The sequence below is a fragment of the Mercenaria mercenaria genome, chromosome 7 (genome assembly GCF_021730395.1).
Source record: "Mercenaria mercenaria strain notata chromosome 7, MADL_Memer_1, whole genome shotgun sequence".
Taxonomy (NCBI): domain Eukaryota; kingdom Metazoa; phylum Mollusca; class Bivalvia; order Venerida; family Veneridae; genus Mercenaria; species Mercenaria mercenaria.
The window spans coordinates 60,828,556-60,900,644 of NC_069367.1; the positions used below are offsets into that span (position 1 = coordinate 60,828,556).

General features: G+C 34.7%; 2 protein-coding genes across 6 annotated transcripts; both read left to right on the top strand.

The window, feature by feature from the left end:
* Positions 1–1,245: 1,245 nt before the first annotated feature.
* On the top strand, positions 1,246–40,092 carry LOC123554076 (metalloreductase STEAP4-like). 5 transcript variants are annotated; one of them, XM_045343970.2, is made up of 2 exons: positions 1,246–1,385; positions 37,712–40,092. In XM_045343970.2, exon 2 carries the CDS (start codon positions 37,720–37,722, stop codon positions 39,223–39,225), a length of 1,506 nt encoding a protein of 501 aa, XP_045199905.2. In that variant the 5' UTR covers positions 1,246–1,385; positions 37,712–37,719; the 3' UTR covers positions 39,226–40,092. The 5 variants fall into 5 exon arrangements, with proteins under 5 accessions (XP_045199905.2, XP_053404475.1, XP_053404476.1 ...); XM_053548500.1 differs by lacking the exon at positions 1,246–1,385 and adding an exon at positions 23,202–23,388; XM_053548501.1 differs by lacking the exon at positions 1,246–1,385 and adding an exon at positions 23,731–23,870.
* Positions 13,197–15,781, top strand: LOC128558303 (uncharacterized). Its single transcript, XM_053547227.1, has 3 exons — positions 13,197–13,305; positions 14,702–14,893; positions 15,555–15,781. Exons 1-3 carry the CDS (start codon positions 13,197–13,199, stop codon positions 15,779–15,781), a joined length of 528 nt encoding a protein of 175 aa, XP_053403202.1.
* Positions 40,093–72,089: the final 31,997 nt, after the last annotated feature.

A 72,089-nucleotide genomic window follows, 5' to 3' on the forward strand; every position in this document is an offset into this window, starting at 1 on the left:
ATGGAGGCTCTGTCAATTAGCCCTTTAAAAACAAACCGGTTTGATATATTATTGTTCCTGTCCTGCTTCATCATACCCTTAGTTACTTGCGGAGAACAGTTTGTACTTGTACAGAATCCAGGAACATTGGTTAGGTTAACTGCCCGCCGTTACATAACTGAAATACTGTTGAAAAACGGCGTTACACCCAAAACAAACAAAAAAGTCATCATACCCTTGGTCATTTCCTTTGAACAATTTAGCGGAAGGTCTTACTCTGAATTAATGGCCGCATTTTTTCATTGGATAGGTAGTCAACGCGTTACCTAATATGTGTTGATGAGATGAACAAAACAATGTTTCATTTGATATAGTAATGTGCTTACAAACCAAAAGTCGTGGCAAACTAAACATGCTACGAAGACTTTGTGCCTAGAAACAACGTTATAAGAGTATAGATTATGTTGAATATTCTGATTTGTTTTCCAAAAACATATCAATTATGTTGCACATACTGAAGTGATTATTTCAATACAATAACTGTTTATTTTGAAATGAAACAATGTTTCCCTGAGCATTATCGAGACATGACAGGACGATATGTGTTCAGATATTATGCAGATCGACTGTGATGGTAAACATTTGTTTTGTTTTGTGGTTAAACTTGCTTCAATTTGAAATCAATCTCATCTCTTTGTTTACTTAATAATTTAATGGAAGTTTTTTTTGTGAAATTTTAGTAGTAATTTCAATTTGAATATTGTTTTATAAGCTCTTGAAAACATTGTATTGTATATCTTTGTTGAAATTGTTGGATGATTTTGTTTTGGTAAAAGACATATTTACCCCTTTCAATTCCAATTGATTTATTTAAGTTATAGTAAGACAAACCGATTTAGCTAGTCTTTACAATAATATGTCATATACGTCAAAAAGTCTGGGTTACACAGAGAACAAAATAGTGTGATTTGCCTTTACACATATTTACAGAACACAAGATTATGGAAATCTTTACATTTGCAAGTCTCCTGCTTTATTACTTATGGTTTTTGTTCGCCTTATATGGTCATACTATGTGCCAGACTGACAAATATGTATTTCACAACAGACCGTCTTTATTTTGTGTCATAATTAGGACAATTAAAAATAAAGTCAGTCACTGTTTATTAAATATAAACTCACGGTATTAAGGGACACTTATTCTAAAGCAGTTAAACTAAACTAAACTGAACATATGGCTTTCATGGCAGGAGCTTTTGTACGTGAGAGGTGTTGCACATTTCATTACCTCTTATGAACAGCCTCCATTGACTGAGGTTGGAATTAAAACGCGGCTTTGGACTGGTTGAAAAAAGTGTAGGGAAACCCGTAAGAGACAACGAGACGTAAGCTGATTGCATAAAAAGGTAACGTTTACAATCATTAACTAGCATTTGGATAAAAAGGTAATGTTTACAATCATTAACTAGCAATTGGATAAAAGGGTAATATTTACAATCATTAACTAGCAATACAATGTTTTCTGTGAAATTTGGAATATTTTACAAGTGTCTGGCTGAATGCATGGCTTGTATTCTCTCCTTAGAATAGTAGGTGTCAGTGGGCATTTTGCCTCTAAATGCCATTCAACAAAAGGGAAGGGTTGTCTGAAGAAACATTGTAAGAAAAAGGATAGGACAAGCCTACAAAAATTGCTACTTTTGTGTGTCTGAAATGGTGTCTTACTGAAAGAATCACATTTTAATGGTCATCTCTCAATTGTAGGGTATGTGACAGGGTCATTTCGTATAATGGAAGTCAATGGAAAAAACAATAGCAGTGCCTGATCTAAAGGATCTTCTTATAGATTTTATTAACTGTCATAACGTCAGTCTTTTAGTTTCATGTGCGGTTGCAAAGCTTTCCGTACTGCGATTCAGTGCTGTTATATTTTCTGGCCCTTCTGCGGTCATGAAGTACATTCAATATACGTGTATAATAGAGTTCCGATAAAGCTGAGGCTAAAGGGTGGGAGGAATGTTGCATATATTGTACCTCCTATGCTATGAACAAACTCAAGAAAACCAAGACTGTTATCATTATGCTTCAAATTGGTAGATTTTATTGTTCAGTTCAAAACGTTAATTTGATTAAAGTAACTTGAAACGTATCTTTCAAGTTTACAACTTACACAACACATTTTGTTTAACTGGATGTGATATAACTTGCAAATAAAACGTTTGACAACTAGCTAAGTTTCACATAACACATTTTGTTCGGCTACAACATGTTAATTGAATTTCAAATTACATGTACTTGCAAAAATAACATGAACCGTTTTGAAAATTTACTAAATTTTAAACGACATATACTAGTATTGTTTATCAACAAAAAGTTAACTGGATATTAGAATATATATTATATGAAACATTTTGTAATTAATAAAGTTCACGTGCCGCTTGTTTAACAACAAAAAGTTAATTAAATTTCAATATTGACAAACATGATTATTTAAAACATTTTGTAAACTCGCAAGAAAACGTTGGCTGAATTTAAAATAATTCGCAAAATAAACTTGAAACGTTTTATAACTAAATTGCACCGAACATGCTTTGTTTGACAACAAAACGTTAACTGAATATCAATTAAATGGTTGGCAAAATTACCTGTAACTTTTGTAAACTTACACGACATTGCATGTAACATCCTTTGTTAGGCAATATAGAAGCTAACTGGATTTCTTTATTGGCAAAAGTAACTTCAGTTAATTTGAAAAGTTATCAACCTCATTTTGTTTAGCAACAAAACGTTGGATTTAAAACTACTTGGAAAATGTTGTAAATTTACATAATTTCACCTAACACCTTTTGTTCAAATACTTTCAAATACGTTCTTTATAGACACTGAGAAATATTTGCTAAAATGACACTCTATTTAATGGATTCTTCATAATATGTCTGTAATTCTTCTTTCCAAGTGGACATTCTGTCCTAATTTTAGCAGATCTACACGTGTTTGTAGAGGTAACACAAATTTCAAAACACGTTTCGTCAACACCTCATGCTGATGAAAAAGAATAGAATGAGGGAAGAGAGCATAGCGAACCATAGTTACACGAGTTATCTCTAAAAAGAAGAATGAGTCTTTATGAGAATCATATACACCGCCACTACAGCATACAGTACATTCATATACACCGCCACTACAGCATACAGTACATTCATATACACCGCCACTACAGCATACAGTACATTCATATACACCGCCACTACAACAAGCAGTACATGTTAATATCAAGGTGATTTTGCACAGATGGTCATGATATATTTTACAGACACACAAATTAGAACAGAAAGGCATCACTAATTCATAATCATCTACTCAATAAAAGAAACCTACCCGAATTCATGCCCCTCCTTTGTTAGATGAAGGCAGTTTGCTCTAATTGCAAATAGCGAATCAAAACTTTGTATAGAATTTTAGATATTGAAATATGTCATGAAGTATTCTAATTCGTCGTGATTTCCTTGATGGAAGTATGGTGTATCGGCAAACTGAGTCACATAATGTCAATATATTTTCACGTATTAAAGGGTTATTCGATATAACACAGCTTCACTAATATATGAAGCTTAATTCTATTTAAAGCTACAATTAGACTGCCCGGGAAGGGCTTGCGGATGAGTTCCGGATAGCATCCGTAACGCATCCGTAGAACTCCAAACTAATTCGTAAGTCATCAAGTCATCCAGTGTATCCGTTCAGAAATCAGAGCCATCCGGGGGCAAGTGTTCAAAGTTTTAGAACATGCTCAAAATTTTACCACAGATGAAATATCCGTAAGGAATGCGTAATAAATCCACAACAGTTCTGAAAAAATCGTAACAGGCCTTAAAAGATCGTAACAGACCGGAAGACAATCGCTGTGTTAAAAAATACAAGCTATTACGGTTTCATTCCGGTTCTAATCAGGTTAATTAAGGTTCTGTTACGATTGCATTAGAGCTTTATAATGGTTTCTTGAGGACTGGCACGGTTATTTAAGATTACATTAAGGTTTTTCAGAATTAGTTTAAGTTACGCTCCGGATTTTACGGTTTCTTGCGATTAATCAAGGACTGTAAAGAATTAGGTGCGGATGCACTGCGGTTAAGAATAGGAGGTTGTCAACTCCCGTCATGCATGTATATAGCGTGCACCAAGGTCAATCCTCATTTTCTTTCTTTTCGAGATGACAGACACAATTGAGATACAGAAGACTTCCCTGACTCCTGAAAAGATCATCCTGGAGATCCTTGTCCTCCAGATGAAGCATGCGCTTGTGATGGCCCAAATGTTGCGTGTCCGACGGCGACTTCTGAAAGAGGCCCGGCCTGCAACAAGGACTGAGTGGAACAGGAAGTTCCTAAGCAGACGCACCCTCCATGGCCAGTATGAGGCACTCATGCATGAACTGAAATGGGAGAATCCAGGGGACTTCAGAAATTTTATGTGGTTCGACCCACAAATGTTTGATGAACTCCTGCACAGACTGAGTCCCAAAATTACGAAGAATTTTAGGCTGGCACTGGAGAGGTGTGAGAATATCGCTGACACTGCGCTACCTGGCTTCCGGCGAAAGCTACAAATCAGTAATGTATGGGTTCAGGGTGGCAGGAAACACCGTGTTAATCATCATCCAAGAGGTCTGTCAAACCATCATCGACGAGTTCATGGCAGAGGTTGTGCAGACTCCCATGACACAAGAACAATGTTTGACAGTTGCTGAGACGTTTGAAACCAGGTGGCAGTTCCCAGATACCCTCGGCGTTTTAGATGGGAAACACGTAACCATTGAATGGCCTCCAGGTGGTGGATGATCGGTCTTCTTCAATTACAAATCCAGGCGCATACATCCCACAGCTCTGGGTAAATAGCTGCTTAGGCAATGGAAAACAAGGCAGTGAAGGCCGCCTGCTCCGGATCCTTGATGTAGTTGGGTTGCCAACATCAAGTCTTCCTGCATAGAACACGTCTGCTGCAAGTAGTCCACCATATTAGTCTTAATCATTTTCACACGGCGTGTCTCCCTCCTCCTCTACCCCATCCGCTGTGTCCTGTGGTTGCGCACGCTCTGGATATTTCTGCAGAACGCTGGCTCTAAGCTGAAAGCAGAAGAAACGTAAATTAATTTTGAAACATGACAGATCGACTGAGTGAGTGAGTTTAAACCCCTCCCAAAAGAAATGCAAGTGTACATGTTTAAAGTTCCTATTACATACACACCAAAACCCACGGCAAAAAGTATTCTTTTAAACGTCTTTACATTTTTACAAATACCCGCCTCCATGGTACCCTGGCTTGTAATTATGGAACCTCTCACCTCCTTTCCTCCTGGATTCCTTCTATAAATGTGTTATCCCAAAAAGTCACATTTCTCTAGAAGCCACTTCATCCTGGCAGTCAATTTAGTCTGCTCTGGGCCACCGCTGTCTCTTTGGTGAGCTTGCTATAGTCCGTGCGCACCCATGTATTGAGTCTGGGCCCTGTCAAACAGTGAAACACAAACGAATAGGAATAGTTTATTGTATTAAACAATTTACATTGTACCAAATATACAAAGTACAGAAGTAGCATGGTATAAAATACAAGTTCATAGAAAAACATGTAAACTTCCAAGATGGTTAACAGAAGATTACTAGTACATGAATACAATACTAAAGCTGACATTTGGTTGATTTTTTTAAAGTAACGTCCGTTATATAATATTAACATGGTATTCTTGTAATACTTGTAAAGCTAAGGAAATACGGGAAATATTGTGGAAACGAACTAGATACGTACTTCATTTTCAGTTCCCCCGTTAAACATATGGAGGTACACTACAACTCATGCCGACCAACATTGCTATAACGTTTCATGACATTAGGTCAAAAACTTTCAGAGATTTAGGTCAAAAACTTTCAGAGATATTCGCGACACAAACTTCGGACGGACGTAAAATGGCAAATATAAATGCCCCTTTGGGTGGGGTTATAAAAAGAAACAATTTGCACATCAGTGATGCCTTTGACTACCTGTTGTTTCAGTTCCTCGGCCTTCTGATCCAAATGCATATCCCTGTCAAAAGTGTGGTACTTGTCATGGAGGCATTCGTTCTCAAAATACCAGACCCTAATGGAATCCTGCTGTTCCATAGTGAGGATGAGTGCGGTGATCTTGTGCCGCTTGCCCCGTCCTGTCATAGACGTCTGAGCGTCATCTCTGGGTTCCTGGTCCTGAAAGTACATATGGAACAGGACAAACATTAGAAAGATACATACCTTACTACATAAAAAAACAGATAAAATGACTAAATGTTCTAGAAGACTATAATACTGTGTGTTAGAGATTCACCTGGAGGGGATTACTTTTATTTACACTGTCCCGTGTCTTTGGAACACGGTGGGGGGGGGGGGGGGGTAAGAGTGAGGTTAGGTGCGCCCCATAAACCGGTTTAAGCTCCACAGTGGTGTTTTTGCCATTGACCGTTCCAAGGCGGTGCCCCACTGTGTTCCTTTGTTTGTTCGTTTTGTCCTAATGTGTTGGCTTTGTGTGTGCGCGTGTATGTGTGTGTGTGTTTTGGCCTTGTGTGTGTGCGCGTGTATGTGTGTGTGTGTGTGCGGGTGGTGTGCACGTCTGCGTGCTGTAGGTTTCGTTTTGGGGAGGCTGCGTTTTTGGTGCGTGGCATTCCCTGTTTGATATTTGTCTTTGTTTTTTTTTTTGCACAAGAAATACAACAACATGTTCCACAAAATTACAGAATTAGTGTAGTGAGTTTTTGAGAAACTGGGTAAATGATTAGAAAGCTGTGTAAGTTTTACATACCTCAGGATGTTGGGAAGCAACACCTTCCTCACCTTCCTCTTGATCCTCAGAATGCACATTTGCTTGGACTTGAAACCCATGTTGTGGTCCTTCTGGTGGCGGTGGGGTTGGTACGTCCCTCTTGCCTCCTCTTCTCCCCCTTTTGCTTCTGCCCACAGAATTACACCCTGACCGAGGTGGCTGACATTTCTTCTTAGGTGGCATGTTGTTTTGAAGTTAATTAACAACACAGGTGTACTGTTTGAAGAACTCTGGCTGAATGATGATGGGTAATTGAAACACCAGCGTTCCGTTTGTGTAATAATGTCCAAAAATGTTCAGCTAACGTCAGTAACAGATCGCAGCAGAACGTAACTTAAATGTAAGAGATCGGAAGAAATTGCAGCGATCCGTAAGGATCCGCAGCGCATTTTCATTGACATCCGCCAGACAGTGGACAAATCGCAACTAATCCTCATCTAATCTCTAGCTACCAGTATTGCAATTGTAACGACTCGCGGTGGACCACAACACTTCCCTAAGATTCAATTAGCCTCCTCCCCCGTCTTCTCAACTCAGTCATCCGTATCAGATCCTAAATGCAATCTCAATACACATCCGGGGGTGGGGATCCGGAACTCATCCGCAAGCCCATCCGGAGCAGTGTGATTCAGGCTTAAGAAAACAATATGGCACCTGAGTAATGTGGGGATACACAGGACACGGGAGTGTAAAAGAAGCGATATAATCACAAATCATAGACCATTTATTTTTCGTGGCACTTGTGCTTGCGGTCATTTTCTGTTTTGTTACTTGTAACTTATTCATTATTATAACTGGAGTACAAATTAAGGACACGTCTATAATTTGTGCTGGGTTTCACTATTTCAGATTTAGTTCGTTCAGTTTTGTATATTGTGCTGAATTTCTGAGAGAATTCAATTTTTTTTTAAATCCTGTTCTATATGCTTCGTCAGTTGGGGGTGCTACATTAACTATTAATGGAAGTGTACATATTTATTCAGACAATTATTCATTGAAGCATTAAATGCTGTTTTTGTGCGTTAGACAGGTTTAAACCACAATGTGACTTCTTGGATGATTTCTAGATATCTATTTTCAGTTCCACTTATGCCAAACCTGAACTACAAAGAGAGATATTGCAAACGACGTTTGTTTTAAGGCACTCTTTTGGTCCCATTATATATGCGAAATGGCTGACTGTAAAGAGTAGAAAGTTAGAGTTTTAAAACTTTTTTATTTCTAAGAATTATAATTTCTAGATATGGAAAAGATTTTGCTGAAGTTACTTTAAAATTCATCAAAATATGAAAGGTTGATGTTGGTATGAAACGCAGTTGTCCAATGTATGTTGTTAGATTTATTTTGGATCATGAATTTTATTGGTACAGTGTATACTTCTTAAATATATAAAGGGAAACAACTAACAAAAAACTGCTTTATTTTATTGAACATGAGTAAGTGCAAATTGCCTGTCATAAAAGTTTCGAAAAATCCGTTATATACTTACATCTGACTGGTTACCTTTAAATAATTTATAGCTAGATTTGTCATAAAAAGTACTTTCAAGATTTAACCTTTCTAAAAAAAGTGAGGTCGCCAAACTCCAACTCGTAGTAGAGAAACTTCCCTTGAGACAAAATCACATTTTATCAGAACCATGCAAACGTTACTGTTTGGAGTTAAATTGAAAAGTGTGTTGCCCTTAGGATTCTTTATCCAGGGCATTTATATTATTTTCTTTTACTTTCGTGTACAATATCGCATTTTATTCTTCATCTTTGTTACATCTTAATACATGTTTTTAGTCTTGTTTCCGCAGTTGCTGTATAAGTGTTGTGTATGCTGGTTTTGAATGGAGGAATAAATATAAATAATGAAATGTTCTAAAAAAATGTTCGGTCATATTCATTCCTTAAGACGGAATATCCCATAGGTCATTACGCATGAATTGTCAACGTCATATTGTCGTATTGGATAAACGCATTTACGCATACATATAATATTATTATTGCTACCTTCACTGGTATCGTTAAATATCATGATACTAGATTTAGTATTTCATATATAACACTTTCAAAAGTTGTAATTTCCAATGTTTAAGATATTAGTTTGAAGACTTCTAAAAGACATCTCGGTAGAAGAATCATACAACAAAACTGTCGTGTATATAAAATCAAACAACAAAATATTGCTTGTACCTGAATATTTTTGCAAAGGGAGGTTTTAGAAGAAGTACATATAAATCTTCAATAACAATATATTGTTATGTACTCGTCCAAACTATAAACATCCTTTAAAGTGTTCGTTTTGTACAGAAATCGCTTTTTCATACACGGTTACGCTATTTTTGTCAGTTTGAACACTGGCACTGTACCTTCGATAACTTTTTTATAAACAAAGATAAATATGTAAGACCAAAAACCGAATAAAGATAACTTATATGGCCACCAACTGGATGTTTACGTTTGAAAATTCGTAGACAATGAAGACACTTACCGCTGGTATGTCAAAAAGTAAACAAATATCGCCATTTTAACTGCAAATAACATTTTTCTCTCTTAAAAGCAGCAAATAGATTCAACGTGTCTTTTTCCATGTGGGTTCAAAACTCAGCGACATTATTGTTTTTCATACTTTTGCATCAGAAATATTTAGATTCGTTATGACACAAAGAGAAATTTCCGAGACTGATATGACAGATGTGAAAAGGGTAGTATCATAATATATCAAAGATAATATTTAGTTAAATACATATACATGTTCATAATGACAATATGTCAACTAAGGGTATATATGTAAATAATAAACATCAAATAAAGAAATGAATCATATAGTAACAGAAAGGAAAACGGACGGGAAAACTAAAGAAAATACGATCTGAAGGAAAATCTTTATCAGGATTCGAACATATACAAACGATTTGATAATTTGACATCTGCATTTTACCCGACTGGGCTATTTTATATCTACATATTGGGCAGTTAAAGCGAAAGTACTTGTCATATAATGTACAAGTAATATGATTTGTTGTTTCATCAGACGCGTCTTCGCTTTTGCGCGGGAATCACGTTGGGGACTAGTATTCATATTTGATCTATTGTCATCCAATGCAGTAATAAGACAGAATTCACAGATGAACGCTACACTTAATAAATTGAAATCTTTGATCCTCTATCACTGGCTATTTTTGGCATTCAAAAATTGTGCACAAAGCATGTGACTAGAATTAATTGATTAAAATGTGAACATATTATTCTATCTAAGTGTAAGGTCAAAATTCAATTACGCATTACTTGTGAACATCTTATATCAAACTGTGGTGATGTTTTAGATGTATGTAAAGTTTATGAATATTGCAGTCTCACAGGAAATTATTAATTTGTTGAAGCGTCGTCTAAAGTCAGAATTTAGAAAAGTGTCTTGTATTATCATATCTATAACAAGTGTAACAAATTTATTACAATAACCACGAGACTCAGTGCAGTTCAATTATACAGCATGGATAGGCTCAGTTTTAATCTTTTAAATTACAGAAGAAAGAAACAAATATTTGTTTCTAAATTAAAAAAAAATAACACTACAAAATGGTTCTGTTTGTGTTACTGGAAGGCAATTGTTTTGTAAAAATGTTGTATTAACTGTCAGTATAGACGTTTCGATAATTAGAATCCAAGGTTTCATATGATAAAATCAAATCAAAGGGTTAGAAGTAAGAGTTTCAAAGCTAGTTGGATTCTGCATAATGTACCACTACAAACATGTTCTCCGCAAGTAGTTCACATAAATCAGAGGTGGAGGACGGATGATTTCAGACCCAATGTCTGTTATTAAATCGTCTAGGAGAACATACGCATCGCCCGGGAATCGAACTCACGACCCCACGGCCTCTATTGAGCGGAACGGGCGGGCAAATTGTATTTTGTACTTGTAACACATATAAATATGGAGTTTTGCTCAACTTGGAGCTAGAGGGGGTGGACGATAGCTTGCATTTCCACTACTGTTCATGAACAGGCCCAGTAAAATCGAACCTGCAACATTTTCATTTAAGCTGTGTTGGGCGACCTGTAGGTCTCCACTTTTCTATTTCAATCTATCTTACTTTGAACACCAAAGGAATGATGTTTTCAAAACACTACTCAATGCAAGCTTCATTTACGGTCAAATTAAATGTAAAGACTATCCTTACGGAACCAAAAGATGAAATGTATCGAAAGGATGTCTCCACAAACAGGTGGTTTTAATATATTTTTGTTAAACAGGAAGAGAAAATATGGTCCGTTATAAGCAGATGTTAACAGTTTATGTTAAAATCAATGTATGTTGACTTTGCATCCAGATGTATGTGTCATGTCATTTGAAAACCACTTCATGCATGTTCAGGTTATTCGTTTAGGCATAAGTCTGGCGAACAGAATGGAACAAAAAAGTGAAACAGAAACCACCCCTTTCCACCTACAATCGGTGTAATTTCTGTTTGGATTATCAGATCATTTCCGATGACATAACTTCTTGTACTTTGGGATCAAAGGAGAATAAAATTCCGTTTAAGCCATTACTGGTGCGATGGGTGTTGCGCTTTTTATTACCTCTTTCGAACATACTCAGTCAAACCGAGTCTGATATTAGTTTGCTTGGTTCCGTTATGTGCTTCGGAAGGATCTTGTTATAGATTTTGTGAAATGTCGCCGCGAAGTTCTTTAAAGGAACTAACCCACTCATTTTTGTAGAAAAATAATTACTCTCAAAAATCCATAAAAAGTTAGTTCAAACTTCTTGACATATTATTTGCAAAATATTCTTATAAATAAGCAAAAATATTGTGTATAAGGTAGAAAATCTTTGCAACGCTTTTAAAATAATGAAGAAAATTTAAATTCTTCTTGCATTTTTTTACCAATATCTTACTTCTATTTTAACCCACTTTATCATTTTTCGGTGTCATATCAGGCCTGGATCCAGAGCCGTGCCCAGGGGACCCGTATCACCCCAACCCCAGTTGGTCGAGGACTGACCTATACTCATCAACCGTCGTTTATATGACTGAAAAAATGTTGAAAAAGACGTTAAACCCGTACACACACACACACATACTCATCAAAAATGCACCCAACAATTTGGCAAAGGAGTAATATTTTCTCAAAATTCAGATCCAAAAATGCACCAGAGGCCACCATTTTATACCTGCATTTCAAAATTTTCCAGGGGAAGACCCCTGATCCCCCTAAAACAATCATGAGGTGTCCCCCTTCATGTTCCTCAAAATTTAAACAAAAATGCACCAGATGCCACCATTTCATACCTTCCCCTCCCATCAATAAAAAGACGGAAGTACATACAACGGAAGTCTGTGTTCTTTGAATCTGTGTTTTCCTGTTTGGCTTTTGTCCTCTTTCAAATACTAACTATAGTATACCAGAATATATACTTCGCAGTTCTGTGTTAAACAGCGGCAAAATTAGCGGACCGCTAACTAGCTTTCAAACAAAACTAACATGCTATTTAGTTTAGATTAGTGTTATTGTTTCAAACGACTACGTGTTACTTATAACTACTCGTTTACAGCAATTGCCTGCATTATTGACCTATTGTTATGATGAAGGTAGTTCTGCATAAGTATTTGCGTAACGTCATGCACCCAGATAAGATAGAATGAATCGGATCTGGAATGTGAATTACTGACAATTCATGTGTGACTATATAAAAAAGCTACGTCACTGCCATTGTAAAGAGTATAAAACAATTATAATGCTGATAAGTGAATGAAGAAAATAAAACGCCAGATAATGTCTTAAAATCAGCTTTTTAAATTCATTGAGGTTCCAATTATAAAAAAAAAAAAATATTCATTCTTTTTTAAATCAGTCAAGCAAGATATTAAGGCACGCGACCTTTTTCTAATTTTTCTTAGTATATCCTGATAATTGAAAATATAACATTGTAATCTCCGTTGTAGAAAATGTTTTGCATCAAATATGCAGAACTACTTTAAATCATAATCATGTGATACGTTAACAGAGATTCGATTGAATTTCTCTCTACGGATTCTGACATTTTATTTTTGTACCTTGCGACGAATAAAAGAAAGAAACCCTCGACAAAGTACGGTCCTTGGAGACGGCTTACTAAGTGTTTTGATTGACACCAATCAGGAATTTCCTTACAATGCATTTATCAAGTTATTTCCCAAAACATTTTAAACAGTCGCTTTCAATTTGAAATTTAATGGGCGGGCAATGCATTACCGAATTGAATAAGATGTTACAAATGACAGAATAGTCGCAAGAATATTCTTCCTATAAAGGTATGAAATGATAAACAGAAAATCATATTAGACAAAGTGAGATAGTTCAATGTTCAAGAAGCTAAACACGATTTCAGGCAGTGATATGGCATCTATCAAGGAATGGTATACCGTGGACGACGGTAATGAAGTCGACGGAAAGAAACAGGTCGTCACTTATAGACTCTTTGCTGCATGCGGCTTTCGTGTTGGCTGTAATAGCCTGTGTCTTAAGTTTATTCATAATAATAACAGTAATGAATTACAAATTAAGAGCTCATCTTAAATTTGTGCTGAGTCTTACTATTTCAGATTTACTTCTTTCATCGTTTAATGTTAAGCTGAAATTTAGGTAGTTTCCTACCTATTGGACACCAGTTTTGCCTTCAGTATCACTTCAACAGTATGGGACGGGGAAAAGTTATGATCTCCTATCTGGCAAAGATTTTGAATTACCTGAGCTGGATTCTTTAGGACTTGAGGATCTTACAGAATTAGCAGAACAAAAAAATGTTTAGTATTGCACTACCACAGAAGATAAATCTAAATGAGACGTTCTTCCCTGGCATAATTTCAACCGCATTAGAAAACAGCCAATTATTAACACTGTCTACGTAACAGAAGACTCGGAGCCTAATATACTTAACAGTATGCTAGCGAGCCTTTATTTAATGCCAAGCATCACAGCTCCGTTGTCTATGCTGTTAATTACTTTATCTATACTAATTGCTGTTGTAAAGCCTTTACACTTTCAAATTATTTTATCCAGGCGTCGTGGCAATTTACTGGTTTATAGTATCTGGAGAATTGCAATCACTGTTGCAGGAATTGTCTTCGGAGTTTCAACAAACGAACCAAATTATGTAGTACATATGAATATTACAAAATTATTTAAATTTTGGTTGGAACCGGAGTAAGTTGTGTTGCATTGCTACATTTGTACATAGTTATCATCGTTATTCTTCAGCGTAATCGGTTTAAACAAGCGACAAGGACTCCTGCTCACTGGAAAGCCGCAATAACAGCGTTGGCTGTTATGATAACTTTTGTAGCTAATTTAGATTGCTGTTTTCTCTGATATAACAGAGCTATTTCATCTCAATATTGCGATATTTAAAACTTTGTTTATGGTGAATGCAGTTAGGCCAAAAAAAATTAATGTTTAGTTTCTCAGGCCCCGCCGCATACGATTTTGACCCGCCGCATGTAAATTTTTTATCAAAGAAAAATTGACGAAATTCGCGAAAACAGAAAATTCAACTAAAACTTGAGGACGAAAGAACGAAAATACGTGAGAACGATGAAAGCGTCAAGAACGGTTACTCTGTTTATATCGGTTAATAGGCGTTTGGTGTAAGCGTACATTATGCACTGATGAATCGTGCAGAAAAAAACAAAACAAACTAGAATGTCATCAATATTCAGTTTCCAAGTCCAATCTGGACTAAAAGTAATTGTTCCTAGGACAATTGTTGGAACGTACGCAGTGACAGATAAAACTGGGACGATCAAAAACTGACAATTTTGACTTGGTAGAATTGGGTAGAAGTTGACGTAAAGGTCGGTGAAGCAGTGACCATGTTTGGAAGATACCTCAAATTCTACGCTGAGCAGTTGCCATCAGCATTTCAGCATTTAAATACAGACCTGAGCTTTCTAAGATGCTTGAACATTGCACAACCACACGATCCTATTTTTTCTGCATAAAGAAATGTGGGGCTGATGACTGCTTTATTTGTGAGAAGCCGAGACTGTCCAAGGAAGTGTTTAATGCTCTGCACGTCCTTTCAGATCCAGAACCAGGTACCTTCCTTTGTGTATTTGTATTTCAGGTTGTTATGATTTAAAACCAGCTCAGTTAAATCAGTTAGTAGGAGTGTTTTTTTATTCTCTGGTACTCATTCCAAAAAAAAACATGAGGGAAAATATCCCCAGCCAAACAGAATCTGCAGCAGACAAAAGACTACTAAGTTGAGTGAAATGATAGAATATTTTACAAAAAGCAAGGTGTTAAGTGCTGTGTGGCGGCCGTAAAAAGTCGCCCCGACTTCATCTCAGTGTTGTTATATTTTCTGGTCCTTCGGGATCATTGATTTCAACTCATTTAGATTTGAAGATTGAATACCGCTTAAGCCGGTGCTAGGGGGCGTGGGCAGTGTTGCATTTTCCATTACTGCTCATGAACAGACTCAATCAAACTGAGTCTGCAATTTTCACTGTTTGCCTTGTTCTCGATGCTTCCGAGGGATCTACTTTTCAGATTTTATGTTGTACTCAAGATAATACACATATGAAGCTGTTGTATGTATATTTACAAATTAAATGTTTACATTTTAATGATTCTCTTCCTATTGACACAGTCATACTACTGAAGTTTTAATCTGCATTCTTTTTGAGGTCAGTCTGGTTCAAATGTACGTTCAGGTAAAATGATTCATTAAAAATATTTATTTCTCAGGGTAAGACGGTCACTACAAACCATTCCAGGAGGTATATGGAACAGACACAAGTGAGAAGTACAGACCATCTCTCATAGAGAAATCTCAGACTGGTCACCAGATTCCATTCTCTCCCTCAGCACAGACAGCAAAGACTTGTCGTATGTTAGTGTATTGTGTTGACTGTGAGAAGCCAAGGGTAAAATATTCAACTACAAAGAAACTGAAAAGGATGTCCTTAACAGACTTTTAGACTTTTTAGACTACTCTTGTGGCGGTTCATCACAAGAACTCAAATCTCCAGATGACTCATCTGAAAATGAAATCCTTGAAAGGGTCTATGTGCGAGCAAATAATTTCGTGTTTAATATATAAAGTAATTTTCTCAGAATGAATTGAGTGCCAAATGCAACCTTCAGAACAAGTATTGTTCTTATTAATTATTATCTACATAAGATGCAATGTCTTTAAGTGTGTTAAAAATGGATGTAGATCTCTAGATTCTATATAAAACAAGCAATGTCGTTAATAAAAAAAAAATAAAAAAGAAATCCGCACTGCCTCATTGAATTTTGCAAAAAGTGGCCTGAGAAACTAAACATTAATTTTTTTTGTCCTTATCGATCCAATTATATACGCTATAAGACATACAGAAGTCCATGATGGCTGCAGGAATATATTTAAAAAAATGAAAACCTGTTTTAAAGATAGGAATAATATGTAACTAGAAATTTGGAAATGAGCAAAACGCAAACCAGCTACGTGTTTTTATATTTATTTTTCTTTAAAAGTAAGGGTTGTTGTTTTAGGCTTCACATAAAATTGATGTATTACATTAAATGCAATGCAGACTTTGATTCTATTTACTTTGTTTTCAGTAGTATATATATTGATACACAATAACTAGATAAAATTCAATGGGCATGTGTGTTTTCATATTATGGAATGGTGCTGATGATATAAACCCTGTTGTATTTTATGTTCTATGTTTTGACGCACAATGACTAGATGGATGTCAAGGAAGAAAAAAAAAAGAAACCTGCTGTGCGACAACTAACCTTTGAGAAAGGATACTGATCAGTTCGCATCCATACTGTTCGTTTGTTCCCACATCCATATTGTTCGTTTGTCCCCACATCCATACTGTTCGTTTGTCCCCACATCCATATTGTTCGTTTACCATACTTCACATCTTCTTTTTATTGTTTTTTTTTTTTACTTAGTTTACTTAGTGGCATTGCTTTCGTTTTATTCTCTTCTTGTCTAATTAGTTATGTATAATTCATATGACAATTCTGTCACAACAATTTTTTTCCTTCTTATTTGATTTTCTTTTCTTTTTTTTTTTATTATTTATTTTTATGCACCTAATGGTGGGCATATTAAATAGCACTGTCCGTCCGTTCATCCGTGTAAATTCTTGTCCGGGCTGTAACTCTGACAAGGTCACACTTAGAGGTCAAAGTTAAAACAGTGTCTGTTTCGTGTCCGGTCCATAACTCTGCCATCCATGAAGGAATTTTAAATAACTTGGCATAAATATTCACCATAATAAGACAACGAGCCATGCGCAAGATCCAGAGCCCTAGCTCCAAGGTCAAGGTCACACTTAGAGGTCAAATGGTAACAGGGTCTGTTTCGTGCCAGGTCCATAACTCTGCCATCCATGAAGGGATTTTAAAATAACTTAGCATAAATGTTTACCGTAATGACAGGATGTGTCACGTGCAAGACCCAGTCCCTAGCTCCAAGATCAGACTTAAGGTCAAAAGTTTACAGGGTCTGTTTCGTGTCCGGTTCATAAATCAGCCATTCATCAAGGCATTTTGAAATTATTTGACATAAATATTCCCAATAATGAGACGACGTGTCATGCGCAAGATCCAGACCCCTAGCTCTAAAGTCAATGTCACACTTGAGGTTAAATGATAACATGGTATGTTTCTTGTCCGGTTCATAACTCTGCCATCATTGAAGGGGTTTTAAAATTACTTGACATAAATGCTGGAGGGTATTTGTCATTAACAGTGACAGCTCTTGTTTCTCTCTTAAAGTGTAATAGCCTTGCAATGTTCACATTTTCATATCATGTGTTATGATTTTTCTCTTTAGTCCATTTCTGTTATTGCATGTGTGACATAACAATAATATTATTTCTTTAAATATATTCCAACGCTTTCCCGTACTTTTCTCACATAAGAGTTTTTATGGTTTTGGTGCGCGGATTACAAACATTTATTCTTTCACCACTTAGAACTACATATTTTTATCCTTTTAATCTCTGTTCATTACACTATATAGAGGATATTCGTTTGTTTTAGTGTAAGATCGAAATATATTTCACCGAGTGAACACTATAATGCAGTACTATAGTATTTACGAGTGAAGTGCATTTCGATCTCACACTGAAACAAACAAATGCTCTATTTATTTTATGCATTGAACACTGAGTTTTACTTTATCAAATACAACATTCTTGCTCATATATTTTCATACAAAATGCCGAAAATACATCCTTAGAGACACTCATGCAAAACCCTAACTTATACCTCGGCGGCTGCCCAAATAAAATATTGATCTTCAATAATCTGTCCACAATTACGTGACTAGACTAAATGACTACCATGCTGTTTCGTTTAGTGCTTTCAGGCTCATTTTGAAACGGAAAGATTCGCCGGCGAAAAGAAAGTAGATATTGAAGTTCGTATTTGACGGCGTATTTGACGTTACACTTATTAGCTTTAACTTCTTATATTTTAAGTAAGAAATTCTTACATGATAAAGTTAGATTAGCAACAACAAGTCTTCAAACCAATGGCCTGTGTGTATGCCATGCTAGAATGTATACAGATGAATATAACTGAAGTCGTATCAATAGCTATATATACTTCAGCTGTGCCCTGTTGAGCAGGTTTATTTGCGAAAACAGTAAATGTTACCAAAAGTAAGTGTGGCATGGTGGTGGGTATGACAATCACCATTTACTGTCCTACTGACAATAACATGTGCACAGTAATTGATGAGACATTTTACAGAGTAAAGAACTACCTGCAAAATGAATGTGTTAAAAAGAATCATTGACTGAAATTGTCCCATTAATCCTTCCATGTGCCAAAAGGAACAGAAACCGATAAATATCATTTTTAACAAGCCAATAATAAAATGACTTACCACTTAGTTTTCTATAATGAAAATACTACAGTTTTGCTTGTATCAAAATGTCACATTTATGAATAGCTATAATATACTAGATAGGATTAGTAACGGTGTAATTATATTCATCTATATCACCTCTGACTATTGTATCATCTGCTCCTGCCTCATGAGGGTCTTTTTAGACATTAGAAATGCATATATCCATTAGTTTACATTTGCAAGGGAGATTATGATTTAGAAAAAACAAGAGAAAACTGGACGTTCAATAGCACGCAATATCTGTATAAGGAACATTAAGCATGATAGGAAGGAAAAGATGGTCAATAAAGGACATCTTGGGAGATGTTGGCTCTGCAGACAATTACATTTTCTCAAAAGGTCGGTTGATTAAGAAAGGAAATAATGGACAAAGAAGTAACAACTAGTGGGTATAACGTTTGGTGTATGGAATATTGGCGGCTGTTCTTCGAGTGATAATGAAAACTTTTTATTTCGCCATGATGTTATAAACTCTCTTGATTTAAGCATTTTTTGCTGTCTGAGAAACCTTTTTGCGGGAAGATACGGACATTAGTTTACATGTTATAAATGGTCATCATCGCGTGAACCTCAACCGTAACGCCAGACGGGGTTCTGGTGATGTTAGATATTTCGAAGGAGGTACAGTCTAGGTATCATTGATAAAAGTGTGGAAGATATCCTTTGGGTGAAAGTATCAAATAAATAAACATATGATGTAATTTGTTTTTGCATGTGCTACTTGCCGCCTGAGAATCCAAGTCGCGTTAATGACACAGAAATGGTCTTTAGTGATCTTACAAACCAAATTTACCTGTATCAAAACTTTGGTCGTATCATCATATGTGGCAGCCTGAACTCTAGAATTGGTAAGGAAAATGATTACATTGAGGGGGTTGACAATATTCCATCTAGGTGCCCAATTGACACATCTGTAAATAAATATGGTGATTATTTTCTTGTTTTCCTGATAGATAAAAACTGTTGTACATTACATTGTAGGAACGGGTTTGATAATTTCACTCATGTATCCAGCCATGGTCAGCCAGCAGTTGACCACGTTATAGTTCCACATGAACAGCTACCATTTTGCACAGATTTTGTCGTTTTGACCAGATCTGTTGCTGTAAACACATTAGGGTTTCGGGATTTGACAAAATTCCAGACAACTGTATAATAACATGGAGTCTTCATATCTAAAAGGAAGTTGTTTGATACATTTAACCGAAAATATAAACGAAAATTCTAGGCGATGGAACGCAAACGTCTCGCCGAATCCCTCATTGACAAGACCAAACCCAAAGACTTCTGGGAAAAATGTAAAATCGTTTTGGCCAAAGGCAGACACGGGTCCTTCCAGAAACTGTTTCCAAGGATAAGGCGTTTCATAAATGGAAAACAGATTATGATTTTTTTCAGATGTTTGTAATAATGACCTGGTTTTGATGCAAACCTTTTAGATTATGTGAAGCATTGTTTAAATAATGAAAGTAACAAATGTAAACACTTTTGTAAAACTTGACTGTTCTGCCCTTATTGGGCCACTTACCAGGGATGAGTAAAAATGCTGTGTCGTGTGAAGTTTGGTAAATCTTGCGGGTTCGATGAAATTCCTGCAACGAAACCCGTTATGATTTACGTTTTAAGTAGATAATTTATTCCTTTGATAAAAACTGTGTCCCTGGTGGTTGGCTCAAAGGGATTATAAATCCGATTCAAAAATGTGATAGTGACCTGTTAGACCCACTACAGTATTCGCCTTTTACATTTTTGTCTATTCCTTGTAAAATGTATGCACATAATATTATATTAAACTGGAGACTTATGGCGTGGCATGAACCACTTATGAACAAAACAGTTTCAGACTAGACCATATCTACTCTCTATATAGTTTAACCGTAAACTTGCTAGAAAAGATACATGTACGTGCTTTGTGGAAGCACGTAAAGCATTAGAGATTGTCTATGGTTTAGGCAAAACTTTGTCAGCTGTGCAGTATAATTATGTTAAATATGCTTTAGATAAACCAATGAAATGACAGACTGATTTGATGTTAATATTAGAGTTAAGCAGGGCTGTGTCTCCATCATTATCCGCAACCTACATTAATGATTTACCTGAAGAAATTAAACGGCTGAATTGTTGTATTCTTGCGTAAGACCTCGTGGTATGACTCCTGCTTAACGCTGATGATATTGTCTTGATAGTGTAAAATGAGTCCGATATGCAATATATGCTTGACACACTCCATGTCTGGTATCAGAAATGGAGGCTCAGTCGAAATGAAAAAAAAAAAAACTAACTAAAATTATTCATTTTCGCTGCAACTCGAAGCCAAAATCTATGTGGTGTTATACTTCTGAATACAAGTACCTAGGGTTTTGGTTTAATGAATTCTTCCACATGAAAAAGTCTGTTAAAGATTTAACATAGTCTGCAAGTAGGGTCCTTAAAAATTGCATTGTGTATGAAGCATATCAATGTTGGTGGTATGTCAATTCATGTGTACAAATAAATGGCGGAAACTGTTATTGAGCCCATTCTCTTCTACTGTGCTGGTATATGGGGATACAGAAAACTTCCAGAGTTTTGAACTGTTTTGAATAAAGCAAAGCAGTCATTTTTGCGTGTAGGTAAAAGCGCCTCCAACATGGCAGTTAGCGGAGATTTGGTCTTAGCAACAGCTGAATCCAAGCAGCATGCCGAGGTGATCAGACTGTGGTGTAGAAAACACGAAAAAATGATAGATTTGTAAAATGTATACACATGCTTTCTGTTAATAAAGGCAAATCTTGTGTAAAAATGCCATGAGATTGTTTGCAAAGATTGGTATATATACTGTTAAACAAACTGTGACAGGCAACATGTATTAGTACGGCGAAACAGAAGTTACTAGATACTGGTATTGTTGGTTGGAACAATAGTTTACATAGTGTTGGCAGAAATGCAAGTAATGACAACAGATTAAGAATACGGTACCTATAAAAGTGTAATTAAAACTGAGTCATATATGTTATTAAATATGTCAAGGAAGCAACGCCGTATTCTTGCCAAATTCAGGGTCTGTAACCTCCCTCTTGCAATAGAAACTGGACGATATGCTAAGCCAAAAATCCCTGTGAATGAACACCTTTATATATATTTACTGTAACTCTAGTGTCGTTGATGATGAGACCCATTTTCTTTTAGACTTATGTAACCTTTACAGTGATCTTAGACATTAATTGTTTGAAAAGGCATATAGGATAGACCCACACGTTTTAACCTCTTGTCAAAAATTTAAATTTTTTAATGAATACAGATTGTTTACAATTCTCGGTTGTAAACTGTATTAACTTGGTGTTGAAAAGAAGAAAACATACAACGTAGTTAGATGCGTAAATATGGTTAATCTATTGTTTAACATCTTACAAGTGCATCAATATTTTAGTCCTTACCATTTCAATGTGATAAGATCTTTCAGTCAAGATTTTTCTTATATTCATTTATGAACTTGTAACTCTCTTGATTTTAAATTTTAGCATTTTCAGTTAGATGTTTATAATAGTACAAAATATTGTGCAACAAATATCTTCAGTCAGTATCATTAGTATAACTGTGACGGTAAAACCCTGGATTGTACACTTTAACAGACAAGATTTTATTCTTTCTATTCAAAATGCAGCTTAGAAGCTTTTTATATGTCGAAGTCCGATAAAGACATCTATAATGAATAGAATAACTCATGAGCAAACATAGGTACAATATGTTACAGTTCGATTTTTTTTAGATTATTTGGGCTCTGTCAGAGTTTGGGACATTTATATTTGAAGTGCTTTAGTCTGTGACAAAGCCCATGCGTCTTGGAATAATTTTGTACCTATCTTTTCACAATTGATAGCATAAAGGATATTTAGAAGAACAATTATTGTACAGTACAAATAATGTGATCTTATAACCTACAAATATAGACTCGTGGCAGTATAAATCTGCACCAGTGTCTCATAAGCCATATCTGGCTGGGTGTATAACAAATTATGTATTTTTTTATTTTCAGTTATATGTGCTGGAATATGTATATACTCTTTGCATAGTTATAAATGCGACACTTTAATCAACAATAAAATGGTAAAATTGTAAATTATTATGACTGCTAAAGTTAAGCAAATAATGATTTTGTAACAATAAGGCTTTAATTATCATATCATGGTAGTGTTAAAGGAACGGCAATCTCCATATAGTCTTCTTTTGTGGTTGTATTGACCCAGGCAATAGTAATTAGTATAAGTATTAATACCAATAAGAAATATCAAACAAATACCATTACGCTTGTTATTTAGTTACCAAGATATTCAAGATATAGGCATTATGGAATGGAAAATGTTTTCATTAATTGCAATATTTCAGCAAATGTGGCCATTTGTATATCTTATAATTAAGAGATTTTCATCAGCTAGAGTTTATATGGATAGTAAGTGCATTCAAAATATGCACGGTATGCACGGTATTTGAAGTGTTGAATGACAGCAGAAATGCATATGTGATTTAACATTAGTGATATTAGGATTAGAATGTTTCATGAACTAATTTCATGTATATATAAATAAGTCGACCAACATACGTAGGCGTATAACAGTCGGGCGTACAGTTTCGTTATACAGTTACATTAATTTATGTATGGTGGAAAATCAAATAATTCTGATATAGGTAAGATATTTTTAGATTTGCAAGAATGTAGTGGTCATCTTTAATTAGAACCATGGGCATTGAAAGTAGATATAAATCTAACCAGTATTTTCTTAAAGAAATGATACATTATTGCTGTCATTCTATGTTGATCATCAGAACATTTTCGGTAAAAAATGTGTATCAATTTTTGCCACTAGAGCCACCTTTTGAATATATTAACACTAGCCATTCGTTATATACTATTATCAAAAAAAATAAATTCATGTTTTTGAATGTATTTTAGCTGTCTATATACCGTTAGCGACCAGGTATTCGTTTTTACTTGATGCACACGACTCTCATCACGTATCTAAAGCTGTTACAAGCCGCCCACTCAAGTTATGATCTTCATATGAAAACATATATTGCAACTGCTGTCTGGTTGATTAAATTAACAGATTAACTAGATGTATTTGGATATTTCGTAGGAAATACCACCAACAACGTCATGGAAATAAAAGGTAACGTCGTAATTTATTTTTTACTGTATTAGAGCTACTACCTGATAGTATTCCGGTCAGTTTCTGTCGTTAAATCGACTAAACCGACACATTGTTGTGTCAGATTAAAATAAAAATCAAACTTTTGCTATATTCACCTATATGCTACATATTCGATGTTCTTACAATGTATTTTTCAACAAATTCTGTTGAAAATCGTTGTTTTCGTAATAAATTTAAGATAAAAACATTCGTCTACAATTTGTGGTTTATAAAAAAAAAGCGGAATTCCCGTCAGCAAACATCACGTGATTATCAATTATCAGAACGCATACGTATAGGTATCGCACACTATTGTGACGTTTTGAAATAAAAAACAAACAAAACAATAACATAAAATGAAGTCATAGTAGATTTTATAGTTTATTAACGTCTCATTCATTTACAAACATATAAATTTGCATAAAACATAAAACAAATGTAAATGACCGTTCTAACTAGAACTACAAGAGACACACACCATTTAACTTAAGATTCATAATAATTATTTATAACTTGATTGGATCATGAACAAGTGCATCGATCCAACTACGCCCCAGCAAACATATATATATATTATATTCTTCTTTTATTTACGTCTCATCTGTATACATCATATACATATAACATAGACAATTATTTAACAAATAAAAAGTACACAGCCGCTCTATACAGAGCTACAAGAGACAATGCATAGTTAAAACCTATCAGTCAATTTAAAACTATTAACACAATGTTAATAAAATACCTGTAATTAAAATACACATAAAATACAGAATATTGATTGATTTATAGATAATACTCCCGTACATAAGTGAAACAACTCAAGAGATCCCCACTTCTCTTACACCGTCAATTTACCAACACAATCCCCATGCCCATAATCCAACCAAGCCACAAATACCCACAATAAGTAGATCAGCTATTACTTGCCCACCTTTACAGTAACTATTTTATACGTTTTTTTACTTATAGCTGGATTATCCTATACAACTCTTTATCTTTGTACATATACTTCAAAAACTTCAAACTGTAATGCAAACTGAAAAGAAAATGGGGATCGAACTCCCGACAAAAAGGTATAATACAAATACCGTAACCGCTCGGCCAACGAGGAATCACTGGCTAAATAGTAAACTTAGTGTATTCGCTTAATGTTATGTTATTGTTTTGTTTTCACTTCTGAACGCCATAATACTGTGCGCTATCTATAGTTCGGTTTTGAGGTGAGCGGCGTTATGTACTTTTAATAATGGAGCGGTTCGTTATTTAGGTAGTGTTATTCGGTATAAATAGAGAACGATAACGAAAACATTATCAGAAAAGTCGATTGTGTCTTTGTTGGTAATTCAGGGTTAACTTCATGGTCTTTATAGTCAATACGATTCAAAGGTAGTACAACTATTTTGTCACGGATAATGGTTTCAGTACCCGATTTCCCTTTTCTCAATAATAACATTTAACATGTTATTGTTACAAATACCGTGTGAGAGTAGTACGATAGTGGTTCTTACCTAAATAAGGCAAAGTAAATCATGCTGACTTCCCTAATCGGTAGACGAGTATATAAATTGACCCATCAAACTACATGCGCACTTTTGGTTTGCTGCCCACGTGATGATAGCGTCTAAAAAATACTGTCGCGTCTCGTTCTGTATTTATCAATGTTTGCAAAATAAAGCGTTGTAACGGTTTATAAAAGTTCATGAGGAAAACTGCAAAAATTCGAATGTTCCCGTAATTCTGGAAACTATAAACTGGTCAACCATTATGTTTCATGTAAATATATGAAACAGTGGCGATAGTTTGCCTTTCGGTGATAGATTATTTTAAAAATTACAAATCACAATATGTGGGTTAGTCGCTTTAAGATAATTCTCCAAAATCAGATGCTACTCCTCATAAAATAAACAAACGTGTTTGTAAACATGGACGGTTCCAAACTGAAAGGGGATCCATGCTGAAAAATAATGACAAAATATTTTACATATCGCATATCCGTAGCCCTGACCAACCTATAAACCGGGCCAGTCTATTTTATAAGTACAACAACACTGTTGACCCATTTAAACGAGGAGTACTCTTTGATGTTTTGTACATCTTATTTATCATGCAGTATTTTCTCTGGTAAGACCCTGTAGTTTTTACATGTTATACATCCATACATCCATATTGGGCTGACATCTACTTAGAAGTCTAACATTATGGTAAATTTCAGACATTTTCGATGCCGTAAACTATATAAATTTTATCTTTATCTGTTGATTACTTTTTTCATAAAGTAAGCATTTCCAATGTATCGGTTTTGCAAAAACTATAAAATTGCTCATGTTCAAATTTGTTTGATACAGTGCTTTTATGAAAACTTGAATGCACGTCATTAGTTATGACTTATTCTCAAAAGTGAATGAAGTACAATGTGTTATCACCGTGAATTTTGTTTTTTATTTGAACTTATTCTTTATCAAAAACTTGACTCATTTTGTATACATGACTACAGCTGAAGGTTCAAATCATAGCTAAGATTTTTTTCAAATTTTAAGTTTCATAACTACATTTGTCAAAGTCCTGTCCTCCAAAACAATTTTAGCATATCGCAGTTTCTTCTTATTCTTTAGCCTTTTATACCTTTTAAAAATAATGCAGAGGTTTTTTTTTCAGAAACCACAGTGTAAAGTCTCCATATAATGCACAGTATGTTTTATAAATATTTAAATTAAAATAAGCTGTACATTATACGAAAAATGTAAAACTAAAACGCAAACGCAAAAAAAAAGAAATGACTAAAGTCAGATTCAAAACTACAGGGAAAAAGTAGTTCCACCACACTACTTGGACATTTGCTTCTTAATCCCTTATTATGATACAACTTATATTTGTTACGTTTTGCTACGTAGACTTCGTAGTTCCACGTCACGTAGCAGTAACGTTCAAACATGGTAGCAGCTAAATTTACATTTTCATCTTTACTTTCACACATAATTATGTTGTAGTTTCTGACTTTTGGGTGCCCCTTCTGACGCCTTCTCAATGGTTCCAGTGGGAGTTGTCCTCGAGTATGATGGATTGGCCGAGTGCATCATCAAGTGTGTCATTGGAAGGGTTCCTATTTACACTGTCACCAACTTCTTTCAAGTTAGCCTTAAATATATGCCTACATCTAAGGTTCTATTTTGGTATCCTATTCCTTTATAAATTGCCGCAGATATTTTTACTTTGTGCAAATGAATCGGATCAGTTGCTTGTCATTTATGAGTAAAACAATTAAATCAGTATATGTAAATATCAATTTAATTATCCATGAACTCTGTGATTACAACGAAAGCACATCTTGCTATTTCAAGCACCTACTTCTTTTTTTTTTTCAATTACATAGGGCTATAAAAAATGTGGCCCTGAAATTGACATTAGTAAAGATATTTTAAAAATGAAAAAGATCCTACTGCCATCCCTGGATGATATATAACTTATAACTCTGTCATGTAAAATATCTATAACAACTCTGATACGGTTTTGTAGATGAAACAGTAAAAGATTGTACTTAAGATGTTTTCATTTATTCCAATGAAGGGAAGCGCGTTTATCAAATTTGTTTCAGTCAACAATTTAGGGATACTACAAGTTTTTGTGTATTTACGACTGCAGAAGCCCGAGGGATTGTTGGTGACAGAGACCGAGGTCAGCAACATATCCCAATGGCATATCAGACGTAAACACCCAAAACAAATCTGTCCTGTCGCTATTCTACAACATTTCACAAACACTAAATGTATGATTCTTATCGATGAGTCCGATACATGCCATTCTGACTGTGCTTAAAACGGTCAACATGTTTCAAATATCCATAACCGGGACGCGACACATTACAAAAAAAACATGTATGCAATATTTAAAAATTCGATAAACAAGGACTCAGTTTCACCAATAAAAATTTTGTTCGAATTATTTTGAGTACGATATTTAACTCCATTTTTGTGAGAAGTTGAAATAAATGATTAATTCTTCCCAGCATCGTTAATATGATTCATAAAAATTTACAGTTGCACAAGTCACATGCAATTCAATATATTTACGGTTACCGACGGAAAAAAAAAGTTTCGAAAGAGGGTAAACAGTGGCAGTCTCTGTATACGACGGTTGGGGTGCGTTAATCAGAGAAAAAATGTATTATGGATTATATTTTGTACATTGCAAGCTAAAAAGAGGGACGTTTGTGGAAAGCTACAAGATTTTCATTTGCACAAGAGAGGCAATGAATAAGTATTCGGTCCATGGCACAGCATTTAGAAATATTTTTTAAAAACATGTATTAAAAGCACGTGAATTACTTTGTTTATATACGATTTTTCTGTCTGGTTCAGTTCAATTTAACTGTGTTGTTGCCAGTAGTGTTGATGAGCCAAATATCCATATAATTTATATAATCTGCAAGAAGTATCCACTCTTACTAAACTTAAGTATGGATATAAAAAATTGAAAGCCATCTTACTGAGATAACCATGCACGATTTGATAAAGGAAAGAGATAAAATATTTGTCAGAGAGTACATTTAAGGATATGTTTATCTATAATTCGGTTTTATTTGAACGGACCTGTTCGTGTTAAGCAGTGGATTATTTAAGAATTATGATTGATCTGTTTGGGAAATAGTATTAACAAACCGGTTTGTATATCTATTATTTCTGTATATACAAACTATTAAAATAAAAGTTAAGTCGCTTCTAGAATTTAAAACGTTTTGTAGTGGAAGTCCGGCATCATTTCAAGTGTCATTTATTGGAATAGTCAGAAAAGCAATTTAACTTTGGCCATTCTACACGTGAAGCCTGACCAAGACATACAATAGAAACAAGCAAATTCGATGAATTGGTATCCCCCGCCGAAAGGGTTTGTGGTGAGGAATGGCAAAAAAATATATCCGGCAAAAAGTTAAGGATGCTACTAAGAAGCAAATAATTTCATTAGTCAAAATAAGTTTAACAGAAAGCAAATGTTTAATTAAAGAGTACATAATAAATGTATGATACTTTGATCCTGACTAAAGAATTTAGTTTGAATGGAATGTGCTAACTGTAATAAGCTTAGCTTTTGAAATTAAATGAAGTTAACTGAAATGTGAGCTTGAAGTTTAACTTGAACGAAATATTGTTTTTGAGTGGTTTGGCACCAAGTGTTGCTGTTTAACATGTACATTTAAACTTAAGAACAGATGTCCTTAAGAGAACACAATCAAATAAGATATATTGAACATGGCTGGGGCAAGGGCGGGGGGGGGGGGGGGGGGGTCAGAGGATGCATGATTGGTGGTGGGCATGACTGGGTGGAGGAGCGAGGTGGGGGAATGGTACAACTTGCATGTTGATAAATTTTCAAGGAAGGTTGTTTATAATAAATGTTCATGGAAAAGAATAAAAGAAATTTAATAAAACTACATGTACATAATGTAAGTTTGTTATACAGATATGTGGATTTCTATACAATTAAAGGGCAATAACTCTGAAGTTACAAAAGAAATCCGAACGAAATTGTGTGTGCACAACCACATTATGGTGTTCTAAATTCCGTTTAAGTTTCATAGTTCAAGGTCAAATATATCAAAAGTTATGAAATTGCCATATTTATGGTACCCTATATAGTTAACACTAGAAATTTCTAAGGGCCATAACTCTGGTGTTACTTGGGCACTTTGACTGAAACTTGACGGGCCTCATAACCTTATAGTGGTGGACATGTTTATAAAGTTAGTTTGAAAAAAATCTAAAATAAGACACTTTTGTTTTGGTGTGGGTGTTGGGGTAGGGGTAGGGGAGGTCGGGAGGGGGGGGGGGATTTGACCAAGGTAAGGGGATGACCAGGTGTGGGTACACAACTTCACATGTTTACAATAAATGTTCATGGAAAAGAATGAAAGAAATTTAATGAAATTCTACCAAATAGTAAGTTTGTTATGTACAAATATGTGGATTTTTATACAATTAAAGGGCAATAACTCTGAAGTTACAGAATAAATCCAAACAAAATTGTGTGTGCACAACCAAATTATGGTGTTCTAAACTCTGTTAAAGTTTCATAGTTCTAAGTCAAATATATCAAAAATAATGATGCAGAAATTGCCATATTTATAGTACCCTTTATAGTTAACACTTGAAACTTCTAAGGGCCATAACTCTGGTGTTACTTGGGCAATCTGACTGAAACTTGACGGGCCGCATAAACTCATAGTGGTGAAACTGTATATGAAGTTTTATAAAAAATATTCCCAGACAGTTCCTAGATATGGCTCCGTACGGACGGACGGACTACGCCAAATCTATATCCCTCCGACTTTCGTCGGGGGATAATAAACAAAGACGACATTTACGACATCAATGGTGTTCTTACGCATTTGATAATACTAACAATAACCTGGCTCCGTGTTAAAACTTTACAAAACAATTTTCGGTATCAGCTTGAGTTTGAGTTTGAAATTTAAATATCAATTTTACTAAAACTTCGTGATATTCCAGTGAGGCAGCTCACTGGTATGTTGAGTCGCATATGTCATATATAACACGAGTGACAAATCCGACCGAATATATCACATATATTCGATCGAAAATAGCTCGCGAATGAAACGTACGTGATGTATAATTTGGACTTAGGTTTTCATATGCACACCAAAACGAATATCTCACATACAGAAACGGGCAAAGAAAAACGAAATTTTCAACGAATACGTCACATTTTCGTAAGTTTAGACTGATAACACATCTCATTTATGCCACATAGATTCTTCTAATGCGATATTCACACGGCCGACCTGATCGACCGGATCGTTACCAAACCATTGTTCGGAAACTGGACTAGTGTGGTCGGGATGATCAGTCTTAGTCTTTAATTTGTATAATTATTTGATTAGTTACCGATCGAGGGGTGGCGGTCGAGTTAACATTGACAAGAAACTGGGAAATGGTCGGTAACTGATCGAGCCCGATCGGCAAGAGGTCGGGATGATCGTTATAGGTCTTCTTTGATCGGCAATGCTTGGACATTTTATCTGATATTTTTGTATGTAAAAAAACTCTGAGTAGCGGTCAGTTGGCAAAGGTTGGTGAAGAAATCGTGAAAAGATCATGTAGCAATCGACTCTTCATCGTTTAGAAATTGCCTTGTTCGAAAAATAGATCGAAAAACGATACTCGATTGCTGTACGAAATCGCAACCCGATCGGTGCGATCTGCAGTCCAGATTAGTTCGAACGCCAGTCGATTGCACTCGATTACTTCCCGATCCTCCCCACCCATTAGAAAAGCTGTGCGGATAGGGATCATGTAATGATTGGAATGATCGTCGTGTATGAGTCGTGTATGCCCGTATAGTATAGGAGTCGTGTAGCAGTCATGTATGCCCGTATAGTATAGGAGTCGTGTAGCAGTCATGTATGCTCGTATAGGAGTCGTGTAGGAGTCGAGAAGAACCAATAACATTCGGGTTGAATGAGTTTGGCATGCAAACTTATGCAAATTAAGCAATCGGGGCTCATAACGCACCGTTTGCATGACCTCAGTTGAACGTAGTAAACCTTTAAAATATGGTTCATTTATCATTTCCATATTATTAAACCATAGAGTTTTCCATAGATATCTCGTGTTGTTTAACCCTTATCATGCTGGACACGATTGAGTCTGCCTTAGCGACCAGTGTTGATCATGATCAGCCTGTACATCCGTGTCAGTATCTTTTTGGTAAGCACATCTTTTAATAGTAAATGGTACTGTCCAAAATGAAAGATGGAAAGTTCATTATAGAAATTTAGCAGGGTAAGGGTTAAATGAATGCCCCACAGATTAACTTATAAATGCTTAAAGACCAGGGACTGAGTACGAATTATTACGATAAATAATCAAAACATGCGCACAAAGGCATACAGAAATGCATGCAGCAGTCAGTGCAGTAGATTAGCAATATATGTCAAAGTATTAGCGCCCGCTATTGTAGTAGACCTATGTATTAGACCAATTTTAGTAGACCTATGTATATTGTGGTGACTGTCAGGAATTTGAGCCGTCATCTTTACTAATTTTTTCTTGTGATCTATTTCCTACGCAGTTTAAGAATAGAAGTATTCGGGTAGTATAATTATGTGTATTTACCCCTTAAAATTTCCGATCCCAATTAACAAAAGTATAGTTTGTGGTTTCATGCACTTTTATATCACAACGTATGTGACATATACGTTTCGGTGTAAACTGTCAAATATGTCACATTAGACAAATGTCAATTTTACCGTCGAATATATCACACACGTGTTATTTATTCGATTTGTGACATATACGGCTCAACATTGGTACAAGTAGACACAGTAGTTTATATGACTGAAAAATTGTTGAAAAAGAAGCTAAACCCAAGCACACACATATACACAGAAATCGCAAACTGTTGATTATAAGAAAAAAACCCCGACGATTTAAGCAAATTCGAGTGCGTGGCTGCATGGGCAGTTAAAAAATAAATTGATGATTCAATAACTAAAGCATGAGTATTAATTCATGTCATACAAGAACCGCCATATAATTCAAAAAGTGGAATACGAATATATAGAATGTCAGTGATTTGGCCTTTTTTTTTGTTGTGCAGAGAGGGCTACAGAACTTTAATGATGACAGTCTAACATATACAGAACTCCAGGTTATAAAAATTAAAGATAACAGAAAGCCGATGATTTATTCCGGTATAAACTTTTACCCCGAATGCGCATTTTTGATAACAGTTACACTTGCGCATTTTTAATAACAGTTACACTTAACATGGATTCGAATTCTTTTGGTTTGTCCTATCTATATCTATAATGGAAAGGTATCCAATATTTGTTGCAGTTGTGAAATGTTCATGTTTCTATTAAAGAACGAGAATTTAAATATATATGTAAATGGGAAATTTCAAGAATTGGGTATTTTATACGCGGGCGTACTTGTAACTTTTGCTATCTCATTTAAGTCATTTCTCCTCACCAAAACTTGTACTGGTTGGGAACCATTTTCCGGACAGGACCAGTTTCCGGACACATGTAATATCCGCTTTATTTCTTTGTTATTCATGCAATTGTTTCATCTAGATCATTTAGATGTTTGTTCTTCATGTCTATAACAAACCACTATTTTATAAGGCTGTATAATGTTTGGGTTTTTGATGATAACTCACATGCGTTTACAAAACAACTTTCTGTCTTAACGGGGCATGAAGATAGCATTGCGCATGCGCAGTAGTTCACACATGCCGAGGTATCAAGTGGGGAAGAAATAACCAAACTACATAATGATTGTCTGCTGATAACATGTTCTTCTTTTAATTTCATGCTAAAAGTTACGTAAGATGCAGGGCTGTCGATTTTTGCACTAATTTTATTCTATAACTATTGGAATTATCAAGAATTAGTATAAGACGAAATTCGAGTTTTTTATAGTCAACCTCGGTTTGTTTTCGTAGCTGCTATTGAACGTCGGATTATGTTTCATGTGCAATTTTGAAGAGATGAATGATAAAGAAAGGTGTAGAAATAGTTTAATTACTTATTTTGATATCAAATTAACAACAAAACACCGTCAAAATATTTGTCCGGATACTGGTTTACCTGACGGGAAAAATAACTTATTTTAGTGACCCCATTTGAGGCCCCATGGAACCCATATTTTACGTCACAACGCGATGCTTATTACAACATCGGATGTTGAAGGAGCTGAAGTTTGTGCAGTGTGCGCTTCATTTATGTCAAATATTTTTTTTAGGGAATAATGGAGCCGAAATATGAAAATGTGTCCGGAAAATGGTTCCCAACCAGTACAGTAAGCAAAAAAATGCATTCGACTTTTCTTAATTACAGTGAGCAGGGAATTTAAAAAATTGAGTTATCTGATAAATTTACAAGGTTAACTATCTTTGTTTGATTGTGTACCTATCGCCCAAACAATGCCAAGTCGATATACGATGAAACGAAAAAGAAAAATATTTCAACAACACAGGAACTTACATCTATTCTGGTGGATTAAAGAATAGGGTTTCTATACCATGATTTTGTTGTACGGTAGTCTGTTTTAAAGAGCACATTGGCACAAATTACAGATATAAAAATAAAGAATATATACGAGTATATAAAATACGTAGCAAGTTTTATAGAATTACCACAGGCGCTTGAGGCTCTATCAATAAATATATAAATATATAAACATTATCATATCCAACCTACTTAATATACTATGAAGAGATCTAACCTGCATATATATTTTATTGACTGAGCTTCAAACATCTGTGGAAATACTAATGAATTAGCGAGAAACAAAATTAAGTGTATAAAGTTTCAAGGAAGCAGTGTCCATTCTAAGGCAATATAGTATCGTGACTTCATGAATGTTTCCTCTAGTGCAAATTAGTGTAAACTATTTCAACTGGTCAGCATTCCGTTAAAACAAATCAGTATAAATTTAAACAGTCTCAAATATTAATGGATAGTATTAGTTTTACTAGTATCTGACTTCAGAATATTAAACTGTTTTATGTAGAAATAAGAGTTTACATTTTAACAGTTGAACAGTCATTATTAACGAAATATTAATATTTTCTTGTTCTCCATGCTTTTAAAAGCATCTTTGTAGAATAATATTGACGAATACTTCTTGCACGTGTGATAACAACAATCATTGCCTTATATAGTATTAATTATGCACTTGTCATGTACTAGAAATACATATATCTGTTAGTAAACATTTGCAAGGGAGAGAGTTTTAAAAAAGCTTATAGCTTCCTACTCAATCCTATATGTTTGTACATTTAACAATTTAGTGTAACAGATGTAATTATGTCAATAAAATACTGTTTAAACAAAACATTTGCAAGGGAAGTTATTATTGATTGATAAAAAAGAAATATTTTGTTTCTTCAACTAAACCAAAAATAGAATGATAATGTGTTTTACAACTATGAGCCGCGCAATGAGAAAGCCAATATAGTGCCTTTGCGACCAGCATGGATCGAGGCCATCCTGAGCATCCGCACAGTCTTGTCAGGATCCATGCTGTTCACTAACGGTTTCTCTAATTGCAATAGGTTTTGAATGGATACGCAGGCTGGTCTGGATCCATGCTGGTCGCAAAGGCACTAAGTTGGTTTTCTCATGGCGCGGCTCATATATTCGTCTTAGCATAAATCAACACCGTGTCTGATGTTTTATGTGGACATATTTTCTGTATTTTCAAAAATCATCATATTAATTTTCGTATTTATATCATTATCACTTCAGTAAAATGAAATATCAATTCAAAGCAGATTGCAAATTATACTATAGCCCAGCAATGTGCTGGTACCCTTACCAAAATATCAGGCTTCCGGCGAACGTTGCGGCAAATTTGCCGCAAACGTTTTGGTGAATTTGCCGCAAACTTTCTTTTGGCAAACTTTTACCATGCAAATTAGTTTGCGGTAAATTTGCCGCAAACAATTTATGCAAATGAATATGCAAATGAAGTTTGCAGCAAATTTGCGGCAAACCTAATTTGCATGGTAAAAGTTTGCCGCAAATTTGCCAAAACCTTTCTGGCGAACTTCTGGCAATGTTCTGGCGAGCTTTTGGCAAACTATTTATGCAAATTAGGTTGCAGCGACATTGCAGCAAACAATTATGCAAATTTGTTTGCCGCAAATTTGCTGCAAACTTTTGGCGCTAAAGTAACATACCTTTTGTTTTTGAAGAAAAAAGGATATATTTTCAAGAAAACTAAGAAAGATCTATTAAATTAGCAAAATATCATGTGCTAATAATGATTTATCTTTTCTAAATAATTATAAAGAAAAAATACAAATGCACGAGATCAGTATGATAAAGTATGTCGTTAGTAAATATATTTTATGTTTACATGGGTTTGAAACTCTTTAAACATTTTACAGAACAGAACAGAACAGAACAGAACATTTCTTTTATTCACCCAGGTACATGGTATTATAGTACAACATGGGGTTATTACAGAAAGGTAAATTAGCATGATTTAACAGTGTTCCGTTTAAATATTTTAAAGAAACCGCTGTGAAAGCTGATAACTGATATGCAAAAATTTCCTCTGTGTGCAAATGTCTTAATAAGTTTGCAGATTCACTATAATAATAAATTATTTACTGCAATCTATTGTATCTAATGGTCTTTAGGTGACACATGTCTGAAATAAACAAAGGCTTACGGTTATAACCGTATAATAAAAATCATTCTGTTTTGCATGCGTAATAATGTGAAAACTAACCTTACATCGCAAAATTTATCCACGGAATTAAACACAGTATACTTCAGTGATTTATCCATCTTTTTGTGGAAGTTTTTGTTTAGTAAAGAAACATAAATAATTCATGTTAATACATCGATGTTCAACTACTGTTTGGCAGTTTGAAAATCGAGCCAAACTCTATACAGCCAATAAAAACAAAGAAGAAGTCATGTGATACTGTTCTGGCAATCTTCTGGTGAACTTTCACATCTGGTCAGATAATTAAAAGATCATATGGCGAATGTTTTGAAGAAGAAAATATAGATAAAAGTTTCTGGTGACGTTTTGGTGAACAAAATCATGTGATAAAGTTTCTGGCGATGTTTTGGCAAACTCTTTATTCAGTAAAGTCTGGTGAGTTTGCAGCAAAGTCACCGAAACGTTTGCCGAAAGATCGCCGCTACCGGCGAACTCCTGCAAACTTTTATTACTCTGTTCTGGTGAACTAAAATGTTTGCGGCAAATTTACCGCAAATTTGCGGCAAATTTGCCGCAAACTTTTCATTTTGGTAAGGGTACCCATTTATAATTGAGTAGTCTGAGGCAATTCCGATTAGGACACGACGTAAAGGCAGTTGTCAGTATTTGAGCCCAGAGCTTTTAACTCTACAGGAAAGCGTCTGCACTCTTCGACTACTATGCGTCCACTCTTGAAGATGAACTGGCGTATCTAACAAATTCTAACTTATAGTTATTATAAACTTAAGTGCGAGATTATTGATTAACATGGATCACCACCATATCTTTCAGATCAAATTTCAAAAGCATTATTTACAATCATGCTTTTATGACATAACATTATCTGCTCAGTGTTGAATAATCATATTATATAGACGCCTCCAGTAGTATGTTTTCATTAAATTACTGTCATTGATTCATTTTTAGGTAAAACTGTCGCATACATGTGAAATATACACGACTAAGATATAAGTATATTGTGTCTTATTGTTATCCTATAATTTAATCAGGATTGATTGCTTATTACAGGTATGTCGCATTTGGCTTTAACGATATTTAATAATATCTATAATTTAATAATGATATTGACGGAATGTATTAGTTTGTTTAATTTTCATTTCATTTAAAAACAGACTAAAACAGCAATAACATTGCAGATGAAATTCTGACGACACTTTAGCATATAAATCCAAACATTTGCTGAGTACAGAATGTAATTAGATTGCGGTTATATGAAAATGTTAAAAATTCTTTAATTGACTTGTTGTAAACAAACCGATATCTAATGGACATTTCCCAGGTTTGTTACAAACGAAAAGTATTTGTAGGGAAAAAGTTTGTATATCTTTTACATGCTCCTCAACCCTGTTGTTGCCTCCGTGGAAACTATTAAATACATCCGATAAATAAAAAATGGGTTAGTAAGCAGATTTATTCGAAAATAATTTGTAATCAAATAGTTTTGAATTACATATCATTATTTTTAAGTAGATTTATATTAAAATAAATTATAATCAAACAGTTTTTATTTACATAGCAGTAGATTAGCCAAGTAATTTTCTGTCATTCTGTTTTCTTCAGATATCACAATGAATGAACAAAGGCAATCGGTCGGAATACTTGGTACTGGCGACTTTGCACGCGCACTGGCAAAGCGACTCTACTTCTCCGGATATGACGTAATTATAGGAAGCAGAAGACCGGAAGAAAATCTACTTTCCGCGATAGACGAGTGTTTATGTAACATGTCTCTCGTAAGCATAGAAGAATGTATTGAATCAGTTTCCGTCATTTTCTTAGCGGTTCATGCTGAAAACTTCAAAGATTTGTTACAAGAATATACTGAACACTTCGATGGTAAAATTGTTGTTGATGTTTCAAATAGGGATAAGGCAAGTGATACTTATTCAAATGCAGAATATCTTCAAACACTCATTCCACGGGCATCAGTAGTCAAGGCGTTTAACGTCATTTCCGCTTACGCAATGGAAAACAATTACAACACAAGCAGTCGACAAGTCTTTATTGCAGGCAACAATGACCTTGCTCGAGGAGCTGTTTCAAATATTGCTCGTGCAATGAATTTTACTCCAGTAGATTTTGGAAGCCTCATAGCTGCTCGACGAATTGAGAAACATCCACTATTATTATTTCCCGGCTGGAGTGGACCATGTTGGTTTACTATAACAGTGTTCATTATTTGGCTGTTATATCTGGTTTTCATTTATTATATTGAACAGACAGTCTACGAATGGGAACAAATATTTGTAAAAGTGTTGAACAAAGCCATCTGTATGACTGGAATTACAGTACTGTCTGTGACATACTTAGCTAGCAGCTTTGCAGCAATAATACAGCTGTATAATGGGACAAAACACATCCGGTTCTCAAGATGGTTAGACAAATGGTTGAAAAATCGCAAACAGCTTGGACTAATTTCGTTCATGTTGATAGCAATTCATGCCATCATGTCAACACTTATAATGTCACCTACATATCTAAGATCATGGTACCATTCAACGAAAATAGTTATTCCGCATAACATGTCTGAAGCGTATGAATTTCAAAATATTAACTGGATGACATGGAAAGGAGAAGCTGCGTGTATGACCGGTATCTTTTCATTTACTCTTCTATGTTTCGTCTGTGTTTCTACCTTACCGTCGGTCACAGACACACTTAACTGGCGAGAATGGCGTTTTGTGCAGTCAAAGCTTGGCCACTTGGCGTTATTTCTAGCAGTTGTCCACGTGTTAGTAATGGGCATACCAGGTTGGGCGAAAACTCCAAAGAAGGTATACAAATCCATAACATTTTTATCCTCATTTCTTCCGTGGATAACCATTTTGTTGAAACTGTTTTTCTCAATACCGTGTGTCGATAGATATATTACAAAAATTAGAAAAGGTTGGGAAAGGAAAGACGCACGATGCAAGGCCACATGTGTTCGTTCAAAGAACCATAGTTATGCCATTGTGAATTGCAGCCAGACAACTGGAAAAGTAGGCGATAACTGTTTATGTCCATGTGATGTTGTAGACATGACAACATTTGATAAAACCAACTGTGTATACTCTGAAACTAAGAACACTTGATATTTGTGTCTTAACATATTTATATTTCCGCATAATAATTTGTCATATTTTTTCACATAATTGGAAACGTGGTAGTGAAATGATCCTTTTAGATGAATTACCTGAAAAATCAGTGAAATGATTTCATATTCAACTGCCCAGCTGTTTTTGTTCAGAAGAAATACAAAAAGACCAAAACATTGTGCTTCCTACTTGGCAGAATGATGTTAAACACATATTTACTACCAAATGAAGTTGCATCCAAAGTTCTGATACCCAACCTATATCAGCAAACTTTATTACAATAGCGCCGCTTTAATCAGAAAATAGGTTACCGTCTCTCCGACGATGTGAATTCAATAAAAGTCCTTCTCAGACCCTAATATTCCATGATCCAGCCGCAAAAATATATATTTCTGACAAACGCTATGTCGAATACTTTCCACTACGTTGTAAAAATGACTCGTAATAATTAAATCAAAACTAGTAAAAGAGCGGAGAAAGCTGGTTCGTAGAACCGTTATATAAATATGTATTTTGTAGTTGTTTTTCAAAAGCAAGATGGCATCATTTTGATGTCGGAGAATGTTAACCAAACATGCTTAAAATTCCGTGCTTATATTAGCGCATGGACAATAGTTGGCACAAAAATGTTACATACAGCTAGTTTGACGAAGGTGTCTTATTTGATATGTGTATTTGATTTGATATATATGTATCGTATCTAATTAGTTAAATGTATCCGATTTGATATAGTTGCATCTGATTGGATATTTGATTTGATATGTGCATCTCATGTTATATATGCATCTGATTTGTATATGAATCTCATTTGATTTATGCATAAGATATGATATATACATATTATTTGATATATGCATGTTATTTGATATACAATGTATGTGTCTTATTTTATATATGTATCTCATTTAATATTCGTTTGATATATGTATCTTGTTTGATATATGTATCTTGTTTGATATATGCATCTTGTTTGATATATGTATCTTGTTTGATATATGTATCTTGTTTGATATACGTATCTTGTTTGATATTTACGTCTGATTTGATATACCGGTATGTATTTGCAATTCATATCTAATTTTGATCAAACGATAGACGTCATTTTATTTTACAACTGGCCTGTTTGCACTTATGAAATAAATGTCGTTTGTGTATTTACATAAATATAAGTATAACCGAAATAGCAATATATAATGCATGATGCTTGTTTTGTGAACTATACATGTATTTGTTCAAAATATAGTACAGTCTGACAATCTTCAATGATGGCATATTACACACTATTAGATTTAATTCGGTAAAATCTTCGAATGTTCAAATCTTTTCATACGCCCGTTTTGGAAAGCAGCACGTGTTATATGATGGAACATACGTCTGTCTGTCTGCTTGTCTGTCGGTCTGTCACATTTCGTATCCGGGGCAAAACTTACAAAACATTCAAGAAATTCATTGATTTTAACTTAGCAAGTGAGATATAGTTAGATGGCGAAGAGACGATGTGCAGAACGCAAAATCGAGTCGACAGGTTGGAGCTTTGGGTTACAAACTTAGCTCAAAGTTTAAATATGTATATTAATTTCATGACTGATATTTTTTCACATATCCTTTCCGCAGCCTTAACGTACTAAAACGTATTAGCGTCTGATGGCCCTTTCACGCTTCCGTAGAAACAACATTTATTACACGAAACTTATTTTGAAAATATTTCTGAAATGTCTAGGTCTGCAGCTCTCAAATACGGTTATATCTTACATCTGAGGCATATACTGACACTCTCAGACAACATCAAAAATGACATTTTGAGCGATTTGATGAAGTTCCAAAATTATCAATGTACCCTTGGTCCGTTACGGACCCCTGTGGGATTTCTGTTTATCCAGAGCTCAAATAATTTTTCATAGATTAAAAGCTGACATGCTGTACTAAAGCCCAGGTAATTTCAATTCGTAATAAAGTGCTGAAAATTGGCTCCCCAATAGCAAAAAAAAAGTCCACGCGCATACATTTAGACGGGGTGACCCCTGCGCGTGACCCCTGACTATCTACGAATCAAAATGCGGCTTTCGTTTTCAAGTTTAGCATTTCTACTTTCATTTTATTTACTTCCGGAAATAGCTGAAGGTCGAGTGACGTCATTTTCTGTGTTGTCAAAAACATACATATGCCTGGCGAGATTGCATAAATATGTGCTGGCCGTCCTAAGGTTATCTCGGATATATAATAATAACGCTACATGCTGGACCTCCGTTGATATAAAACTTCGAGCGTATATTACCCCGTTTTGCGGAGCTCATGTTTACTATGTTAACGTATACATTTTTGGAAAGCTTTTTAAGTCATAAAAGTGATAATAAGCTTACGAGTACAGAAAGATGTAGGTTTAATTTTATAGTTTAAGATTTAAAGAAAAACATAAATGAGCCGCGCCATGAGAAAACCGACATAGTGGCTTTGCGACCAGCATGGATCCAGACCAGCCTGCGCATCTGCGGAGTCTGTTCAAGATCCATGCTGTTCGCTTTCAAAGCCTATTGTTATTAAAGAAACTGTTAGCGAACAGCAAGGGTCCTGACCAGACTGCGCGGATGCTGGTTTTCCCATGGCGCGGCTCAAATAACATAACATTTGCCAACTAGTTTCGTTTATTTTCTCATCAGGGCAAATAATACAATATGGCGACCTACTTGTAAACTTTGAACGTCCTTGACTATGGAATTTCTAAAGTCGGTTAAGGGTTTTGTTTTGCGTTGATATGAAAACAAAACTGCAATAAAAAGGATACAAGTCAAGTAAATGTCTATTTTTGGCCAGTGTCAAGTGTCAATTATCATCGACCGAGTTCTTATCGACTCTCTGGAGGGGAAATCTTTCAACTTAAAGGGAGTTGAGTAGTTTAAAGATACCATTAGATTACCAGTTATCAAATAGAGTAAATGTATCTCAAGAGAACTTTTGAATGACATATCTTACTTTCGCTTTAATTCTGTTCATTGTCCACTTTGTATGATGAATTAAGGATTTTTATTATTCTATATTGCAATAGTTTTTCCACATGTGTTGTTATAATGTAGCCAATTTCATTGTATGCGTGACCTTTAGAATCTTATTAATATGTAAAATTATATGCAAGTTTAACAATGTGCCTGTAGTGTACTCGTTAAATAAACTTTCTGTTCTGTTCCGTTCTGTTTATTAGAATAATTAGAGCAACTGTGGCGGAAAGTAAGACATATCTCTGTGCTAATAATGTAGGGATAATACACGTTTTTTTGTGTATTAACGTCTGCAGAAGCCCGCGGGATTGTTTGTGACCGAGACGTGTATTGTCGCTATTCTTGCATAAAAATATATTTCACGACGATTTATGTATTGTTTTCATACGTGATGACTTGACCATTCCGGTACATTTTTTATTTACCATTCCAGTTGTTCTTGGAAACGGTAAACATGTTTTAAATATCCGTATCCAGGGCCCGGAAATAAACAACACTATCAAAAGCACATCCTGAAGGTTTTTAAGCAATTTTTTTATCTCTCATTATAACAAACATAAAATTTCCAATAATTGTTCATATCATTTCACAATTTGGTGGACTCGATCACAATTTCAAGAATAATAACTTTGCATTCGAGTTATATTGAGTACGGACACGCAGTTGGAGTACGGATAAGTACGAACGTAGTGTCAAGTTTCCAAGCTGTTTATATAAATTCTTCGAGAAATCAGATAAAAACATACCGACTGATACTTACCAAAATCATAAATATAATACCTAAAAACGAACAATAGCACAAGTTACACGCGATACTTATTTATTCACAGTTATTTACAATAACTGAACAAACGCTTTATAAAGGGAGTAAACTCTAAGAGAAGCTAGTGCGTACATTGATGGAGGCAGTACGTTTGGGGTTGGAAACTGATACAGCTAAACATACTACGGATTACATTGTATCTATAATGTTACAAGAAGAGGTTATTATGGAAGAAACAAAATGCAGATGCCAAATATCAGTCTGTGCAGAAATACATACATACGTCCCTGGCAAAGCATTTCAAAAATAAAAATCATGTATTAACAGCACGTGAATTGCCTTGTTTGCACACGATTTTTCTCCCGTTTATACATGGGCGGATCCAGTAAAAAAAGTAGTTTTTATGCAAGAATGCTGTTTTATCTTTGTCTGAGAGTAACAAGGTTGGCTTTATTAATAAATCGAATAACAAACAAGGCAGTCATTCTATTAATCGTTTAGGATAACGTGTCGGTTCAATGTAAACATATTTATTTTATAACATCATAGCATTTACTATAAGTACTATTCTAACATGGTTCGATTTGTTTTCCAGTTAAACAAAGAAGAAAATCAAGCTCTATATATTCTGCGATAAACAACGGTTGACGCGCGGACCGGTAAGAGAGCATTATGACGTCAATTATGACGTCATATTGCCGCATGACGTTCGATACATTACTCCTCAGGTAAACGAAGTCCAGTATAATATCTATTAAAATATATCAATGAGCATGTCAGAATGAAAACAATCAAGGCCTTCTTGTTATTTATCGTCTAATTTACCACGGTTCATCGTTCAGATGCTTCAGTATTTAACCACTCGGGCTAACGCCCTCGTGGTTCAATTCCTACGCATCTGAACTCTGAACCGTGGTAAATCAGACGATAAACAACTCGAAGGCCTTGATTATTTGTTAAATAAACTTTGATAATGTGGCAGTTGAGTCCAGTAAGTCCAGGGGTGTTCAAAGATAATCCGTCATAGATCTATGTAAAGCAAATATTGGATTTACCTGTATTGGAAAATAGTGTCGATTGTATTGAGGTCAACTGCCACATTATCAAAGTTTATTAGTACCTCACAGTATTATGGCGTTTTTATTTTTAGCAACATGTAAATAAACAATCAGTATTTAGCAATTATTTTTAAATAGGAACAGAATCAGAACAGAACAGAATGTTTATTAGATAACGTATACAACATTGTGTACATAGTTATTGGTAAATAATTTTACAGCTTACATGGTTGGTTACATAAAGGTTGTTATTATTCATTCTACTAAAAAAGTGAAAAAAAAAGAAAAGAAAATGAATACAGGTAGATAAGGTACTGTTAACAGGAGAATGAGATTACACATGTACATAAATGGAAATGAAGAAAATAATGATACTACTGTTAGCAACATAGATATACATTGAAACATGTATGATTAGAATAAGCTATCAAAGTAAGCCTTACGCAAAATTAAGAATCAGTATGTGTACATTGTACATGTTATACATGTATATAAAGGGAAAAATGCGGGAAAAATAAGGGCTTAGTTCTTAGCAACATGAATATATCTTAAGTTACCAAATTTTGTCTTACACAGATTAAACAATCAGAAAGTGAGCATTGTACATGTTATGCATTTTACTGAAACATACAGGGAAATAAAGACATATTATGGTGGCAGCAACAATGTAAAATAAAATTAAGGAATAAAGGTATATTAAAACGTGTTGCGAGCTGACATTAGATTATTTCTTCGTGTTGTGGCAAGTTTTAAGAATTTAGCGAGTCTGATTATGGTGGAATTTTTATCACATTTAAGTAGTTCCACAAACTTGAAAATGAAATATTAAATGAAAATCCGGCGGGATTTAGGGCAGAGTATTCGACTACAGACCATATGCTTTCCCTATATTATTTAATTGAACTAATGAAAAACAGAAAACATAAGCTTTTTACTACATTCTAGCATAAAACTGCTGTTCTTGTCACTTTTTGGGGGTGTTTTAACAGGAGAGAAAACGTGTGTTAACAGAGAGATTCTCGCGCTCGCGTGCTGTTATAACACCTTTTTATATATGCGCGTTCCGTGGCAGAGCGTTAACGCATTACGGCCCCAAAACGGATAATTCAAATTGAAATGACGTCAACGTGAAAAAACAACTCGGATATTCCCGCGCATTTCATGGAAATTTAATGACGTTGAGGGATAATTTATTCATTTATTCGTTTTTCACGTTTTATGCTAGAATAGCGTTAGCGCATGTTATTTTCGTGTTATAACATCTTCAGAATCCCTCGGGATACGTTGGTACCCTCGCCCTACGGGCTCGGGCACCAACCAATCCCTCGGGATTCTGCAGACGTTATAACACGAAAAAACATGCGTTATCCCTACATATGTAGATTTTTCTCAGGCATTTGACTCCCTCTGGCGTACAGGTTTATGAAAAAAACTTTTAGAAAATGAAATTAACGGTAAATTTTTTAGAATCATATACAATATGTATAACCATATTAAATCATGTGTAGCTGTAAACAACGAACAATCAGCCTTCTTCAAAAGCGAGCGTGGGGTGCGTCAGGGGGACCATTTATCGCCCTTGCTCTTTAGTTTATATCTAAATGACCTTGAACTTTTCCTGTCAAACAGAGACAACAATGGCGTAGAAGTCCATATAAGATCAGACGAAGTAAATGCCCTATTCAAAATTCTAGTTCTACTGTACGCCGATGATACCGTTTTAATAGCAGATAACGAACACTCTCTACAGAAATGTCTAAATGATTTTTACGAATATTGTGAAACATGGAAACTCAACGTAAATACAGAAAAAACAAAAGTAATGGTATTTGGAGCAAGAAAATATAACAAGTTTAATTTTTATCTTGGAAATAATAAGTTAGAAATAGCGAAAAGTTACAAATACTTAGGGCTGTACTTTTCAAGTAATGGAAGTTTTTCATTTGCTAGACAACATATTGTCAATCAAGCTAACAAAGCCATGCATTTACTGATGATGAGAATTAATAACCTAGATATCCCGATAGATTTGCAACTAAAACTTTTCGATAACACCATACTACCAATACTTACATACGGATGCGAAATATTTGGTTACGAAAACCTTAACGCCCTTGAGCGAGTACATAATAACTTTCTACGTAAAATAACAAAAACCCGAAATAGTACACACATGTATATGTTATATGCAGAGTTAGGAAGATATCCCATCGAAATAACAGTTAAATCACGAATAATCGCATTTTGGAATAGATTGATTCTCTCTAAAAACACGAAACTGTCCTATCTATGTTACGAAGCAATGTTATTTTCTAACGATTTCAGAAATTTTCGATGGTTAAAAAACATTCATGATATCTTGAACAATACTGGATACTCCTACTTATGGATGAATCAAAGAAATTTGAATTTTAGGAACAGCAGTAAGTTAATAAAGGAAACTCTAATTAATCAATTCTTCCAAAAATGGTCCGCCGATTTAGAAAAATCTTCAAAAGGAAAAATGTATAAACTATTTAAAGATAACATAAACTTTGAAAAATACTTAAAAATTTTACCTCGGCACGAAAGTCTCAAATTATTGAAATTCAGAACAGCAAATCACAAACTTCCAGTAGAAACTGGACGATGGAAAAATAGTTATAAAGAATATGGAAATAGGAAGTGTACGTACTGTCCGACAGACTTAGGAGATGAGTTCCATGCCCTTTTATGTTGCAAAAGATTTAAGAAAACTCGAGAAAAAATGCTTCCCGGTAATAGCGAGATCGAAGAGCAGGCCCGAAGGGCCTGCTCGAGAATCGAGCTTTACGGTAACGCAAGTATACTTCCACACTTGGTGATGGATTTGAAAAGTTTCGTCGGAAGTTCTTAAAAAGCGCACCCTAACGGATAGATGCTCACAGGAAGTACTTCTTTCCGGAGTGAATACAGAACTATATTTAATTGCTAAAAATATTCATTACTCAACAATAATGAAAGAATGCTTTCCAGTTGTTTGAAAAAAAAATATTATTTTCATTTAAAAGATCAAGCATCGGCCAGAAAATGGAAAAAATGTCATTAATAAGCAGAAAGAAACGGGAACGCGGTAATGACGTCACAGTGATACCGGCTTCCCATAACTTTTGCAACGTATGATATTCACTGTTACAGATATGGTGACACTAAATGTAGACTTTTTCAAGTGAATGGGTTCTCCTGAATTCTTTTGAGTAGGGAATAGTTTCTTTGTGACAAATAAATGATGCATAATATTTTTAGCTAAATCCGATTTCTTTGAGCTCGCTTTGAGGCTTTGCCTTATTTCATATTATTGTTAGACATCCAAATATATTATCATTTAAGCAAATATTAAACACTGACTATATTCAAACTTTAAAACAGCTGCAACGATTTGTTGCATACATACTGAAAGTTACAAAATAAGTTTGTAAACTATTAAAACGTTAACAAAATACTAATACTTATTAACTAATAGATAAATCCATTCCGAATGACCCAAATCAACAATATTATTGTCACATGTTTGTAAGGTCGATATTCACCGCACTATGCGTGCCTTGTTTTTCAAAGAATGAATATATAGGTCAATTTTTCTACGATTGTAAATACCTGCTAAACTCACGCTTTTTACGTGCAGAAGGTTGAACTAATTCCCACGATTACTTTAGCATACATCTAGAAAATTGAAAGCTACTCCTTTATTATTATTATTATTGTTGTTGTTGTTCAGCTCTGTTTCCCCCGTAGATCGTAAATCTTAAAGTGAAACCTTACAGTGAATTTACTGGTACTTTTTGAACATTATTATTGATTCGTATCTCCATATTTATGTTTTAGCCCACCATTTATATGATGTATTCTTGTACTTTTATTTTGATCATGTTGTTATACCATGTAATTGTAATGCCATGCGTATAACCTGATATGGAAAATAAAGAATGTCTGTCTGTCTGTCTGTCTGTCTGAACATGCTCGGACGTACTCGATAATATTTTTCTATATGGTCTCGGCGTATATCGGAGAAGACTTCACATTGGAGCACAAAATGAAATTCGTCTTCTATATCGTTAGTATTGCATAAAACACATATACGTTCATTTCTTGGGATTCTGTTTCGACCGTATCTAGCTTTTTCGATTCGCAAATTATGTGCTGAAATTCTTAATTTTGTAAGTAATGATTTTAAACTGTTTTGCCAGACAATTTCCAAATATGGTTCAAATTTTAAGTCACTTTTTATATGTACGTAAAGGGTATTTAATGTATTATTTCTGTTTAGGTCTGCAATCCACTGTTGCTTATAACAGTCAATTACTCTATTTTTAAAAACTGGGAGAAAAATCCTTGGGTCCACGTTATCGGGGTACAGCCATACTTCTGAAAACCCATATTCATCTAGCAATGCCTTTACGTTGTACACCCAATTTTTTGTTTTATGTTTATAGGAAGGATATTGAAAATAAGATCAATAGTTGGCTTGATGGCGCAGTAGGTTGAGTGGACAGAAATGTAATCATTTTGTAGTGATAGTTTTGATGGTTCGAACCTTGCATCCGTCATTTTTTTTTATTTTGCATTTTATATACTTTGTGTTTTCCCCTTATTTCTAATTTATTCACGAAACCCTCAAAGCATTAGATAATAATAAAGATGAATCATATTTAAACACGATTACGTTATAACAATGACATAAATGTTAATGAACAAGTTAGTACTAGATTGACAAGTTTTTGTAGTTTTCGTTGAATCGTATTGAAAAAAAAGACATTGAATACAGTCTTTAAAATACTTTTTACGGGTCCGGGAATCGAACTCCCGACGAAACTCCCGACGAAAAAGTATAAGACGGATATCAATACCGCTCGGCCAACAAGGAATTACTAATTGCAGCGTAAACTAAATTTATGCTATTGTTTTGTTTGTTTACATTTTAAAGCGCCTTATTACTGTGCGATACCTATGGTGAAGCATTCGTAAATGATATAAGAACTGATATAGAGAATTTGGAACGTTCAGTACACGAAGGCATAGAGAACGGCAGTGATGTTGAAAGTCTTGTCACGCTAATTACGCAATATATCACAAATAAAGGTGATAAATACTTCAAACAAAATGTTACTGTTAAAACAGTAGAATTCGCATCTGTAGACAAAAACAGGCAAAAATGGTATAATGACGAATGTAAAGATAAATGTCAGTTATATAAAAATGCTGTATTTGAGTATAATATATGTAAAAATAACTTAACAAGACAAGCATTGTTAGACAAGAAGAAAGATTATAAATATTGCTGTAGAAAATATAAAAAGGAATTTAATAGGCAATTAAGTAAGAAAATGAATGATATGCGTCGAAACAGTCCCAGAAATTTCTGGAAAATGTTCAAGAAAAAGACTAGTAGTCAACCCGCGGATAATATTGAATTAAGTGAGTTCTTCCAGCATTTCCAAAATTTAGCGCAAATGGATGATGTGACAGAAAACGAAGAATGTATGGAATTCCTTAGGCAATTTGATAGTAACGGCATAAACGAGAGTACATTTTCCGAACTTGACTCACAGATCACGAAAGAGGAAATTTTAAAAGCAGTGAAATCACTGTCTACAAATAAAGCATCTTCATTTGATAATATCATATATGAATATTTTAAATCAAGTATAGAAGTAATCGGTGAACCGATTCGGCTTTTATTCAATTATATTTTACAGCAAGGGAAATTTCCGCCTAGCTGGTCGAAAGGAGTTGTTATACCATTATACAAAAAAGGTGACTCCAGTGATCCAAACAATTATAGAGGTATAACTCTGATTAGCTGTTTTTCTAAGCTTTTTACTGTTATATTAAATAACAGGCTAAAGAAGTGGGTAGATGAAAACGATATACTTACCGATGCTCAGTTTGGATTTCGATCCAATTACAGTACTGTCGACGCTATTTCATATTGAATTCTCTTATTGAAAAGCAATTGAAAGATAAATCCTATTTAATGTGCTGTTTTATAGATTATAAGAAGGCTTATGATTTAATAGACAGGAACTGTCTATGGTATAAAACTGATAAAATCTGGTATTGATGGAAAATTATTGTCCGTTATTCGCTCAATGTACGAAAATATCAAGTTATGTGTACGACACATGAATACGTTGTCAGACTTTTTCAATTGTAATCTTGGTTTATTACAAGGGGAGATAACCTCTCCGATTTTGTTCTCGCTGTTTTTAAACGACATTGAAGTACATCTGCAACAAAACTTAGATGCCGGCATTACATTAGATCAGTTGTCAATTTATTTACTATTATTTGCAGACGACGCGGTGTTATTTTCTCTTTACTAGAGAGGGGTTACAACAGTCATTGGACAATTTAGAAACTTATTGTAAGAAATGGAATTTAAATGTGAACGTGGAGAAAACAAAAATTGTCGTCTTCAGAAAAGGGGGCAGATTAAGGGAAAACTTTATATGGTATTATGCTGGTACGGAAATAGAAATTGTTAGTACTTTCAGTTATTTAGGGGTTGTTTTTTCAAGCGGTGGGTCTTTTATTCATGCCACGAGAACATTAGCCGGAAAAGGTTTACGCGCTATGAATTCTCTATTTAGTGTTACTAGAAATATGGAAGTACCTGTAAATATAATGTTTAACTTGTTTGATTCATATGTTTTATCTGTGTTAAACTATGGTTGTGAAATATGGGGATTTTTTAAAAGCAGACAACATAGAACGCATCCATAAAAAAATTTGCAAATGGCTGTTAAATGTAAAAAGATCAACTAATACATTGTCTTTATATGCTGAACTAGGTAGATTTCCACTATATGTTAATCGTTTGACTAGAATTATAAAATACTGGTTGAAACTATATGGTTGCAAACAAAATAATTGTATCATAAAAACTATTGTAGATAAACAAAGAATGGAAATACTTTCCGACCATAATGTTACAAATTGGTCGTCAAAGGTACGAAATATTTTGCAAACCTCAGGGTTTACAGATGTGTGGTTATTTCCAGAATCAGTTAATATGAATGTCTTTATACCCTTGTTTAATACTCGACTGAAAGATATATATCAAACAGAATGGCACGTTGGAGTGGAGGCTTGTTCTTCATTGTTTCTTTATAGATGTATCAATACTGGAATATCTCGTGCTTATTACCTAAATATTATAGAAATCCCAAAGTTTAGAAATATTATTGCAAAAATAAGATTAAATTCTCATAACTTAAATATTGAAACTGGGCGCCATAGAAATATAGAAAGGAACCAACGAATATGTATTTTATGCAATTTAAATGCTTTGGAAGATGAGTATCACTTCATATTAGAATGTCCATTGTATACTCAGATTAGAAATATGTATATTCCGAGGTTTTATACAACTCGACCTAGTATGTACAAATTGGTATCTTTGTTAAACTCAGAAAACAAAAGTTTGTTGACAAAACTGGCACTATATTGTATCAAAAGCTTTAAACTCAGAAATGATACTTTGAATACGTAAGAACGCTTGACTTATGTTTGTTCTGTATAGAATCACTCTCGATATGTATTATTTATTATCATTTATAATGTGATTGTAATTATTACATGCACCTATATTTATGATTTATACATGATTTATTGTGACTGTCATATTGATGTTATGATGATGAGCTTGTATGCTTAAATCAATAAATTCTGTTCTGTTCTGTTCTGTTCTGTATAAACGGTTCATCTATATACAGTGTAAAATAAATAGGTAGATATTGATCTGTTAAAGTGAAAGATTATCCTAGATGATTTATCACATGTCTGACGACGCGGGAGTGTAATAAAGCCATTAAATAAAAATGATAATACACTAGTGTAATAAAGCTTTGACGTCGGCGTCATTTATAGTCAATTTCAATTTCAATTTTATTGTTTATTAGAGTGTCAGATGTATAACTATACAAACAGTATATACATTTTTTCGGCATATATAGTTAAAACTAAAAGAATCACATCTTTTTTTACACTCAGCCAGATAATAATGGCTTATGCGAACAGTATATACACAGTTCGGCATATACATTTAAAACACATCATTTGTTATATGGCTTATGCGAACAGTATAGTATAGGAGACGTTGCTCAAATTGACTTGTTTATATAGTAAAAGAAAGTAGAATTTTGATGTTTCGACAGGAAAGACTAGAATGCGATAAAAAGAATATTACATTTGTGACTTTCCACATTGAATTTAATAAACGAGTTGAATAAAACTAATAAAATGCTCGGCAGAGCCTCGCATTTTATTATTTTATTCAACTCGTTTAATAAATTCAATATGAAAAGACTCGTAATATCCTTTATATTTACATGATCCAGCTACGTTAAAATCTGTGTCCTGAATCGTGTTTTTGAATATTTACAAACAACTTACCAAGACACATAGAAAGTAATCATTTAACCAGCATTAATATAACAAGCTGGTGTTGACAAATGTTTAAGTACTTCTAAACATACTAGGTGCATGCACTTAACCCGAATGGGAATGGGAAATATTTGACGCAGTTGGAAGTTCATAGAAAACGAATGTCTCTCAGGTAATAAGAAGGCAATGACAAGTTTGTGTTTCTTTAGAAGCAGTTAAACAGAACCGTTTTACAAATATTGGGAGGGGCTGCGCACGTGGGTTTGGAGAAATAAACTTTATTGTATAGTACGGGGGCAAACAGGTCTACCTTGCACCCTCCCACCCACCTCCCCCAGCCTTTTTTTCATAGGCACCAAATTGCTCCGCAGGACCAACTCTTTCAAAATAAGAATTGTTCCCGTGAAAAAAACTCTTCTGAACTATATATGATTTCACTGTTTCCATGGCAACAGCACATTTTTTAATTGGACAACCATGTAGATGATAATCAGTCATATCTTGATTAATTTTGGTGTTAAAACAATAAAAATGGTGCCAAAATGGAGCAAAGACATTGATCTTAAAATAGCAGCATTTTTATTTTTATTCACTAATTAACATAGTCATGAATATTAATAAGAATGTTACAAAATGACAAAATTATGTTAAAAAATAACATTTCCTCAGTTTCAAATCAGTTTAAATGTACCAATGAACTTTGATCTGGTCTTAAGACTCTCAGTGTTTTTTAATATATTATTTTGTTACTCTTGTGGTATTTTTTTTACTCAAAACTGGATATGCTCTGCTAATTTGCATAAAATGAACTAGTGTCACAAACAACGAATAAAATTCTGAGACCACTAAAACTGAATAAAATGATAAAATTAATTGTTATCAATGAAATAACAATAGCAGACAAAGAGTAAACACTTTATTGAAGGAGGTATAAAAATATAACATACATAACACATATGTCACTTTACCATTTCAACAACCTTGTTGTATTGCATCAATTATTTAGAAAATATTCCAGAAACATAATTAACATTACTTATTTTGTACCATAATAATACAATATGCTTCTTTACTTGTCAGACAGTGTGATTTTTTCCGTAACACACTTTAAAATACGTTACCACTACCATTTCTTCTTCAAAAAATATTTACGAAGAAATTGAAGTCAAAACTGTCACATACAGATTTATTTTTACAGTTAGCAGTAAGTTTTGAGAAGGGCTTTTGTTATTTCAGACATTGCCTAAAATATATATTGTACTATCCATGTTACTTTACTTTTAGATGGAATTTCAATAAAACACAAAATAATATCAATCCGCGCATTAATTCATATGATCATACAGCTGATATGTGCAGTCTTCCTGTGAGTAAACATCAAGTTTTATACAAAGTAGTTTTTAAATTTTAGAAATAATAGCATTACAAGAAAATATACAAAACCAACCCTAGCTCGATAGGACAAATCATAGTCAGATATCTGGGTGAGGTCTTTGCTCTCCATGACGATTCGATAAAGACAACGTGTCTGAAGTCAACAGACTTACACCTGTATAATACGGAGAACTTAGCAAGAGAAATGAGTAGTAGAACAGAATCCAGAGACAACTGTTACGCTAACTGCTCAACATTACATGACTGAATTTCTGTTGCAAAGCGGTGCTAAACCAAAAACTAAAAACAATAGAAAATACGCTGGTATTTAAAGTAAGAACTTTAGATTTAAAACTTTTACCAGGTTGACAAAACTGTTATTTTTAGTGGTACCAAATCAAGATATAAGAAATGTATAAACTTCATAGATATGAAATAATGAAGACTATTGTAGATATTTTGAAACATTTACAAGAATGACAGAATAAACAAAATATGTTCTTAATATTTCAAATTGTACAGACAAGGACTAAATTGTAATATCTGGTGGAATATTCCTGAATATACTGGAACTATAAAAGAAACACTAAGAGAAACTCTGCATCAGTCATAACAAATAAAGTTTGATTATCAATTAAATTACGTACCAAAGGTTATGACGGAGGCATGACATGTCTGTCAAAAGTTCAAACTGAAGCAAGAGACTCCAGAGCATGATACAAATTGCTTCAGAATCAAAGTGTAATCAAATGTCATTAATAAAAAATAAAGTGATGTTTTGAGAGCCTATACTGTTCTTTTGTCAGTTTTTCCATTTTATATATAATATGTTATAAAGCAACAGATTATTCATAACAGTTAACCAGCAAGAGAGAAAATATGCTATATTGGGTAACATTAAAGTGAAAATATCGTAAGTCACATCTTAATCAAGACGTGCAGAATGTGATTCTTGTAACACTGCTGCCTCAAATTGTGTGCAGTTCATATTTTCAGACATTTCATCTGATTTTAGATTCAGGTTTAAACATATACATTTTTGGAAAGCTTTTTAAGTCATAAAAGTGATAATAAGCTTACGACTACAGAAAGATGTAGGTTTAATTTTAGTTTAAGATTAAAAAAAAGCATAAATAACATTACATTTGCCAACTAGTTTCGTTTACTTACTCATCAGGGCAAATAATACATATGGCGACCTACTTGTAAACTTTGAACGTCCTTGAATATGAAATTTCTAAAGTCGATTAAAGATTTTGTTTTGCGTTGATATGAAAACAAAACTGCAAAAAAGGATACAAGTCAAGTAAATGTATATTTCTGGCCAGTGTCAAGTGTCAACTATCATCGGCCGAGTTCTTATCGACTCTCTGGAGAGGAAATTTTTCAACAGAAACATATCATCAGGGAGTTGAGAAGATTAAAGATACCATTAGATTACCAGTTATCAAATAGAGTAAATGTATCTGAAGAGAACTTTATATTTCCTATATTATTAGGTTATTTAACATTGTTCTGTACAATACGGAGATATATTTGGACTCGTACCCAGCTGAGAAAACCATATTGGACGAGCCGCTAGGCGAGTTCAATATGGTTTTCTCAGCTGGGTACGAGTCCAAATATATCTTGTATTGTACAGTACAATATTAAATAACCTTTTTATTCTATATCTATTTTATCTTACTATAATAATAGTTTAAATTAAAAATGTTTCAGTGAATATTGTATTCCTGCCTTTTCCTAGTTTTTCACAGCTTGGTATGAGTGCAAATATATATTATACCGAACAATGTTAGACCTTAAATAACCTTTATATTCTATATTTATTTCACTTCATACGTAATATACGTAATTCATTGAATGTTGTTTTAACATTAAAAAAGTATATGGTGCAACCTCCCTACAACAGCCATTTGACGATTAAATGGGTTGTAATAATACATTGTCAGCGAGTTTGATGAAGATCGGATGAAAACTGTTCGACTTAAAAGAGCGGACAAGGCTAAATTCCCCGTTTTTCGAGTAATTCAAGGACTATAATCAAAGAGTGCCTGGTACAATTTTGCTGGTTATCAAAATTGGCCGAGATGTAATGCCCACAAACATTGTCAGCAAGTTTGGTGAAGATCCGACCCCTTACCAAAATATCAGGCTTCCGGCGAACGTTGCGGCAAATTTGCCGCAAACGTTTTGGTGAATTTGCCGCAAACTTTCTTTTGGCAAACTTTTACCATGCAAATTAGTTTGCGGTAAATTTGCCGCAAACAATTTATGCAAATGAATATGCAAATGAAGTTTGCAGCAAATTTGCGGCAAACCTAATTTGCATGGTAAAAGTTTGCCGCAAATTTGCCAAAACCTTTCTGGCGAACTTCTGGCAATGTTCTGGCGAGCTTTTGGCAAACTATTTATGCAAATTAGGTTGCAGCGACATTGCAGCAAACAATTATGCAAATTTGTTTGCCGCAAATTTGCTGCAAACTTTTGGCGCTAAAGTAACATACCTTTTGTTTTTGAAGAAAAAAGGATATATTTTCAAGAAAACTAAGAAAGATCTATTAAATTAGCAAAATATCATGTGCTAATAATGATTTATCTTTTCTAAATAATTATAAAGAAAAAATACAAATGCACGAGATCAGTATGATAAAGTATGTCGTTAGTAAATATATTTTATGTTTACATGGGTTTGAAACTCTTTAAACATTTTACAGAACAGAACAGAACAGAACAGAACAGAACAGAACATTTCTTTTATTCACCCAGGTACATGGTATTATAGTACAACATGGGGTTATTACAGAAAGGTAAATTAGCATGATTTAACAGTGTTCCGTTTAAATATTTTAAAGAAACCGCTGTGAAAGCTGATAACTGATATGCAAAAATTTCCTCTGTGTGCAAATGTCTTAATAAATTTGCAGATTCACTATAATAATAAATTATTTACTGCAATCTATTGTATCTAATGGTCTTTAGGTGACACATGTCTGAAATAAACAAAGGCTTACGGTTATAACCGTATAATAAAAATCATTCTGTTTTGCATGCGTAATAATGTGAAAACTAACCTTACATCGCAAAATTTATCCACGGAATTAAACACAGTATACTTCAGTGATTTATCCATCTTTTTGTGGAAGTTTTTGTTTAGTAAAGAAACATAAATAATTCATGTTAATACATCGATGTTCAACTACTGTTTGGCAGTTTGAAAATCGAGCCAAACTCTATGCAGCCAATAAAAACAAAGAAGAAGTCATGTGATACTGTTCTGGCAATCTTCTGGTGAACTTTTACATCTGGTCAGATAATTAAAAGATCATATGGCGAATGTTTTGAAGAAGAAAATATAGATAAAAGTTTCTGGTGACGTTTTGGTGAACAAAATCATGTGATAAAGTTTCTGGCGATGTTTTGGCAAACTCTTTATTCAGTAAAGTCTGGTGAGTTTGCAGCAAAGTCACCGAAACGTTTGCTGAAAGATCGCCGCTACCGGCGAACTCCTCCAAACTTTTATTACTCTGTTCTGGTGAACTAAAATGTTTGCGGCAAATTTACCGCAAATTTGCGGCAAATTTGCCGCAAACTTTTCATTTTGGTAAGGGACGAAAACTGAATTATAGAGCAGACATGTTTTGGATGCTGACCGCCCGTCCGTTGCCATTCATAATCTTCTCCATTTTGTTTCTTAACCGTTAAATAAAAACTGCTGAGGTAGCTATTCAGACAGCCAGGGCTGATACCAATTTCTAGGTTTCGTCCGGAACGGCTTCTTTAAACGACTTTTCAAATATTCCAACATCTGATGATTCTTTTTACTGTATTTTCAAGTTTTTGATTATTAACGAACGTTTTAATATCTAAATCAGATAGCATTGTTATCCCTTGAATCGTTTTTGTGTGTTGTAAACAAAAAAACTCAAATTAAATCCAGATTTCAAGACGCATAATCAAACTCTGTACATACTAGAGCGCCTACTTCATCCGATTTACATTCGGAACATTTTCACGCGTTTCGGGCTTTATCGTATGTTTAACATGGGACTGTTGAACCGTCCAAATACAGAAAATACAGGAGTTTTTGTACGCGCGTGCGTCCAAATACAGAAAATACAGAATTTTTGTACGCACGTGCATCCAAATACCGTAATATATTGTACGGTCACGTGTTGCAAATGAACGTTCGTGATTGGATAGATAAAATAGGTATAGAATAAAATTAAGTATTAACAATATTCAAACATTTAATATTGTTCACATTCTTGACGTATTTTGCATTTTCACAAGTTTAAATCTAAAGGTTACCTATTGTACCTAAATATTTCATTTTGTTTCTTGGTTTTTGTTCAGTGCTGCATATTTTATTGATAAGCCCATTGTTATAGTACGTAACTTATATCTTGTCGGAACAATGTTGTCTTTTTTCTCTTAGTATCGTGTGCGCCGAACTAATGTGTCAAGGTTCCAATTTCACTGGTTGCAGTTAAATAGATAAAACGGGAGACCATGTGAAACCTGTCCTTAAAGCATGGTGTATTCAGTCAAAACTAGACGACGACTATCCCTGAAACATTAGAAATAAGCAAGTCAAAATAGAAGACAGGAGCAGGATTCAAAGAGACACATTTGGTTGACTTGGTGAATAAATAGGGATCATCAACCTGGCATGTCTGATCATTCAATTACGTTTCAAGGTTCTAGGTCAAGTGGTACTTACGTTATGAATTGAAAATGGTCTCCAATGTTCTTGAACTTTGACGTAGTGACCCTAAAACGCCAGTTTCTTCTACGGTTACGGCGAGGCAATCAACCTTGCTCGAAAACCAGACCTTAACCAGGATGGCCACCACCCGGGCGTGTCGGGCGTCCACCCTCTCTACAACGCCCACCCGGTGGCACCCCAGTTTCTTCTACTGTTGCGGGACTGGACCCCGACACCGAAACTCGCCATTTTACGTTCTGCCCAGACTTTGACGCACGCTCACGAAAAAAACAGACCTTAACCGGGATGGCCGCTATGCCGGGTCCGCATGCACGGACCCCCTCTACAACGCCCACCCGGTGGCACCCCAGTTTCTTCTACGGTTACGGCCAGGCAATCAACTGCTGGAGGCGAAATGGCGTTTTCGAGCGTTCCCGGCCAAACACCAAAGTCCACCCTTGCTCGGAAACCAGACCTTAACCAGGATGGCCACCACCCGGGCGTGTCGGGCGTCCACCCTCTCTACAACGCCCACCCGGTGGCACCCCAGTTTCTTCTACTGTTGCGGGACTGGACCCCGACACCGAAACTCGCCATTTTACGTTCTGCCCAGATTTTGACACACGCTCACGAAAAAAACAGACCTTAACCGGGATGGCCGCTATGCCGGGTCCGCATGCACGGACCCCCTCTACAACGCCCACCCGGTGGCACCCCAGTTTCTTCTACGGTTACGGCGAGGCAATCAACTGCTGGAGGCGAAATGGCGTTTTCGAGCGTTCCCGGCCAAACACCAAAGTCCACCCTTGCTCGAAAACCAGACCTTAACCAGGATGGCCACCACCCGGGCGTGTCGGGCGTCCACCATCTCTACAACGCCCGCCCGGTGGCACCCCAGTTTCTTCTACTGTTGCGGGACTGGACCCCGACATCGGAACTCGTCATATTACGTTTTGCCCAGACTTTGAAGCACCCCCACTCATTTGGTTTCTTGTCATACATCATGTTTATTCTTTTTACCTCTCCTTTGTACAATTATAATGATAAATAACTACTTGAATATAAATGCATGTAAAATGCATATACGCCTTATATATAAATTTAGTGCCGGGACACATGCGAAACTATCAAAATCTTTTCAGTTTCCACTATACTATTTGGAATTTCCTACTTTCGTTTTAGTGAAAGATAATTATAAGGGAAGGCAATTCCGAAGAATTCTTTCTGATTAATTTCCCTTTTATGGACAATAACTTACAACCGGTAATACAGGTAGCTGTAAACTTCTGCAACTGCCAGCAGTTCTAGCAGTTAACTGCTGTAACTGCTGCAACTGCTAACTGCTCACTTCACACCGATTTTGTTTTCCAGTCATGTACAGGTATTTGTATTCGCTTAATAGCCAAAGCCTGATCCGATAGTTTAAGACGGAGGTATGAACATTTATATACTCAGTAGATATGTTGATTTTAGAAGTTATATGCACATATTGCTTAACATGTATATACATTTCAAGCTATTCTTATGTTTGTCTATAGACTATCATTAATCTGATTTCTTGATAATGTTCTTATTCTTATATAGAAGTTTTAGGTAAATTTTAGGCATAAGTATGAATAATGATTGCCTATAAACTTTTAGATTTGTGTTAAAAACTGCAGGTCCGATTTTAAATAACTTTACAAAATATTCATTTTGGTAACACTTTACAAATTAATCTGATTCTTCAATGCACACGGACGCCAAGTTGCCTATATGTATATGATGGACACTTACTAATCTCCTGGTCAGATATTGTTGGCTCGATTTTAAAATAATTTCACCGAACTGGTACGTGTGTGACTTCCTACCAGGATTGTTCATATAATTCATACTTGTAAAAAAAAACGTAACCACCAGGGGGCGTGTTCGTTTTTTCCATATAGAGCTACGTATATACTGGAAAATTTAACAACTTGCTTGTCAGAAGTAGCAGGCCAATTTTAAAATGATTTCTCACAAGCCTTGTGTGACCCTCTACTAATACTGTTGAACTTATTTCTATTCGTCAAAAAACATTGCCGCCAGTGGGCGTGATCATTTTTTTCCTATTTGTATATATTGTAAACTTTAACAATCTGCTCGTCAGAAGCAGCAGGCCTAATTTTAAAATAACTTTAAACAAAAGCTACTTCTGTGATCCTTTACGAAGATTTAACAAGTTATATATTCTGTTTCGTCAAAAGATATGACAGCCAGGTGATGTGGTCACTTTCCCTGTATGTATGAAGTTGAAACTGTTTGATATTGGCCCTTAAGCATTCTATGTCATTATCCCCACCCCAATGTTTTACCCCCTCCCCTACATCCCCACACACATACAAACAAACAAAAAAATCATTTTCCTTACTTAACCATCTTCTGTTCAAGCATGCGGCGTAACTCAGGTGAGCGATTCATGGCCCTCTTGTTTTTCACTGAGTACCGAAAGCTATTTTTAGAACGTGAAATAAAAGTAGAAGCATTTTGGAGGTTTACCCATATGTAAATAAAAGAAACCTTTGATGTAAACAGTTCGGAGATTTCGGTTGGATAATTTTACCGTAATCTGTATGTTTTGGCTAGCGAATTATTAATTATTTTTCATCATTTCCACCTCCATTAATCGTTTCTACCTAGGTTTCTTACGGGGCGGCACAGTGACATTGCATAATTATGTTCGTGCATGGCACTATTAATTTAAGGTGGAATGCGCCTAATTAGAAGTTCTTGGATTCCGTTTCGAAATTTTGTTTAATGTAAAATTCAGCATATTCCTCATATAATGCGTATTTTACATTTTTGATATTTCTGTAACTTTTTTCACTACAAACCTTCAAACACGACCATTGACGTCCATTTTTGATGTACCATGATTTCACGTCCGTCAGATTGTTTTCTTAAATCGTTCGGTTCAGTCAACAAGTATCGATTTGCTTGTTTCTCGTCATAATTTCATTTAAAAATGTCTTTGAAATGGTGTAAATTTTGTGGAGATCATTTTAACGTTGAAGTCGATATTTACGTTAAAGTAACGTCAGAGCGACAAATATGACGTTTAGTTTTGAATAAAAAGTTTGCGTTAATCTTGTCTTATGTAAAACCCAAACGATAGAATTTGACAAAAAACTAACATGACCATGAAAACTTTATTTTCTGTCGATTGAAGGAATAAAATTGTGGGGTCACCGAATTTGTTTCCGCGTAAAATTACGTTACGCTACCCCAACCCACAAATCACAAGATAGCGCAATTGAGTATTTTTTCATGTATCTCCTCCTTTTAGGATAAACTCTACTATTTTATTTTTCCTAGTAAAATTAAATCAAAATAGCCTTTAAAACTCTGTTACATCAGCGAAATAATTTCTGTGTAGAACTCAGATTTTAATGTTTAAATTATATTTGATATATGAGAATGCGACAAAATCCACACCCCGTTACCCTTTGCGCTGAATTACATTACTCTACTCCTACCCCAGATAAAATCAAAGCATTGAAATGGCTGATGGTTGCGGGTTTTTGGTAGATTTATTTTCTGTTTAAATGCCAGTCTGTGAATATACATGAATGAGAAACAAATACAAATTTAATGTGCCTCATATCTAAGATGAACTCTGCATGACCCAGCTTGTGATGTAACCATGGGCTGGAATGCCTTATCATTGATAGATCTTATATAATCTAAATGGACAGTGTGAGTGGATACAGGTTGAATAAGAACTGCTAGTTTATTGATAATTCATCCGCATTGTTCATGAATGGGACTATTTTGTGTAGCACATGAACATCCTTTGGAAGTAATTTGGAATCAAATAAAGATGCTATGATTGTCAGAAATACACTTTAACTTTGGTAGCGGGATAAAACCGCAACCAAAAATGCGTAATTAAATGAATTTTCTGATTCTCGTGATCAAGACAAACTCATCTTTAACCTGTTTAAGTAGAATTTAATCAAAAGAGGCCTTTACAACTATTAATGATTTCACTCAACGTTACAAGTAAAATTATTTATCTCGCAAGTTAATAATGATACAAGAAAACTTCTGTATCGATGCACATTACATTGTTAACATTTACAAAAATAAAATTAATAATTAAAAACAAACACGACAGAATATAGTGAAAATCCTTTATTCGAATTATCTCAGCCTTTTAATTTTAACAAGTACCAGTATATAATTCCATCACATGCCGCTAATAGAACTGAGGCAAACAAATATAGGCCTACATTATAAATATATGCCATAAATATCTTATAAGTTAATATAGGTGAATTCTTAATGAAGCAGATTCGAACAACGACCAGTCTTCAGAAAATAATACTGGGGTAAACAGAACCTGGCCAACCTCGGCACAGTACGAAAAAAGTAAACGTAGGTGAAAATGAGAAATATTCATTTTAACGTAACTCGGAAAAAAATGCTCATACAACTTTTTAAAAGAAAGTCTTTATGTAATTATAACATCATGTTCGAGTAAACATTATTTTATCTAACTTTATTACAAATTTTACGTTTTGGAAATATTTCGATTGTTTGGAGAGTAGTCGGACACCCCGATTTCGAATAAAGTGAATCCTCCTGAATAACCGCGGGAAAACAGCTACGGAGGCTTTTGCTCTGAAAAGGTTAAAGCAACTTGGCTAGATAGAAACACCATCCTTTGCAAAGAGGTTTTAGCTCTTCGCAGATGTGTGTACAGATGTTATCCTTGTATTCATAGACACATAATAGAAACATATTCCATACATAATACTGTTTCCTAATATTAGAAACATAAAAAATACGAGTAAAGAAAACATTCCATGACATTAAAAAAAAAAGAAAGATTTTTTTTGGTGGAGGGCGGGGGGTGTGTTTTTTTGTTGTTGTTGTTTTTTGGTTTAGCTCTGTTTTTCTACGTTACTGCGGGCAGTTAACCTAACTAGTGTTCTTGGATTCTGTATTCTCAACAAATAACTTCTATCTTCACCACATAAATTAGAGGTGGAGGACAAATGATTTCGGACACGTGCCTTCTATCAAATCGGCATGCCGTACCCGGGGACCGAACTCGCGATCCATAGATCTGCGCTCCTACTGAGCTAAGCGGATGGGGTAAAAGAAAGAAAGAAAGAAAGAAATAAAGCAGCGGTTGTGACTGACCGACGTTGTAACTCAACGAAACCTCTCTTATATCATGAATACTGAACTTGTAGAAGTTATGATTTATTTCAAATAGCGTCTGTGGTATAAAATTTCAAAATAATGAAAAATTAACCCTGACCCGTAAAACCAAATTCCGCCATCAAATTATGCGAACGTATGCGTAGAGCGGGTTATTAACCGATCAAGTCTTATGGTCAGATGTTACTAGGGTGGTGAAGTAAGAAACGCAATAGTAAAAATGTAAGACCTTGGGATGTGCGTGCGTGCGTGTGTGCGTACTTAGGGAGGGTTAGGGATAATATTAAGAAAAACAAGATACAAACAACCTTTACTCCCTTGGAGGGGCGGTTGAGTCAAGGGTCATACGTCTGAAATCACAAACATTAGACTATTTGAATCTGTTGTATACTATTGATCAATGATATTGTACAATAATGATGCTTTCTGTTTATGTTTCAAGTGTGAAAACTCCGAACAATATACACAATTGCATATGCAAATATTCTTCATGTTAGCAGTGTTTTACAACGGAAAACGTGTTTATTGGTACTTTGAATAAGAACAATTTTAAAAAATAAGCTTTATCATATAGAAAGTATATTTAAAGCGACTTTCAAAAATAAAATGATCAGTATTTTAAGCAAAGTCGTCGTATTGGCGTATGTTATACATTTTGCATTCAAACCATTTCTCAATGAAGTAGCCAATTTTACAGTTATAAGGACCTCTTTTGAAAGGAAAGCTCTCTTTCTCACGTTCCATGATTCGTTTCACGTCTGTAGTGAACAACTGATGAATGAGAATGTAAAACACTAAGATTTGAAAAGAGATATATCAGGAAAACAGCCAAACTAAGCTATCTTGTGATTTGGGGGTAGGGGTATCGTAACGTAATTTTACGCAAAAACGAATTGGGTGACCCCATAATTTTTTTCCTTCAATCGACAGAAAATAAAGTTTTCATGATCATGTTAGTTTTTTTATCAAAGACTATCGTTTGGGTTTTACATGAGACAAGATTAACGCAAACTTTTTATTCAAAACTAAACGTCATATTTGTCGCTCTGACGTCACTTTAACGTAAATATCGACTTCAACGTTAAAATGATCTCCACAAATTATACACCATTTCAAAGACATTTTTAAATGAAAATATGATTAGAAACAAGCAAATCGATACTTGTTGACTGAACCGAACGATTTAAGAAAACAGCCTGACGGACGTGAAATAATGGTTCATCAAAAATGGACGTCAATGGTCGTGTTTGAAGGTTTGTAGAGAAAAAAGTTACAGAAATATGAAAAAATAAAATCGCATTCTATGAGGAATATACTGAATTTTATATTAAACAAAATTTCGAAACGGAACCCAACAACTTCAAATTAGGCGCATTCCACCTTAATCGCTAAATGACATGGACGGCAGTAATTGGTTCCGTTGTATTTCCCATCGGAAACTTTAAAATTACACGATTTGATCTGTCTTCAATGCTTCAATATTGTAAACAGAATTATGTAGCACACTGTTTCTCTTCATCACTCATACCGGAAAGACGCTTCATTTAATGCTTATTTTAAATGTTGCATATTTCCGCGATGAGATATGAACAAAGGCTGCATCCGCGTTATAGGCAATACATAAGCGGATGTAATTTATATTTTATACTTCTGTTTATTCTTGTAGCGGAAGTACAAGTTAAAGCAGAGAGACAAGGCGTGTTAAATCCCACGACTATACCCAACAACAAAGCCATGACTAAGGATTGGCCTACTATAATATTCAGATTTATATCTATTGTAATAGTTAAAATAATTGGAAGAAGAAAGTTTGGTACTGAAAACTGTAGAGAAACAAAATATGTCTCAAAAACACCTTGCAAACGTTTTTATGAAGACCTTATTTGTATCGTGGTGTAGAAGAAACTATAAATTGTATGACAATAAATAAAATACACATATATATCAGCTTTAGAACACACACTCATAACAGAAAAGCATGGCTATATTACCATACTAAGTTTTTTAGAAATGGAACAATTATAAAGAAACATCTTACGTTAAAAATGTTCGAAATGTTTGATGCTACTCTTATACCGTTATACGTAACGTATTGGGCTATTATATTATTATCGTAGACAAATTATTTATAAACATACAATATGTTTTTACTTTGTATTCCTTCTTTGTCGATACAAGTACGCTGACGTCTGGAAATATATAAGTTTTAAATAGACTCTCTCATTCATGAACAGATTCAGTCAAACCAAGTCTGCTATAAATTTGCTTGGTCGCATTTTATGCTCCCAAATGATCTTTTTACAGATTTTATGATCATTTTACATTACATTAATGACCTGTTTCGATTTAAGGACGTTTCGTAGAACCTTTTTCTCTGTACAAATTCCTTTTAAATGTTTACATAAATCCACTTCATTATCATCTTCAGCGATCATAAGGTATGTCACCATGCCTATTTTTACGTTAAGGCAAGGACAAGTATATTACAAATTTGAAACTGGTATTCATATTTGAATACCAAGAATTTAAGCAAACTATAACAAACAAGGTTAAATATCAAACAGGGAATGCCACGTTCCAAAGAAAAGCAGCCTCCTTAGCACGCAGATGTGCACACTACCAACACATACACACACACAAGCGCGCACGCACGCTCACACACGCACACATACTCAGGTGCAAAGCAAACACACGAGGAACAGAACAGAACAGAACAGAACAGAATTTTATTGAGACTTGTACATCGTACATCGTCTAAACACTAATATTACAATATACATAGTCACGTTCATACAATTTTAAAGAAAGTAACAAACATGTTATTAACAACTAGAAAAAAGAAAACTATACCTAGACATATAGTATATAATCAAATAAAATGTAATTAACAAAGGAAGTGAGAATACAATGACATGGGTTCTTTATAATGTATTATTAATAACCAAATTTCTTTTTTTGATTGCCTCTTTGATATATTTACACACATTAACAAGCTCATCTTTGTTGGTCGAATTTAGTAATGAATGGAACTTAAAAACTGATGGATTTACAAAATACTGTCGCTTAATATATTTTTTACGTATTTGCTGATAATATGGACAAATACAAATAAAGTGAAATTCATCCTCTAAGTCTCGTTTATTACAACACAAACAATAACGCTCATTTCGTGGAATATTGTTACGTAAATATCTTCCCGTTTGTATTCTTAAAGGATGAGCAGAAAGTCTTAGTCTAACAAAATAGAATCTAAGACTACGAGGTAGTACGTCTAAATAGCATTCGTAATCGTGACTTGTTTTAAATATTCTATACATATCTAGTACTGAACTATTATTAACACTTATATTCCATTCCTGTTTATATGTATCGATTATTCTTAATCGAAAATCATGTATGAATTTATCAACATGAATAGTGTCAGGATTATCAAACACATATGAAAATCCGTAATCATTTAGTAACTTCTTAACATTTGATACCCAGTTTATACAACCACTATTACAATCGTCTAATGCCATATTGTATATTGTTTTAAGAATAATGTTATTACTATATACAAGTTTAAACCAATATTTAATAATTCTTACATATCTAACAATATATAGAGGATATCTATCTAATTCTCCATACACTGCAGCATTACATGTATTTATTTTGACTTGTAATAGTCTTTTACAAAACTTTAAATGTAAACGTTCTATCTCTTTAGATTTTGTATACCCCCATATTTCCGAAGCATAATTTAGTATCGAACCTACAAAAGCATCAAATAACTGACATAATATTTTTGGTTTTATATCAAATTGTTTACATTTAAATAATAGTGTGTTCATTGCCTTAAGGGCTTTACCAACTAAATGCTCCTGGTTTAATGAAAAATTACCTGTATAATTAAAAACAGTACCTAGATAGTTAAAATTATCAACTACTTCAATATTTTGGCCATTATAGCACCATTTTTCATCATGGCGTAATCTCCCCCGTTTACGAAAGACCATTATTTTTGTTTTTGTTGTATTAACTTTTAAACCCCAAGCACTGCAGTATAAATAAAGGTTGTCTAAATGCTTTTGGATTTCTTCGGGCGATTTACCTAGAATGGCCATATCATCCGCAAACAATAGCAAAATCAAAACAATATCATCAATGTGTAGTCCAGAATGTATACTATCTTGTAAAAATAATTCTAAATCTTCTACAAACAGTGAGAACAATAGAGGCGACATTACCTCCCCTTGACGTAAACCGATAGCGTAGCTGAAGTAATCAGAATATGATGAGCAAGATTTTACACATGACTTAACATTTTGGTACATATTTTTTATTATCCTCAACACTTTACCTTGAATGCCAGTTTTATACATCTTTAACCACAAAACATTGCGATAAATACTATCAAAACACTTAAACATGTCGACATATATAACATATAATCTCTTATTTTCATTGATATATTTCTGAACAATTGACATAAGAATATATAATGCATCAATAGTGGAACGACCTTTACGAAATCCGAATTGAGCATCAGAGATTATATTGTTGTTTTCACAAAACAATTCAATTCGCTTATTCAGTATACGAGGACAAAACGACAACAAATAAAGGAACACTACCCAGAGTTTCATTTTCTTTACTATGCGTTGTCTTTCTTGTAATGAAAACTCTTTTTCATCGCATTTGCTAGAAATCGTTTAGTTTGTTTCCATTAACGCAAAGAGCGATATCGTCTGAAAAATCAGAATCTATAAGTAACGGACCTAACAATTGCCGGAAATGCCCTTCATTTATCATAAGAAATATCTGTTCATGTGCCGGTTGCTTGATTTCACGTCTATTTATTCAGGCAAAACACAATTATTTTGCGGATATAGGATTGGTACTGGATATAACCTTTTCAGCTCACCTCAGTTTTGTTCGGGTTGAGCTATTAACTAGTACATGTAAAAGTGGATGGTCAGGCGTCCATTTTCGGTCATCCATCGTCCAGTGTCAACATGTTCTACTTAGAATAACACCATACATTTTAGTATCCGTGCATGGACATCCAAAGTTTGTTCAGTTGGATTCGCTTGACTCATTTTTGAGGCTGCCAGAGCTAAAAACAGGCAAAACCTTTAAACGGCGTATGTTGACGAACCAATTGGTGAATCATCATCAAACTTGGTGTGTAGCATCCTTGTAAGATCTTTTCTCAAGTTTAAAATGGTCTTGATTGGCTTCCGTTACAAGAGCTTACATGAAAAAATAATATTTTATGACTACTTCTCACTTGACGTATCATCAATAAACTTGATTCTGGTATCCTTGTAAAATGCTCTCTCAAATTTGTCAAATGGCTTCGCTTGGCTTTCTTTCGGGGCCGCTAGAGGTAAAAAGGGGAAAATCTTTTAAACGGATTCTTGTCATAAGCCACTTGGCGGATCATCACCAAATTGGTTATTAGGGTGTTTCCCTTGTTGCTCTGTCTTCTGCAAAGGCATTGTGTGCATGCGTTTTAGGTTCTTAAGGATTGCATTTGTATAAATGTACAAGAGCATTTTTGTGTTTTACATTACATGCCTTCTGTTGCCTTTGCGTATGTTAGGGTTTCACGTGGCTGGGATATAAACCAGTTTATGGAGCGCACAAAACCTCTCTCCACAGTATTGCAGTCACGAGACAGTGGTATTGAAAGTAATCCACGTTAGGTGAATCTCCTCTGTTACACGCAATGAAAACAGAAGGCATGACATGTAAACTACAAAAATGCTCCTTATAAATCCATAAAAAGCAAACCATTATGACCAAAAAAGCATGCCTTTGCAGAAGACAAAGCATCAAGAGAAACACACTTAAGGGCCCGACAAAACAGACCAGAAGTTCAGTACTGGGGGTATTTAACAAGGCCACCGCCTGAAAGTATATCTAGCCCACAGGAGCTTTGATTCTTGAAATACTTGCAGAATGAGTGTTGAAACCATTTTCCAAATTCTCAAAGCTAAATCTGCAACAATTCTTTGAAAACTTGTCATTTTTGTGACTTTTGAAAGACATCAAAAAATCTTATTTCTACAAGGTCAAAGTCACTAGGGGCAAGGACTCACTCGTGGGTGTAAAAGCAGTTTTCAACTCATCCTTCAAGGTTTAAAAGCAACGGTTTTTGAGACATTGTTATTTTTGAGAATTTCGAAAGGCATCTTTCTTTTTAAAATGTTAATATTTCAAAGGTAAAAGTCACTAGAGAGCCAGGAATCACCATGGGGATGTAAAATGAGTTTTGGAACCATGTCCTCGAGTGTCTAAGCAACATGGGTAACGATTTTTGAGAAATTGCAATTTTTGTGAATTTCCAAAGGAGTCAAAAAAAATCTTTAAAAATAAATGTAACGGATTTTCAGTTATTCTAATTGCTAACGGCGTCGTCGTCGCCGGCGCTGCCGCCTCCGGGATTAGGATTGCTTAGTCTCGCTTCCACTAAAAGTGGGCGAGACAAAATCTGCTTACCACAGAGTACACCCCCTCTTCCGTCAGACACGATAAAAAAGGGAAGCATAGCGTCCAACTGTGAACGGGTTGAACACTTAACATGTGGTGTTTCTCAAAACACGCTCTTGCAAAGCGAATTACATGTAATTGAGAAATATATACCCCATAAGATGTAGCCTGAGGTACATCTCCATCCAAAAGGGGGAAGTTTACAATACTAAAATTAAAATCATCCCTCTTGTCATAAATGTTGGTATGTATAATACTGGCATAAACAGAGATCTAAAAACAAAGCAGCAGTTCCGCTTTGTTAATTTTATTTGACTGGAGCACCCCCGGGGATAAATAGTATCCACCAATTTACCAAAAATGGATTATTCATATTAAGAATATCAGTCAGATAGCGTGATGTATTACTAAATGCAGAAATAATGTCTGCTTGCGTATCTGGAGAAAGGTTAGGCATAAAATATTCTCTTATATTTGATCAAATGGTTCCGCCTTAGTCTTTTTAGAGGCCACTAGAGCTAAACATAGAACACACCATTTCAACGACTTCCTCTCATTCACTGATACAAACTTCAAAATTCAAACTTTTATTGCAGCTTACTTATACAATTATCTCTCTAATTTGTTTTCACGGTTCTGCTTTTTGTCTCATTTATATGCCACCAGAACAGAGCATACAACAGTACAGTAAAGACTGTCTACACTGACCAATCTTCGGAGAATTTCAAAAAGGTCACTAGAGACAGGGAGTCACTATATACAAGCTAGCCGTGAAGGGTCTTAATTTCGGACATGCTCTGGTGGAGAAGTCTAATAGCACAATATTATTCCTGTTTTTGCATACATGTATACTGATCCATAGTCAAAAAGGTATGTTGGGCTATGCATACCCAGGAAAGATGTACTGGCCACTGTGATGACACAAATACTGTTGAGAGTGGCATAGAACCCAAACAATCCAAACATTTGTAGGTTACTAACGAATATTTTGATTGAATCATAATACTTTCTATGCATCCATTTTGTACAGTTAAAAAAAATTTACGATTGTAATTAAGTGACGATTAATAACACCTGCTGGTCGATAATCCGAATGATGTTTGATACCTTCACGTGTAATTAGGCCATTAAATGCAAATTTTAAAATGTTAGTTTGCACAAAAACAATACTGTTTGCAAGTGAAATGGTGACAGTTTGCATAGCAATGGCCACAAAATACAACTAAAGACCAAGTATGGTTGCTGTTTGTCCTTCAGTAAAAGGTCATTATAAAGGTCCAAAATACCGCTTTGAGGGAGAACATCATAGTCACTGTACACATTAGACAAGGAACCGCTAAAGACAAGTCAATTTCAATGCGAAATTCTATGGGAGAAAATTAAACGGTCACTGTAGACAGATGGCCGCTGAAAATAGGGGGTCACTAAGACAGTCTTTACTGTATTTTTATTGCTTTCTTCTCATAATCCACTTGGTTGATCTTCAGTAAACTTTGTCCGTAATTCAATGGTCTCGCCTAAAGTTTTGTCAGATTGTTCCACTTGGCTACTGTAGCATCTTTGTATAGGCTTCTCTCAAATGGTTTCAAATTGATTCATTTGATTCGTTAGAGCTAAAACAGAAAACTGATTTAAACGACTCTGGGGCTGGGTATCTACTCGTGAACCCGAGGCTGGAGGGTGTGGATGGTGGGTGGTAGAATGTATTTCCACTATCAGCCGCGAACAGGCTCAATTAAACCGATCCTGTCACATTCTCCTTTTTGTTGTTTTTGGCGACCTATGGAGGATCCGCTCTTTCTGTTCAATTATTGTACCGTTTTGCGACCGTTAAATGTCTCCCCATGCAATCAGTCAGAGCTGTTATATTTCAATCTTTTCAGATCGTTCACAAC

Bases quoted from the DNA above. Each gene is read 5' to 3' on its own strand.
- LOC128558303 (XM_053547227.1), top strand. From the start codon at position 13,197: ATGGCATCTATCAAGGAATGGTATACCGTGGACGACGGTAATGAAGTC. The intron at 13,306-14,701 runs GTAATAGCCTGT...TTCTACGCTGAG, and splicing joins ATGCGGCTTTCGTGTTGGCT to CAGTTGCCATCAGCATTTCA. The intron at 14,894-15,554 runs GTACCTTCCTTT...TCTCAGGGTAAG, and splicing joins CCTTTCAGATCCAGAACCAG to ACGGTCACTACAAACCATTC.
- LOC123554076 (XM_053548500.1), top strand. From the start codon at position 23,355: ATGTATGGTGGAAAATCAAATAATTCTGATATAG. The intron at 23,389-37,711 runs GTAAGATATTTT...TGTTTTCTTCAG, and splicing joins ATCAAATAATTCTGATATAG to ATATCACAATGAATGAACAA.